This window comes from Salmo salar, chromosome 14 (genome assembly GCF_965601325.2).
Source record: "Salmo salar chromosome 14, fSalSal1, whole genome shotgun sequence".
NCBI lineage: Eukaryota > Metazoa > Chordata > Actinopteri > Salmoniformes > Salmonidae > Salmo > Salmo salar.
Genome location: NC_138304.1, coordinates 102,759,201 through 102,831,289, shown reverse-complemented (window position 1 = coordinate 102,831,289; position 72,089 = coordinate 102,759,201). Strand labels below are relative to the sequence as shown.

Below are 72,089 nucleotides of genomic sequence, written 5' to 3'. Positions count from 1 at the left end.
CTCTGGTTCCTCCTTCTCTCTACCTTTCCCTCTGTCCCTCTGTTCCCTCCTTCTCTCCACCTTTCCCTCTGGTTCCTCCTTCTCTCTACCTTTCCCTCTGTCCCTCTGGTTCCTCCTTCTCTCTACCTTTCCCTCTGTCCCCCTGTTTCCTCCTTCTCTCTACCTTTCCCTCTGTCCCTCTGTTCCCTCCTTCTCTCTACCTTTCCCTCTGTCCCTCTGTTTCCTCCTTCTCTCTACCTTTCCCTCTGTTTCCTCCTTCTCTCTACCTTTCCCCCTGTTCCCTCCATCTCTCTTCCTTTCCCTCTGTCAATGTCTCTCTGGTCCCTCCTTCTCTCTATATCTCTGCTACCTCAAACTCTTCTCTTTCTGTCTCGTTCTTTAACAGATGTCCTGAATCCATATCACCTCTATTTTTTGCCAGATACTATTTGTCGGTTTGTAGTTTGCCAACTCTAGCTGTGCAGAACTTAGGACTGTACACCATACCACCCAATAAAAACAAGTGGCCTTAAATCCTACCTTAGCGCACATATTTATAAAACACTGCATAGAAGTTGCATGCACCTCTCAAGCAAACATGTTTTGTGTGAATAGAAGATGCACTTTTTTTAACAACTTGACTCAATCCTTAAGGTTGTCTACTTCCTTAACTCTAATGTCATTGTATCAAACATTAGTTGCTGGCTTGATGTATCACTCACTATCTGTGTGGAAAATCTGTAGTGTTTTGCTTGTGAGGGACATCAACAATGAAAAGCACAAAGTAAGAAAGAAAAAAATCCTACTCGTTTTGAAGTATAACTTGGCCTCTTGACTGATGTTTCTCAGAATTGGTATTCTAAAGGCCTGCTACACTCATCCAGTCCAGGAGAACCAAATCTTGTCGGAGTATTTTACTGGAAAACAAGGCCTGTTCTCAGAAGTGTTTGTGAAGTGTACAGAGTCCTTGAGATGTGTACAGAGTCCTGAGACGTTTTTCTAAACAGTCATATCTGCCTCTGATGAGTGGGAGAATACTCCTGGAACTGACTGAAGAGTCCATTCCGTTTTCTCCTGTAGTGTCAGGGCACTGGGAAAGACATAGGCGTAGATGGGCTCTACCCAATAATACTGTGGAAAGACCCAATTCCTGGACCATAGACAGCTCTGTGACTACAGCCCCATGAAGGGCCCTTATTTCAGCACCAAGGACAGCTCTATGGCTACAGCCCCATGAAGGGCCCTTATTTCAGCACCAAGGACAGCTCTGTGGCTACAGCCCCATGAAGGGCCCTTATTTCAGCACCAAGGACAGCTCTGTGGCTACAGCCCCATGAAGGGCCCTTATTTCAGCACCAAGGATAGCTCTGTTGCTACAGCCCCATGAAGGGCCCTTATTTCAGCACCAAGGACAGCTCTGTGACTACAGCCCCATGAAGGGCCCTTATTTCAGCACCAAGGACAGCTCTGTGACTACAGCCCCATGAAGGGCCCTTATTTCAGTACCAAGGACAGCTCTGTGACTACAGCCCCATGAAGGACCCTTATTTCAGCACCAAGGACAGCTACAGCCCCATGAAGGGCCCTTATTTCAGCACCAAGGACAGCTCTGTGGCTACAGCCCCATGAAGGGCCCTTATTTCAGCACCAAGGACAGCTCTGTGGCTACAGCCCCATGAAGGGCCCTTATTTCAGCACCAAGGACAGCTCTGTGGCTACAGCCCACACTAGATGTCTTCTCGGATCCCGAAATGTAGATACAAACCAAATTGGATCTGTGAAATTCCCATCCGACACAGGTGAATTTTTTTGATAATCAATACCCGGTCAAATTTGGATCCAAGGTCGACCAAATCCGACCCAAAATATGTCCGAGATGAGGGACTATCGGATCCAAATTGGGTCGTGTTTGTAACCGACCCAAATGGATCCAAAATATTTTTAAAAAATGCAGCTTTACTGCTGCGCAAGCCATCAGAATTGCTTTACTAGTCTCGCAGGCAGTGAACGTTAACATTTCACATGCATTTTCTGTTATAGGCCTATCTAAAATGATTTAGTTGTGGTCTACACTACAGTTTAGTATTTTCATATATGTCGACACGAAGAAGAGGGGAAGGGGTGTGTGGTGAAGACGCTACTGTCTCTCTCCAGAACGTCCTTTGGCGAAGGTAGCCTGGTGGTTATAGAACGTTGGCCCGGTAACGGAAAGGTTGCTGGTTTGAATCCCGAGCCGGCAAGGTGTAAAAATCTACCCATCTGCCCCAGTTAACCCTCACAACTACTACTCCCCAGGTGTGGACGTCGATTAACGCATGTCTTTAACTGGACTTATGCACTGCGGAGCTTCTCACACTAGTTTTCCATCACTTCACACAGAAAGTAAGCAGTGTTTTTTGTTTTTTACATCCATTGTGGAATGACCAATGGTTCCTCATTGTATTTGAATAATCGTTCTAACATTCTCCTTCTAGCAACCATAGAGACTTGGTGTGAAGTAGCAAACATATTGCTGATCCCATAAATCCAGTGGAAACATCATCTGAACACTTCTCCCTTGAGCAAATACACCAGAGTCTGTTTTCCGAGCTCATTGGAGCGGGAAACAATGACCGCCAGTTGAACCAGTTCTGCAAGTTCGCTATAGAGCTCCAGCCAGACATAGAGAGAGCCAGACAGGCGGAGGAGAGAGATTAATGATTTTGACTGAACAAACTGCCATGTGTAGCAAATGTGATTTATAAAGGATTTTTTTTTTTCATCAGGATATTTTCTCCATCAAATGTAATTTCGGATCTGGTCGGTATTTCACGTATTTTCAGAGAGAGTGGCCACCGAGCATGATCTGACACGGGACCGGGGGGTCAACTTGGGAATTTTGGATCCGACCTGTTTGGATACCAGGTAATTGGGTAAGGGTAATTCCGTAAAGATCTCCACCACCCTCCTTCTCTGTAGTCGGGTGTTCCACCCCACTCCTCCTCTTTGGTCGGAAGTTAAACCCCACAACTCCTCTGTAGTCAGTGATAAACCCCCACACCTCCTCTGTAGTCAGTGATAACCCCCCACACCTCCTCTGTAGTCAGTGATAACCCTCCACACCTCCTCTGTAGTCAGTGATAACCCCCCACTCCTCCTCTGTAGTCAGTGATAACACCCTACACCTCCTCTGTAGTCAGTAATAACACCCCACACCTCCTCTGTAGTCAGTGATAACCCTCCACACCTCCTCTGTAGTCAGTGATAACCCTCCACACCTCCTCTGTAGTCAGTTATAACCCCCCACTCCTCCTCTGTAGTCAGTGATAACACCCCACACCTCCTCTGTAGTCAGTGATAACACCCCACACCTCCTCTGTAGTCAGTGATAACACCCCACTCCTCCTCTGTAGTCAGTGATAACCCCCCCACACCTCCTCTGTAGTCAGTGATAACACCCCACACCTCCTCTGTAGTCAGTGATAACACCCCACTCCTCCTCTGTAGTCAGTGATAACCCCCCCACACCTCCTCTGTAGTCAGTGATAACACCCCACACCTCCTCTGTAGTCAGTGATAACACCCCACACCTCCTCTGTAGTCAGTGATAACACCCCACACCTCCTCTGTAGTCAGTGATAACACCCCACACCTCCTCTGTAGTCAGTGATAACACCCCATACCTCCTCTGTAGTCAGTGATAACACCCCACACCTCCTCTGTAGTCAGTGATAACTCCCCCCCACACCTCCTCTGTAGTCAGTGATAACACCCCACACCTCCTCTGTAGTCAGTGATAACACCCCACACCTCCTCTGTAGTCAGTGATAACTCCCCCCCACACCTCCTCTGTAGTCAGTGATAACACCCCACACCTTCTCTGTAGTCAGTGATAACACCCCACACCTCCTCTGTAGTCAGTGATAACACCCCACACCTCCTCTGTAGTCAATGATAATGACATTTTGTCTTTTATGTCTGAGAGATGAGTTGACCTAAGGAAGCGTATTCTGCGTCCCTCTAGACCTCTACCTTGAGTCAGCAGACTAGCATACAGGCTCTATTATTCTACTGTGGGACGTCTGGTTGGACTGGTCTAAGTATATATCATAGCCCTGGTGCTGGAGCTCAGTGTTGTGAGACGTTCTCCCTGTGATGATCGCCATTGTATGTTTTTGTGTGTGTGTGCGTCTGTGTTTCAGTGTGTGTCTGTGTGTCAGGTGTTGAATGTTTGTTTGTTTTGTTTGTTTGTTTGTCTCTCTCTCTCTCTCTCTCTCTCTCTCTCTCTCTCTCTCTCTCTCTCTCTCTCTCTCTCTCTCTCTCTCTCTCTCTCTCTCTCTCTCTCTCCCTCTCTCCCTCTCTCCCTCTCTCCCTCTCTCCCTCTCTCTCTCTCTCTCTCTCTCTCTCCTCTCTCTCTCTCTCTCTCTCTCCTCTCTCTCTCTCTCGTCTCTCTCTCTCTCTCTCTCTCTCTCTCTTTCTCTCTCTCTCTCTCTCTCTCTTCTCTCTCTCTCTCTCTCTCTCTCTCTCTCTCTCTCTCTCTCTCTCTCTCCCTCTCTCTCTCTCTCTCTCTCTCTCCTCTCTCTCTTCAGAGTCGGCAGCCTCTCTGTTGGGTGGGCTGTGAAGTGTTGATTTGGTGTCGGGCCGTTGGGTAGCAGAGGAGAGACTACTGGTGTGTGTCAGCGCTCAGCCTCCCTGCCTCTCGTGCTCCTGCCTCTCACGCCCCAGCCTCCACGCCCCAGCCTCCCTGCCTCTCACGCCCCAGGCTCCATGCCTGCCTGCCTACCAGCCTCTCTCCTCCCTCGGCCCCAGAAAGAAAAGAGAACAAAAATAGTGAAAGTGAGTTGATAGAGAGTAGGAGAGTCATCATCCAGCTATCTCTCTCCCTGCTCTCTCTCTCTCTCTCTCTCTCTCTCTCTCTCTCTCTCTCTCTCTCTCTCTCTCTCTCTCCCTCCCTCTCTCTCCCTGCTCTCTCTCTCTCTCTATCCCTCCCTCTCTTGCCCTGCTCTCTCTCTTTCTCTCTATCCCTCCCTCTCTCTCCCTGCTCTCTCTCTCTCTATCCCTCCCTCTCTTGCCCTGCTCTCTCTCTCTATCCCTCCCTCTCTCTCCCTGCTCTCTCTCTCTCTCTCCCTGCTCTCTTCCCTCTCTCTTCTCTCAAGAAATTATTTGCTGGTTAGGAGAAAGGGCATAGAGGCCTCGCTACAGCAGACCAACTCAACCATGGGATTGGACTGGCTTCTCTTCAAATGTAAGGATTATCATAGAAGCATAAAGCTTAACAGTAACATTTTTATTTTTATGAATACCAAATTATGAATTAGAGGAGGGATGTGATTGCTCATTCTTTTCATTGGCCTGGCGTGCAGCCCAGATGTCACCCTATTACCCATAGTGCACTACTGTTACACAGCCTCCTGTCTCTAGCTGTGCCAGCATTAAAACTTATGCCTTGTTAGCTGTTATGAAAATGTGTGTGTGTGCGCACGTGTGTGTGTGTGGCAGTCTATCTGTTGTTGTACACAATAAAGCCAGTGTGTTTATGTATGCGGATGACTCAACACTTTACACGTCAACTACTACAGCGACTGAAATGAATGTAACACTCAAAGAGTGGGTGGCAAGGAATAAGTTAGTCCTAAATATTTCTAAAAACTAAAAGCATTGTATTTGGGACAAATCATTCACTAAACCCTAAACCTCAACTAAATCTTGTACTAAATAATGTGGAAATTGAGCACGTTGAAGTGACTAAACTGTCATGGTCAAAACATATTGATACAACAGTAGCTAAGATGGGGAGAAGTCTGTCCATAATAAAGCACTGCTGTACCTTCTGACAGCACTGTCAAGAAGGCAGGTCCTACAGGCCCTAGTTTCTACCTTCTTAACAACACTGTCAACAAGGCAGGTCCTACAGGCCCTAGTTTCTACCTTCTGACAGCACTATCAACAAGGCAGGTCCTACAGGCCCTAGTTTCTACCTTCTGACAGCACTGTGAACAAGGCAGATCCTACATGCCCTAGTTTCTACCTTCTGACAGCACTGTGAACAAGGCAGGTCCTACAGACCCTAGTTTCTACCTTCTGACAGCACTGTGAACAAGGCAGGTCCTACAGGCCCTAGTTTCTACCTTCTGACAGCACTGTGAACAAGGCAGGTCCTACAGGCCCTAGTTTCTACCTTCTGACAGCACTGTCAACAAGGCAGGTCCTACAGACCCTAGTTTCTACCTTCTGACAGCATTGTGAACAAGGCAGGTCCTACAGGCCCTAGTTTCTACCTTCTGACAGCACTGTGAACAAGGCAGGTCCTACAGGCCCTAGTTTCTACCTTCTGACAGCACTGTGAACAAGGCAGGTCCTACAGACCCTAGTTTCTACCTTCTGACAGCACTGTGAACAAGGCAGGTCCTACAGGCCCTAGTTTCTACCTTCTGACAGCACTGTGAACAAGGCAGGTCCTACAGGCCCTAGTTTCTACCTTCTTAAAAACACTGTGAACAAGGCAGGTCCTACAGACCCTAGTTTCTACCTTCTTAAAAACACTGTGAACAAGGCAGGTCCTACAGGCCCTAGTTTTGTCGCACCTGGACTACTGTTCAGTCGTGTCGTCAGGGTGACACAAAGAGGGACTTAGGAAAATTGGAAATTGCAATTGGCTCAGAACAGGGCAGCATGGCTGGTCCTTGGATGTACACAGAGAGGTAACATTAATAATATGCATGTCAATCTGTCCTGGCTCAAAGTGGAGGAGAGATTGACTTCATCACGGCTTGTATTTATGAGAGGTATCGACATGATGAATGCACCGAGCTGTCGTGTCTAAACTACTGGCGCACAGCTCAGACACCCATCCATACCCCACAAGACATGCCACAAGAGGTTTCTTCACAGTCCCCAAGTCCAGAATAGACTATGGGTGCACAGTACTCCATAGAGCCATGACTACATGGAACTCTATTCCACATCAGGTAACTGATGCAAGTAGTAGAATCAGATTTAAAAAACAGATAAAAATACACTTTATGGAATAGCGGGGATTGTGAAGCAACACAAACACAGGCAAAGACACATGCATACAAACACACACACACACGATAACATACGCACTACACACACACACTAAACATGGATCTAGTACTGTAGATACAGTTGAAGTCGGAAGTTTACATACACCATAGCCAAATACATTTAATCTCAGTTTTTTAAAATTCCTGACATTTAATCCTAATAAAAAATCCCTGTTTTAGGTCAGTTAGGATCACCACTTTATTTTAAGAATGTGAAATGTCAGAATAATAGTAGAGAGAATGATTTATTTCAGCTTTTATTTCTTTCATCACATTCCCAGTGGGTCAGAAGTTTACATACACTCAATTAGTATTTGGTAGCATTGCCATTCAAATGTTTAACTTGGGTCAAATGTTTCGGGTAGCCTACCACAAGCTTCCCACAATAAGTTGGGTGGATTTTGGCCCATTCCTCCTGACAGAGCTGGTGTAACTGATTGTAGGCCTCCTTGCTTGCACACTCTTTTTCAGTTCTACCCACAAATTTTCTATAAGATTGAGGTCAGGGCGTTTGTGATGGTCACTCCAAAACCTTGACTTTGTTGTCCTTAAGCCATTTTGCCACAACTTTGGAAGTATGCTTGGGGTCATTGTCAATTTGAAAACCCATTTGCGACCAAGCTTTAACTTCCTGACTTATGTCTTGAGATGTTGCTTCAATATATATCCACGTAATTTTCCACCTCATGATGCTCTCTATTTTGTGAAGTGCAGCAAAGCACCCCCACAACATGATGCTGCCACCCCCGTGCTTCACAGTTGGGATGGTGTTTTTCGGATTGCAAGCTTCCCCCTTTTTCCTCCAAGCATAACGATGGTCATTATGGCCAAATGGTTCTATTTTTGTTTCATCAGACCAGAGGACATTTCTCCAAAAAGTACGATATTTGTCCCATGTGCAGTTGCAAACCGTATTCTGGCTTTTTTATGGCGCTTTTGGAGCAGTGGCTTCTTACTTGCTGAGCGGCCTTTCAGGTTATGTCGATATTGGTCTCATTCTACTGTGGATATAGATGCTTTTGTACCTGTTTCCTGCAGCATCTTCACAAGGTCCTTTGCTGTTGTTCTGGGATTGATTTGCACTTTTTGCACCAAAGTGCTTTCATCTCTAGGAGACAGAACGCGTCTCCTACCTGAGCGGTATGATAGCTGCGCGGTCCCATGGTGTTTATACTTGCGTACTATTGTTTGTACAGATGAACGTGGTACCTTCAGGCATTTGGAAATTGCTCCCAAGGATGAACCAAACTTGTGGAGGTCTACAATTTTTCTTTTGATTTTCCCATGATGTCAAGCAAAGAGGCACTGAGTTTGAAGGTAGGCCTTGAAATACATCCACAGGTACAACGCCAACTGACTCAAATGATGTCAATTAGCCTTTCAGAAGCTTCTAAATCCATGACATCATTTTCTGGAATTTTCCAAGCTGTTTGAAGGCACAGTCAACTTAGTGTATGTAAACTTCTGATCATTATGTTTTATAACTTGTGGATATTTCTACATTGCCCTATTGTTCTTTGTGCAACTAGCATGTGTTTGGGTCCACATCGCATGTCAACAACTAAACAGGCTAACAGGCACATATTTTCCCCTACTGTGCCATAGCTTAAGTTCTCCTCTTTTCTTTACAGAACCACAATTAGTATCAGAGGGGTAGTGTTGTGTGTGTGTGTGAATCTTAATTAAACTCTTGAACTAGAACTACTGCTTCCTCGTGTTCTGAACGGACACCCTGTGGTGGTTACTACCGGCCTACTGCTTCCTCGTGTTCTGAACGGACACCCTGTGGTGGTTACTACCGGTCTACTGCTTCCTCGTGTCCTGAACGGACACCCTGTGGTGGTTACTACCGGCCTACTGCTTCCTCGTGTTCTGAACGGACACCCTGTGGTGGTTACTACCGGCCTACTGCTTCCTCGTGTTCTGAACGGACACCCTGTGGTGGTTACTACCGGTCTACTGCTTCCTCGTGTCCTGAACGGACACCCTGTGGTGGTTACTACCGGCCTACTGCTTCCTCGTGTTCTGAACGGACACCCTGTGGTGGTTACTACCGGCCTACTGCTTCCTCGTGTCCTGAACGGACACCCTGTGGTGGTTACTACCGGCCTACTACTTCCTCGTATTTTGAACGGACACCCTGTGGCGGTTACTACCGGCCTGCTGCTTCCTCGTGTTCTGAACGGACACCCTGTGGTGGTTACTACCGGGCTACTGCTTCCTCGTGTTCTGAACGGACACCCTGTGGTGGTTACTACCGGTCTACTGCTTCCTCGTGTTCTGAACGGACACCCTGTGGCGGTTACTACCGGCCTGCTGCTTCCTCGTGTTCTGAACGGACACCCTGTGGTGGTTACTACCAGCCTACTGCTTCCTCGTGTTCTGAACGGACACCCTGTGGCGGTTACTACCAGCCTACTGCTTCCTCGTGTTCTGAACGGACACCCTGTGGCGGTTGCTATCGACCTAAAATCCAGCACCTAAGTTTTCTATCCCTTTTTATTGGTCCTACGAATTCATAAACAACAACACTTTTTTCACACTTTATATATAGTGTGTATATATATATATATATATATATATATAGTGTATATATATATATACACTGCTCAAAAAATAAAGGGAACACTTAAACAACTCAATGTAACTCCAAGTCAATCACACTTCTGTGAAATCAAACTGTCCACTTAGGAAGCAACACTGATTGACAATACATTTCACATGCTGTTGTGGAAATGGAATAGACAACAGGTGAAAATTATAGGCAATTAGCAAGACACCCCCAATAAACGAGTGGTTCTGCAGGTGGGGACCACAGACCACTTCTCAATTCCTATGCTTCCTGGCTGATGTTTTGGTCACTTTTGAATGCTGGCGGTGCTTTCACTCTAGTGGTAGCATGAGATGGAGTCTACAACCCACACAAGTGGCTCAGGTAGTGCAGCTCATCAAGGATGGCACATCAATGCGATCTGTGGCAAGAAGGTTTGCTGTGTCTGTCAGCGTAGTGTCCAGAGCATGGAGGCGCTACCAGGAGACAGGCCAGTACATCAGGAGACGTGGAGGAGGCCGTAGGAGGGCAACAACCCAGCAGCAGGACCGCTACCTCCGCCTTTGTGCAAGGAGGAGCAGGAGAAGCACTGCCAGAGCCCTGCAAAATGACTTCCAGCAGGCCACAAATGTGCATGTGTCTGCTCAAACGGTCAGAAACAGACTCCATGAGGGTGGTATGAGGGCCCGACGTCCACAGGTGGGGGTTGTGCTTACAGCCCAACACCATGCAGGACGTTTGGCATTTGCCAGAGAACACCAAGATTGGCAAATTTGCCACTGGCGCCCTGTGCTCTTCACAGATGAAAGCAGGTTCACACTGAGCACGTGACAGACGTGACAGAGTCTGGAGACGACGTGAAGAACGTTCTGCTGCCTGCAACATCCTCCAGCATGACCGGTTTGGCGGTGGGTCAGTCATGGCGTGGGGTGGCATTTCTTTGGGGGGCCGCACAGCCCTCCATGTGCTCGCCAGAGGTAGCCTGACTGCCATTAGGTACCGAGATGAGATCCTCAGACCCCTTGTGAGACCATATGCTGGTGCGGTTGGCCCTGGGTTCCTCCTAATGCAATTTCAATGCTAGACCTCATGTGGCTGGAGTGTGTCAGCAGTTCCTGCAAGAGGAAGGCATTGATGCTATGGACTGGCCCGCCCGTTCCCCAGACCTGAATCCAATTGAGCACATCTGGGACATCATGTCTCGCTCCATCCACCAACGCCACATTGCACCACAGACTGTCCAGGAGTTGGCGGATGCTTTAGTCCAGGTCTGGGAGGAGATCCCTCAGGAGACCATCCGCCACCTCATCAGGAGCATGCCCAGGCGTTGTAGGGAGGTCATACAGGCACGTGGAGGCCACACACACTACTGAGCCTCATTTTGACTTGTTTTAATTACATTACATCAAAGTTGGATCAGCCTGTAGTGTGGTTTTCCACTTTAATTTTGAGTGTGACTCCAAATCCAGACCTCCACGGGTTGATAAATTGGATTTCCATTGATTATTTTTGTGTGATTTTGTTGTCAGCACATTCAACTATGTAAAGAAAAAAGTATTTAATAAGATTATTTATTTCATTCAGATCTAGGATGTGTTGTTTAAGTGTTCCCTTTATTTTTTTGAGCAGTATATATATATATATATAATATATATATATATATATATATATATATATATATATATATATATGAATATATATATACAAATAAATAAATACAGAAACATTTTACGAGTACAAAATTCTATTCTAGCAGTGAAAATGTCTACTCTCTACAGTTTATAAGGTCTTGAAAAACCCAGTAGCACAGCAGTCTGACTGTATTTCTACCTCTGATACTGAGATGCGCTGTCTGTTGCAGATCATCATTCTCCTAAGTTGTCATACGATATTGTGGCCACATGCTCCCGGCAGCCCCAGTTATTATTTAGGAAGCTCAAAACACTCTACCTCTTCTCCAATCAGAGTTGATCGATCCGCCTCTTCTCCAATCAGAGTTGACCGATCCGCCTCTTCTCCAATCAGAGTTGACCGATCCGCCTCTTCTCCAATCAGAGTTGATCGATGTGCCTCTTCTCCATTCAGAGTTGACCGATCCGCCTCTTCTCCAATCAGAGTTGACCGATCCGCCTCTTCTCCAATCAGAGTTGATCGATCCGTCTCTTCTCCAATCAGAGTTGACCGATCCGCCTCTTCTCCAATCAGAGTTGACCGATCCGCCTCTTCTCCAATCAGAGTTGATCGATGTGCCTCTTCTCCATTCAGAGTTGACCGATCCGCCTCTTCTCCAATCAGAGTTGACCGATCCGCCTCTTCTCCAATCAGAGTTGATCGATCCGTCTCTTCTCCAATCAGAGTTGACCGATCCGCCTCTTCTCCAATCAGAGTTGACTGATCCGCCTCTTCTCCAATCAGAATTGACCGATCCGCCTCTTCTCCAATTATAGCGGACCTCGAACCTAACTCTTCAATATAGCCTAAATATTTGTCATTTAACTTTTAAAATGTATTACCTTTTATGGTTGTCATAAAACACAACCAGTCACAATGTTTTCAGGTGATTAGGTAACTTCAAAAGTCTCCTGTAGGCAGGTTTGGTTAGGTTACTTTGTAAATATGAACTGTTACAGTTACTACTTACCTGTCAACAATTTTCTGTCAGTAATGTAACTTTTGGATTACCCATATTTTTAGTAAAGTAATCTAATTACCGTCCCACTTAAAAGGCATTAGAAGAAGATCAAAATGTATATTACCAATTGAAAGACATCTTTTGCAGGATAAATCTATGTTAGAGTTTACATAACTGGCCATATATGGATGTTGCATTTTACTTTATGGGTTGGTTATGTAAACGTATTTTAACCCATTGTTTTCTACTACAGATAATACCAGTCTCTCAGATGTCCAGTCATTCCAGTTCATTTAATACCCCTTGATCTTCATGAATAGCACTTGAACATATTAAAGTATAGATTAGACAAATTGTTTGACCTGATCATAACCCCAAAAACATATTACTAATTTGCCTACTCTGTTGTTTATGATGTTGTTATCATGGAGGACAGATTGTGCTCATTGATGCTCTCATGGAATGGTATGCTTTGAGCACGACCGAAAAGTGCTATTTGCATGTGGAAAAATAATGCCATACGCTACATTTTCTATAGACCTATTGTTTACCTTTTTGTTGGTGACACTTTGATATCTCGATAATTTGAAGCTGTTTAAAAAAGGCGAATCTACAGTTGAAACAATAACAAAGTGGACACCCCGTCTCTGTTTTGATAAAAAGCTGAAGGATGGGGCCTGGAGAAATGTTTTAACCATGTTATGAGGCTATACTGTTTTTGTTTACATTGACAGTTGAACTAATAAGCACAATACCACGGCTGGAGTTTAGGAAGGAGGAGGTCCCTTCTATCTTTAATTCCATTGGTTGGGATCTGCACTATGCAGCTGTTGCATTTCCCACTGGCTGTCCACTGGTTGCAAAAACAACGATTGATTGGCAGCTTCAACTTCTTCAACCAGTGGTTGAACTTCAGTTCAACCATTAAGGTTAAAATACACATATATTTGTGAACAGCCATCCACAACAACCACAATCCATAAAGGCGCAAATTACTAAAAGAGGGAGCAGCAGTGTGATTCATATCAATGCTCTATGTAATGTAGATATCAATAATAAGTGATATCCGTATCGCCGTAGACTACACCACTGCTGTTAACCTTACCTCCAAGTGTTTATTCTAGTTGGATAATCTTTGGATGCCGACAGCAGTCGCACCATTGGAAGACGTAGCTTGGACTGTACAGTTACAGTTACAGGTTTTGGTAATCCTTTACATATAACGGATTACAACTGTCCCTAACATCGACTAGAAGCTCTGCTCTGACAGCTGATATGTTTCAGCTGGCTTTTCTCCATAACCAAAACCTTTTTTTTGTCACATATCAGGCTTTTCCTCTGAAGAGCCTCCACTGACTACTACACTCCAGGTTTCAGTGTATCAGTGTTTCAGAGAGAGTGACACACTAGAGAGATGAGAGGAGATTAATAGAGGTCTGGCTTCCTCTCTCTCTCTCTCTCTCTCTCTCTCTCTCTCGCTCTGTCTCTCTCTCTCTCTCTGTCTCTCTCTCTCTCTCTGTCTCTCTCTCTCTCTCTCTCGCTCTCTCTGGGTGCTGGGAGTGTTTGGTGCATGCTGGGAATTGTATGAGCGAATACAGGTGTTTTATGATGGTTTGCCTTTTTCTATACATGATTAAGGTTATCATTATTTTTCTTTTTATGGTAGAATTAAGTATATTGTATTTCTTGTCGGAATTGCCCTGGTTTTGGCGGGGATGGTGACCCACATGGGGACACCATCCCGTTCACTTCGGCACGGCTTTAGGTGTGTTACTGAAATCACTGTCACTGTAGATGAGTTTCTGGTCGCGGTAGGATTTAAGGTAGACTATGAAAATGTTGCTTATGCTTCGCAGATGAATAAAAGTGGTGTTGGTGTTTCTTAAAGAAAAGTGTCTTGTTGATCGGATGGTTGAGTAAGGCGTATTTCTTAAAGGAACGTTTATTCAAATTATTCCACATTTTTTCAACAAGGGTAACGATTTAGAATGTACCGCCGTTTAATCTCAATGAGCTATTTGAGCGTGAGTGGTTGGAGCTCGAGTGATTGGAGCGTGAGTGATTGCTGTTTGGGAAGTTTACAAGTTCTATGAAGATTGTCCTGTTGGGTTTCAAACACTCTGAAACAGGTTATGTTGAAGCAAACACCCAGCTCTGAAACAGGTTATGTTGAAGCAAACACCCGGCTCTGAAACAGGTTATGTTGAAGCAAACACCCGGCTCTGAAACAGGTTATGTTGATGCAAACACCCAGCTCTGAAACAGGTTATGTTGAAGCAAACACCCGGCTCTGAAACAGGTTATGTTGATGCAAACACCCGGCTCTGAAACAGGTTATGTTGATGCAAACACCCGGCTCTGAAAGAGGTTATGTTGAAGCAAACACCCAGCTCTGAAACAGGTTATGTTGATGCAAACCCCCCGCTCTGAAACAGGTTATGTTGATGCAAACACCCGGCTCTGAAAGAGGTCGAAACTGTTGTTTCAGCGACAGGTGTTTATGTTTTTGGACTCACCGGAGCTGAGTTTGGAGGTATCGTTTAAAGTCAAGTATGACAACAGACTGTATATGGCTTATGCTGGTACAGGTAGTCAACAGTGTTTTGAGTGTGGGGATGTTGGCCATAGGCGACATGATTGCCCGAAAAGGTAGAAGGCAGAGGGAGGGACGAAGGTGGTCCTCGTAACGCCTGGGCCCACTAATGTAGGGAGAGGTGGTCCTCGTAACGCCTGGGCCCACTAATGTAGGGAGAGGTGGTCCTGTAACGCCTGGGCCCACTAATGTAGGGAGAGGTGGTCCTCGTAACGCCTGGGCCCACTAATGTAGGGAGAGGTGGTCCTGTGACGCCTGGGCCCACTGATGTAGGGAGAGGTGGTCCTCGTAACGCCTGGGCCCACTAATGTAGGGAGAGGTGGTCCTGTAACGCCTGGGCCCACTGATGTAGGGAGAGGTGGTCCTCGTAACGCCTGGGCCCACTAATGTAGGGAGAGGTGGTCCTCGTGACGCCTGGGCCCACTAATGTAGGGAGAGGTGGTCCTGTGACGCCTGGGCCCACTGATGTAGGGAGAGGTGGTCCTCGTAACGCCTGGGCCCACTAATGTAGGGAGAGGTGGTCCTGTAACGCCTGGGCCCACTAATGTAGGGAGAGGTGGTCCTGTAACGCCTGGGCCCACTAATGTAGGGAGAGGTGGTCCTCGTAACGCCTGGGCCCACTGATGTAGAGAGAGGTGGTCCTCGTAACGCCTGGGCCCACTGATGTAGAGAGAGGTGGTCCTCGTAACGCCTGGGCCCACTGATGTAGAGAGAGGTGGTCCTCGTAACGCCTGGGCCCACTGATGTAGGGAGAGGTGGTCCTGTAACGCCTGGGCCCACTGATGTAGAGAGAGGTGGTCCTGTAACGCCTGGGCCCACTAATGTAGGGAGAGGTGGTCCTCGTAACGCCTGGGCCCACTGATGTAGGGAGAGGTGGTCCTGTAACGCCTGGGCCCACTAATGTAGGGAGAGGTGGTCCTCTTAACGCCTGGGCCCACTGATGTAGGGAGAGGTGGTCCTGTAACGCCTGGGCCCACTGATGTAGGGAGAGGTGGGCCGACAGCGGTAAACCAGCCACAAGCACCTGTTGCTGAGGAACAAGTTGTCCATGTTGAGGGTACTGAGTTGCAGCTTGTACCAGAGGGGAATATAGCATCTGTTATGCAGCAGAAACATATTGTTGTAGGAGGTATGGATGGATATGAGGAGCCATTTTCCCAGACTTGTGAGGAGATGCCCTGTACGAGTGATGGGGTACAGGAGGGGGTTCAGGTGGAGCTAGTCTCCCAGGTAATGGAGGAGATGCCCTGTACGAGTGATGGGGTACAGGAGGGGGTTCAGGTGGAGCTAGTCTCCCAGGTAATGGAGGAGATGCCCGGCACGAGTGATGGGGTGCAAGTGGGGAGTGTTGAGAGGGATGTGGCTGATGGGAGTCAATGGTCTGTGGCCTCAGTTGAGGAAGATCAGCAGAAGGAAACGACCATCTCTTTTGATATGATAGCACCTGGTGACGACTCAATTTACAGTTTAGAGGAGATAAATGGGTTCCCGGATCAGACTTTTTGGTAAATCTGTCAAATTGGCAGGTTTCTTTGATGTTTGTGAGGTCAGCTGTGATGTTACAGAAGATGGTGGGGTTAGATCAGTTGAGTGTGAAGAAGCGTTTTTGCTTGAGGAAATTTGTTACTGCTTTCACGGCAGCAAAAGGTAGTGGGAAACGTGGTTCAGAGAAAATTAAAACAGTGATGATGATCATGCCTCATAGGGTGTTTATTCTCTCTGTCTTGTTTCTCTGTTGTTTCTTCTGTTTTTCCTTTCTCTTTTCTATATGACAATACATTTCAAGGATCCTTAATCAACGTAGACAAGGATCCTTAATCAACGAGTGTGATATATAATCGTATAGTACATTGCAAACTCACAAGTCCGCTGGGCCAGACGGATTACCAGGACGTGTGCTCCGGGCATGTGCTGACCAACTGGCAGGTGTCTTCACTAACATTTTCAACATGTCCCTGATTGAGTCTGTAATACCAACATGCTTCAAGCAGACCAACACAGTCCCTGTGCCCAAGAGCACTAAGGTAACCTGCCTAAATGACTACAGACCCGTAGCACCCACGTCCGTAGCCATAAAGTCCTTTGAAAGGCCAGTAATGGCTCACATTAACACCATTGTCCCAGAAAACCTAGACCCACTCCAATTTGCATACCACCAAAACAGATCCACAGATGATGCAATCTATTTTGTTTTTTGTTATTTAACCTTTTTCTAACCAGGAAAAGCCCATTGAGACTAAGTCTCTTTTCCAAGAGAGTCCTGGCCAAGAAGGCAGCAACAATCAATACATTACAGAATTAAAACATACAACAATACAAAAACATAATCCAGCCTAAAAAAAGCAATTTCCTCTTTAACAGAGTCTCCCATCAATATTTTAAATTCGTTCAAACATGTCTAGATGAAGCATGAATTGTAGATTATCTCATGCATCTGGTGAAAAAGAAGAGAAGGAAGTCTAGCCTAATACTGTGAATGTCCTGGGGATTTTATGTAGCAATCACCACCTATTGCACTCCACACTGCCCTTTCCCACCTGGACAAAAGGAACACCTATGTGAGAATGTTATTCATTGACTACAGCTCAGTGTTCAACACCATAGTGCCCTCAAAGCTCATCACTAAGCTAAGGATCCTGGGACTACAAACACCTCAATCTGCAACTGGATCCTGGACTTCCTGATCAGGTGGTGAGGGTAGGTAGCAACACATCCGCCATGCTGATCCTCAACACTGGAACCCCTCAGGGGTGCGTGCTCAGTCCCCTCCTGTACTCCCTGTTCACCCATGACTGCATGGCCAGGCACGACTCCAATACATCATTACGTTTGCAGATGACAAAACAGTGGTAAAACTGATCACCGACAATAACAAGACAGCCTATAGAGAGGAGGTCAGAGACCTGGCCGGGTGGTGCCAGAATAACAACCTATCCGTCAACGTAATCAAGACAAAGGAGATGATTGTGGACTACAGGGACCGAGCACGCCCCATTCTCGTCGACGGGGCTGTAGTGGAGCAGGTTGAGAGCTTCAAGTTCCTTGGGGTCCACATCACCAACAAACTAGAATGGTCCAAACACACCAAGACAGAGGGCACGACAAAACCTATTCCTCCTCAGGAGACTGAAAAGATTTGGCATGAGTCCTCAGATCCTCAAAATGTTCTATAGCTGTATCATCAAGAGCATCCTGACTGACCGCAAGGCACTACAGAGGGTAGTGCGTACGGCCCAGTACATCACTGGGGCCAAGCTTCCTGCCATCCAGGACCTCTATACCAGGCAGTGTCAGAGGAAGGCCCTAAAAATTGTCAAAGACCCCGTCCACCCCAGTCATAGACTGTTCTCTCTGTTACCGCATGGTAAGCGGTACCGGAGCGCCAAGTCTAGGACCAAAAGGCTTCTCAGCAGCTTTTACCCCCAAGCCATAAGACTCCTGAACAGGTAAATAAATGGCTACCTGGACTATTTGCATTGTGTCCCCCCCCATCCAAGCCCTCTTTTACTTTGTTGATACTCTCTGTTTATCATCAATGAATAGACACTTGAACTATACATTCATGTACATATTACCTCAATTATGCCCCCACACATTGACTCTGTACCAGTACCACCCTGTATATAGCCTCCACATTGACTCTGTACCGGTACCCCCTGTATATAGCCTCCACATTGACTCTGTACCAGTACCACCCTGTATATAGCCTCCACATTGACTCTGTACCGGTACCACCTGTATATAGCCTCCACATTGACTCTGTACCGGTACCCCCTGTATATAGCCTCCACATTGACTCTGTACCGGTACCCCCTGTATATAGCCTCCACATTGACTCTGTACCGGTACCCCCTGTATATAGCCTCCACATTGCCTTAGTACCAGTGCCACCCTGTATATAGCCTCTACATTGACTCTGTACCGGTACCCCCTGTATATAGCCTCCACATTGACTCTGTACCGGTACCTCCTGTATATAGCCTCCACATTGACTCTGTACCGGTACCCCCTGTATATAGCCTCCACATTGACTCTGTACCGCTACCCCCTGTATATAGCCTCCACATTGACTCTCTACCGGTACCCCCTGTATATAGCCTCCACATTGTGTACGGTAACACCCTGTATATAGCCTCCACATTGACTCTGTACCGTAACACCCTGTATATAGCCTCCACATTGACTCTGTACGGTAACACCCTGTATATAGCCTCCACATTGTGTACGGTAACACCCTGTATATAGCCTCCACATTGACTCTGTACCGTAACACCATGTATATAGCCTCCACATTGACTCTGTACGGTACCCTCTGTATACAGCTTCCACATTGACTCTGAACCGGTACCCCCTGTATATAGCCTCCACATTGACTCTGTACCGGTACCCCCTGTATATAGCCTCCACATTGACTCTGTACCGTAACAACCTGTATATAGCCTCCACATTGACTCTGTACCGTAACACCCTGTATATAGCCTCCACATTGACTCTGTCCCGGTACCACCTTGTATACATCCTCGCTACTGTTATTTTACTGTTTTTTTATTTCTTTACTTATCTATTGTTTATCTAATACCTATTTTTTACTTACAAATTGCACTGTTGGTTAGGGCTTGTAAGTAAGCATTTCACTGCATTTCACTTTCACCTGTTGTATTCAGCACACGTGACAAATGCACTTTGATTTGATTTGGGTTGGGTTATGGTGGCTTTCAGGCGAGCCTTGCATTTCGTTTTCAAAGTGGGAGACAGAAGCAAAACGGCAAACCTTTTAACGAGATGTGCTCGGCATGAAGATTTTGTGTCACAAAGAGTTTGAAGAAGGATGTAAGGCAACTTGTAAGGGCCCTTATAATGGAAAATGGAGCAGGGCAATGGTCGGCATTGGTCCAGAGGATGATGACTTTGTGGCTGAACTAATCTACAATAATGGAGTGGGAGAATATCGCCTAGGCAATGACTTCCTCGGTTTGACTCTGCAGTCTAGCCAGGCTGTCAGCAATGCTAATCGGCTTGGCTGGCCCCTCACTGAGGTTATTAAGGACCTCTATCTGGCTGAGGCCCCAGGAGGTTATCGCTTCTACCTGGTGGACAAAGAACAGCCTCCCAATGATCCTGTACAGAAGGTGTGTCAGGCAGGGTCTGACCTGCAGAAAATCAATACACTGCTGCTACTCTCTTCTGGGGATGAAGGTGAAATAGAGCAATGAGGAGGAGACGACTGTGCTAATGGGAGTCAGACACTCAGTGTAAACTAGAGCTTCACAACATTGTTGGGACAGTAGATCATGGGACAGCCTTCGGGTGGATAGCATTATCCTATCCACGTGAGCAGTTGTCAGGTCTTGAAGCCTTGATGACAAAAGGAAACGATACAATCCTTACTATTTTGGTTAGCCTGGATGCCGATGGGAAGGCTTGGTTAGCCTGGACGCCCCTGGGAAGGCTTGGTTAGCCTGGACGCCCCTGGGAAGGCTTGGTTAGCCTGGACGCCCCTGGGAAGGCTTGGTTAGCCTGGATGCCGCTGGGAAGGCTTGGTTAGCCTGGATGCCGCTGGGAAGGCTTGGTTAGCCTGGACACCCCTGGGAAGGCTTGGTTAGCCTGGATGCCCCTGGGAAGGCTTGGTTAGCCTGGATGCCGCTGGGAAGGCTTGGTTAGCCTGGACGCCCCTGGGAAGGCTTGGTTAGCCTGGACACCCCTGGGAAGGCTTGGTTAGCCTGGATGCCCCTGGGAAGGCTTGGTTAGCTTGGACGCCCCTGGGAAGGCTTGGTTAGCCTGGATGCCCCTGGGAAGGCTTTGTTAGCCTGAACCACCATGGGAAGGCTTGGTTAGCCTGAACCACCATGGGAAGGCTTGGTTAGCCTGGACGACCCTGGGAAGGCTTGGTTAGCCTGGACGCCCCTGGGAAGGCTTGGTTAGCCTGGACCACCATGGGAAGGCTTGGTTAGCCTGAACCACCATGGGAAGGCTTGGTTAGCCTGGACGACCCTGGGAAGGCTTGGTTAGCCTGGACGCCCCTGGGAAGGCTTGGTTAGCCTGAACCACCATGGGAAGGCTTGGTTAGCCTGGACGACCCTGGGAAGGCTTGGTTAGCCTGGACCACCATGGGAAGGCTTGGTTAGCCTGAACCACCATGGGAAGGCTTGGTTAGCCTGGACGACCCTGGGAAGGCTTGGTTAGCCTGGACCACCATGGGAAGGCTTGGTTAGCCTGGACGACCCTGGGAAGGCTTGGTTAGCCTGAACCACCATGGGAAGGCTTGGTTAGCCTGGACGACCCTGGGAAGGCTTGGTTAGCCTGGACCACCATGGGAAGGCTTGGTTAGCCTGGACGCCCCTGGGAAGGCTTGGTTAGCCTGGACCACCATGGGAAGGCTTGGTTAGCCTGGACGCCCCTGGGAAGGCTTGGTTAGCCTGGACGCCCCTGGGAAGGCTTTGTTAGCCTGGACGCCCCTGGGAAGGCTTTGTTAGCCTGGGAAGTCTACAGTAGAAGTGGTCATTTGTTCTGATTCAGATGCCCATGATATCTGCTATGTTTTTCAAGTGTTTATCGTTTTGTGGGTTCCAGGACCCAATAAAGGTTATTTAAAACTATAACTCTCTCTCTCTCCATCTCTCTCTCTCTCCCTCTCTCACTCCCCTTTCCTCTTTTCTCCTTTTATCTCTTTCTGCAGGTTCCACACACACACACACACACACACACACACACCTCTTTTGTTCGATTCTTGGTCTGTGATCAAAGCCAAAAGATCTAATGCTATGAACCCCACATCAAAGCTTTGTTGTTGTTGATGTAGATTACGGTTTATTTTACTATTGCTTAAAATACTACCCAATGTACACAGTGCTGGAAAAAGCATGTTTATTTGGTCCAGACAATACACACACACACACACACACACACACACACACACACACACACACACACACACACACACACACACACACACACACACACACACACACACACACACACACACACACACACACACACACACACACACACACACACACACACAGTAGTGTTGTTGTGCAGTGTTGGTAGAGTAAATATGTGTGTGTTCTGGTCCCTCTCTGGTGCTTCTATGTCTCAGTCCATCTGGATGCTGGGTCCCATGGCAACAAACAAACTAGAGAGAAACTAGTCTCCCTCTTCCCTCCTCTATCGTTCTCTCGCTCTCTCTCTCTCTCTCTCTCGCTCCTCTCCCCTCCTCCTTCCCCCATCCCTTCTGGTGATAATTTTCTCTGTGTTTCCAGCCACCACACTCGGATGAATAATAGATCAACTATTCTGTTCCAGAATATCAACCATCTCCTAAAGTATACTTCTACTGTCCTGTTCCAGAATATCAACCATCTCCTAAAGTATACTTCTACTGTCCTGTTCCAGAATATCAACCATCTCCTAAAGTATACTTCTACTATCCTGTTCCAGAATATCAACCATCTCCTAAAGTATACTTCTACTGTCCTGTTCCAGAATATCAACCATCTCCTAAAGTATACTTCTACTGTCCTGTTCCAGAATATCAACCATCTCCTAAAGTATACTTCTACTATCCTGTTCCAGAATATCAACCATCTCCTAAAGTATACTTCTACTGTCCTGTTCCAGAATATCAACCATCTCCTAAAGTATACTTCTACTGTCCTGTTCCAGAATATCAACCATCTACTAAAGTATACTTCTACTATCCTGTTCCAGAATATCAACCATCTCCTAAAGTATACTTCTACTGTCCTGTTCCAGAATATCAACCATCTCCTAAAGTATACTTCTACTATCCTGTTCCAGAATATCAACCATCTCCTAAAGTATACTTCTACACAATATCTCAAGACACATTTCTGGCATCTGTCTGAAGAAAATCACTTTATGATATGGTCATTTAGCAAGCTTCCATGACCATATGCTTTTGGGATTCCAACCGATAACTGTCACAACCTGATCTGTTTCACCTGTCCTTGTGATTGTCTCCACCTCCCTCCAGGTGTCGCCCATCTTCCCCATTATCCCCTGTGTATTTATACCTGTGTTCTCTGTTTGTCAGTTCGTCTTGTCAGGTCTTACCAGCGTGCTTTCCCGCCTTCCTGTTTGTCTAGTTCTGTTTCTTAGTTTTTCCCGGTTCTGACCGTTCTGCCTGCCCGGACCACGAGCTTGTCTGCCGTCCTGTACAAGCTTAATAACTCTTACCTGATTAAGAACCTCTGCCTGCCCTGACTCCAAGCCTGCCTGCTGTCCTGTACCTGTCTGACTCTTACCTGATTAAGAACCTCTGCCTGCCCTGACTCCAAGCCTGCCTGCTGTCCTGTACCTGTCTGACTCTGACCTGATCACGAACCTCTACCTGCCCTGACTCCAAGCCTGCCTGCTGTCCTGTACCTGTCTGACTCTGACCTGATCACGAACCTCTGCCATTCCTCGACCTGCCCTTTGCCTGTCCTGTGTTTCTAATAAATCATTTGAGAAGTGTACTGTCCGCCTCCTGTGTCTGCATCTGGGTCATATCCTGCGTTGTGATAATAACATTTGTTTTTGTTGAAAGCATCGTACTCAAACCAACTCAAACATTTGAATCAACTTGCTCTTATGTAACATAGCTTCAGTATATATTCCAAAACTATGATCATATATCTTTAGATCCTAGGCCAGCATAGTGTTTAGTATTCCAGAAGTACAAACCCTAAGGAAAGAAAGTCAACAGGAAAGAGTCTCTACAACTCATCTCTAATCTGACTTTCCATTGCTTTATCTCTCTATTGAGCTCTCTCTCTCTCTCTCTCTCTCTCTCTCTCTCACCGTAGCATCCCATTAATCCCCTTATAGTTCTCTGTAGCTTGTGTTCTGTTATTTGTGTCTGAAGTACTTCTCTCCTCCTCCGTCTCCAATATTACACAGAATCCCTTTTTCTCTTCGAAGAGTCTTCCCTCGCTTCATCACTTTTTAATAACTCTGCCTATTTTTAATGAGTTCTGTTGTGTACACAGGGGGCACCGACGAGGGGCCAATTTGTGGTTTCACATCAGACCAGAGCAACCCAGAAAAATCTTGTCATATCTCCTTTGCGTCCCAAATGACACTCCATTCTCTATATAGTGCACTACTGTGCACCAGAGCCCTATTCCCTATATAGTGCACTACTTTAGACCAGAGCCCTATTCCCTATATAGTGCACTACTTTAGACCAGAGCCCTATTCCCTATATAGTGCACTACTTTAGACCAGAGCCCTATTCCCTATAAAGTGCACTACTTTAGACCAGAGCCCTATTCCCTATATAGTGCACTACTTTAGACCAGAGCCCTATTCCCTATATAGTGCACTACTATAGACCAGAGCCCTATTCCCTATATAGTGCACTACTTTAGACCAGAGCCCTATGGGTTTCCCTATAGGCCCTTGTTAAAAATAGTGCACTATGAAGGTGAATCTCATTTCTTCTGATATCTTGTCTCGTCTCACCAGAGAGACCATACATCCCATAAATTATTCTCTACAGTCAGGGCCTGCCACGCTCACAGCCTACTCTACAGTCCAGGGAAGAGCCCTGCCACACTCACAGCCTACTCTACAGTCCAGGGAAGAGCCCTGCCACACTCACAGCCTACTCTACAGTCCAGGGAAGAGCCCTGCCACGCTCACAGCCTTCTCTACAGTCAGGGGAAGAGCCCTGCCACACTCACAGCCTTCTCTACAGTCAGGGGAAGAGCCCTGCCACGTTCACAGCCAAGGAAATCTACAAGCAGATAGAGGAAGGGAATAAGAGAGGGGGAGAGAGAGGGAGGGAAGAAGAGAGGGAAAGAGGGAGAGAGCGAGGGAGAGAAGAGAGCGAGGGAGAGAAGAGAGTGAGGGAGAGAAGAGAGTGAGGGAGAGAAGAGAGTGAGGGAGAGAAAAGAGTGAGGGAGGGAGGGAGGGAGGGAGGGAGAGAGGGAGGGAAGAAGAGAGGGAGGGAGGGAAGAAGAGAGGGAGGGAGGGAAGAATAGAGGGAGGGAGGGAAGAAGAGAGGGAGGGAGGGAAGAAGATAGGGAGGGAAGAAGAAAGGGAGAAAAGAAGAGAGGGAGGGAAGAAGAGAGGGAGGGAAGAAGACAGAGAGAGGGAGGGAAGAAGGGAGGGGGAGGGAAGAAGGGAGGGAGAGAGAGAGGGAGGGAAGGAGAGAGGGAGGGAAGAAGAGAGAGGGAGGGAAGGAGAGAGGGAGGGAAGAAGAGAGGGAGGGGGAGGGAAGAAGGGAGGGAGCGAGACAAAGAGGAGGGGGAGAGAGACAGAGAGAAAGAGAGGGTGGCAGGGAGAGAGAGGGGGGACGAGAGAGAAGAGGGAGAGAGGGGTGGAGAGAGAGGGGGGAGATATATATATATATATAGAGAGAGAGGGGGGAGGACAGAGAGAGATAGAGAGATAGTGGGAGGGGGAGAGAGGGGGAGAGACAGAAAGAGAAAGTGAAACAGGTTTGTGTAAATAGTTAAGGAATAGAAAGAAGAGATGATTGAATCACTGGACAGTGAAATGACAACGGTAGTTGACTGTACAAACTAAGTGCAGAGACATCTAGGATTCATATTGCAGTGCACTCAGATGTCCACTTAGCCCTCTCTCTCTCCACTCTCTCCGCAGGCCTCTCCCCACGCTTCTCCCCAGACCTACAGATCCATTACAAAATACCCAAGGAAGTTGCCGCCACTATTTTGGCGTAATTTCCTGTCATAGAGATAAAATGCACATTTAGGTTCCACATCCGAAAGATTGACGAAAGCATACTTATACGTAATTCACGAATTGGATGTGGGAATTTCCACGTAGAGTTGATAAACATCAACGAATACTGTAGGCCATTGACAGCTGTCAGTGTAGCTAGCTATCATGCTAACATTATCTAGTTACCTAATGTTATCTGTTGTTGCTGTTATCTGTCTCTTCATCGTCTATTGTTACCTCCAAAGTTTCGGCATGGCCCTTTAAATTGTGGCCACAAAAACCGACAAGTAAATAGTTAGAAAGAACAAGATGAAACTCCAGTAACATGGATAACTATTGAAAGAAAAGCTGATACGTATGTGTTTTTTTTTACATTGTAACGGGACTGCTGGCAGGCTTCAACTGCGGTAAAGGAAAAGCCAAGTCATCCCGTGGTAATGGTTCTCACGATGGGAAAGTAACGTGACTATAACCCACTGAGCAAACACTGGTTGAATCAACGTTATTTCTACGTCATTCCAATGAAATTACGTTGAACCAACGTGGAATAAACACTGAAAAGAATTATTATCTATCATGTTGCATAGCTTAGTCACTTTCACCTTACCTTACTGTATGTACACACTATAACTACCTTAACTACCTCGTACCCCTGCACATTGACTCAGTACTGACCTCATCTACCTCGTACCCCTGCACATTGACTCATTACTGACCTTAACTACCTCGTACCCCTGCACATTGACTCAGTACTGGTCTCAACTACCTCGTACCCCTGCACATTGACTCATTACTGACCTTAACTACCTCGCACCCCTGCACATTGACTCATTACTGACCTTAACTACCTCGTACCCCTGTACATTGACTCATTACTGACCTTAACTACCTCGTACCCCTGCACATTGACTCATTACTGACCTTAACTACCTCGTACCCCTACACATTGACTCATTACTGACCTTAACTACCTCGTACCCCTGCACATTGACTCAGTACTGACCTTAATTACCTCGTACCCCTGCACATTGACTCAGTACTGACCTTAATTACCTCGTACCCCTGCACATTGACTCAGTACTGACCTTAACTACCTCGTACCCTGAACATTGACTTGGTGCTGACCTCAATTACCTCGTACCCTGAACATTGACTTGGTACTGGCCTCAACTACCTCGTACCCTGAACATTGACTTTGTGCTGGCCTCAACCCCTTCGTACCCTGAACATTGACTTGGTGCTGGCCTCAACTACCTCGTACCCTGAACATTGACTTGGTACTGGCCTTAACTACCTCGTACCCCTGCACATTGACTCATTACTGACCTCATCTACCTCGTACCCCTGCACATTGACTCATTACTGACCTTAACTACCTCGTACCCCTGCACATTGACTCATTACTGACCTTAACTACCTCGTACCCCTGCACATTGACTCATTACTGACCTCATCTACCTCGTACCCCTGCACATTGACTTGGTGCTGGCCTCAACTACCTCGTACCCCTGCACATTGACTCAGTACTGACCTTAACTACCTCGTAGCCCTGCACATTGACTTGGTGCTGGCCTCAACTACCTCGTACCCCTGAACATTGACTTGGTGCTGGCCTCAACTACCTCGTACCCCTGAACATTGACTTGGTGCTGGCCTCAACTACCTCGTACCCCTGAACAATGACTTGGTGCTGGCCTCAACTACCTCGTACCCTGAACATTGACTTGGTGCTGGCCTCAACTACCTCGTACCCCTGCACATTGACTCAGTACTGACCTTAACTACCTCGTACCCCTGAACATTGACTTGGTGCTGACCTTAATTACCTCGTACCCCTGCACATTGACTCATTACTGACCTCAACTACCTCGTACCCTGAACATTGACTTGGTACTGACCTCAACTACGTCGTACCCTGAACATTGACTTGGTGCTGACCTCAACTACCTCGTACCCTGAACATTGACTTGGTGCTGACCTCAACTACCTCGTACCCTGAACATTGACTTGGTGCTGACCTCAACTACCTCGTACCCTGAACATTGACTTGGTGCTGACCTCAACTACCTCGTACCCTAAACATTGACTTGGTGCTGACCTCAACTACCTCGTACCCTGAACATTGACTTGGTGCTAACCTCAACTACCTCGTACCCTGAACATTGACTCGGTACTGACCTCAACTACCTCGTACCCTGAACATTGACTCAGTACTGGCCTCAATTACCTCGTACCCTGAACATTGACTTGGTGCTGACCTCAACTACCTCGTACCCTGCACATTGACTTGGTGCTGGCCTCACTACCTCGTACCCTGAACATTGACTTGGTACTGGTCTCAACTACCTCGTACCCCTGCACATTGACTCATTACTGACCTTAACTACATCGTACCCCTGCACATTGACTCATTACTGACCTTAACTACCTCGTACCCCTGCACATTGACTCATTACTGACCTTAACTACCTCGTATCCCTGCACATTGACTCATTACTGACCTTAACTACCTCGTACCCCTGCACATTGACTCATTACTGACCTTAACTACCTCGTACCCCTGCACATTGACTCAGTACTGACCTTAATTACCTCGTACCCCTGCACATTGACTCAGTACTGACCTTAATTACCTCGTACCCCTGCACATTGACTCAGTACTGACCTTAACTACCTCGTACCCTGAACATTGACTTGGTGCTGACCTCAACTACCTCGTACCCTGAACATTGACTTGGTACTGGCCTCAACTACCTCGTACCCTGAACATTGACTTGGTACTGACTTCAACTACCTTGTACCCTGAACATTGACTTGGTGCTGGCCTCAACTACCTCGTACCCCTGAACATTGACTCATTACTGACCTCAATTACCTCGTACCCCTGCACATTGACTTGGTGCTGGCCTCAACTACCTCGTACCCCTGCACATTGACTCAGTACTGACCTTAACTACCTCGTACCCCTGCACATTGACTCAGTACTGGCCTCAACTACCTCGTACCCTGCACATTGACTCAGTACTGACCTCAACTACCTCGTACCCTGAACATTGACTTGGTGCTGACCTCAACTACCTCGTACCCCTGCACATTGACCTGGTACTGACCTTAACTACCTCGTACCCTGAACATTGACTTGGTGCTGACCTCAACTACCTCGTACCCTGAACATTGACTTGGTGCTGACCTCAATTACCTCGTACCCTGAACATTGACTTGGTGCTGACCTTAACTACCTCGCACCCTGAACATTGACTTGGTGCTGACCTCAACTACCTCGTACCCTGAACATTGACTTGGTGCTGACCTCAACTACCTCGCACCCTGAACATTGACTTGGTGCTGACCTCAACTACCTCGTACCCTGAACATTGACTTGGTGCTGACCTCAACTACCTCGTACCCTGAACATTGACTTGGTGCTGACCTCAATTACCTCGTACCCTGAACATTGACTTGGTGCCCCGTGCATAGAGACAAGTTAACATTACTCGTTGTGTATTTATTTCTCGTGTTATTATTTTAAAATGTTTCTCTCTGCATTGTGTGAAGCGCCCATCAGTAAGCATTTCACTGTTTGTCTGTTATTTACCAAGCATTTGATTTGATTTGTGAAATCCTATAATATCATGCAATTATAACATTTTATAAAATTGTTAGATATATATTTTTAATATAGACTAACTCAAAAAAATGACTGAACATTTACACATTTTCCAATGGATTTAGAAACATTTCTGGTAAAATCAAAGTGGAGGTGCAAAAAGCCAAGTTTCCCTCCCTGTTTGTATGTGTTCCATGACTTGGGCAGCCAAGTACACAAAGATGGTTTGCTCATTTCAGTCACCGAGAGGAAGATGTTACTGAGTAATAAACAAAGAGGTGCTGGTGGGTGGTAACGTTAAAATAAAACCCAGCCCTGAAACAAAACATAGGCTGAAAAAAAATCACTTCGCCAAATATATTGTACCTTGACTAAAACGATGACTTATTGAATGAAATCGTTGTGCAACATCATGGGTAAGCTCTGGACATTGTCTTTAAGCTCGATTTCTACTGGTGTGGGTGTTCAATCCCACCCTACAGCCAGCTATTCACTCATGTTACAGTAGCCTGATGGATACTGAGACAAAACACAGGATATATTGTGATGAAAAAACACCGCAGGATGTGCGATGTAACTGTTTTTAGTTGGCTTTATTTTCTTTTTGACAGAATTTTTGGTTCATGGCTTTATACAAACACAACATTAATTCAGAGGACTCTATTTAAAGAGCTCTGTTTTGCTAGAACGTGCTAGGAAGTCATTGTTATCTGAATGGTCAAGAACTTTACGATCAGCTGATCATTCTGGGACATCATTATCTGCTGATCATTCTAGAACCTTATGATCAGCTGATCATTCTAGAACTTTACGACCAGCTGATCATTCTGGGACATCATTATCTGCTGATCATTCTAGAACCTTATGATCAGCTGATCATTCTAGAACTTTATCACCAGCTGATCATTCTGGGACATCATTATCTGCTGATCATTCTAGAACTTTACAACCAGCCGATCATTCTGGGACATAATTATCTGCTGATCATTCTAGAACTTTACGATCAGCTGATCATTCTGGGACATCATTATCTGCTGATCATTCTAGAACTTAATGATTAGCGGATCATTCTAGAACCTTATGATCAGCTGATCATTCTAAAACATCATTAAACAACATCTCAAATCAATTCAAAAGGCTTTTTATGCATGGGCAACACATGTTTACATTGCTAAATCAAATTAAATAGATAACAAGGAAAAGTGAATTTAACAATCAGAAATGAACATTACACAATACACTCACAAAAGTTATAGAGACATTTCATATCTCATATTATGGCTATGTACAGTGTTATAATGATGAGCAAATAGGTGAAGTATAAAAGGGAAAATAAATAAACTAATAAATATGGGTTGTATTTATAATGGTGTTTGTTCTCCACTAGTTGCCCTTTTCTTGTGGCAACAGGTCACACATGTTGCTGTGATGGCACACTGTGATATTTCACCTAATAGGTAAGGAAGTTCATCAATATCGGATTTGATTTCAAATTATTTATGGTATTCAGCCACTGTGTTTAGGGCCAAATAACATTTACATTTACTCAGCTTTTTGGGTTAAATCTTTCCAATGTGTCAAGTAGTTCTCTTTTTGTTTTCTCATGATTTGGTTGGGTGTAATTATGTTGCTGTCCTGGGGCTGGGTCTTGGGTCTGTTTGTGTTTGTGAACAGAGCCCCAGGAGTAGCTTGCTTAGGGCTCTTCTCCAGGCTGGGCTCTGTGGGGTCTGTTTGTTTTTGTGAACGGAGCCCAAGGACCAGCTTGCTTAGGGAACTCTTAGGGAACTCCAGGTTCATCTCTCTGTAGTTGATGGCTTTGTTATGGAAGAATTTAATTGCTCTTTTCCGGAATTTGGTCATTAGTGGGAATCGTCCTAATTCTGCTCTGCGTGCATTATTTGGTGTTTTACATTGTACACAGAGGATGTTTTTGCAGAATTCTGCATGCAGGCTCAATTTCAAGTTTGCCCCATTTTTTTAATTCTTGGTTGGTCGGTGGACCCCAGACCTCAGTCCTACAACAGATTTTTTTTGCCAGATTCTAATTGGGATGTCAAATAGTATTAAGTTCCATTCGAATGCCCTTCTTGTATTGTCTCTCAGACCATTCACAGCTGTGTGGAAATTACCTGTGTCTCCCTCTCTCTCTCTCTCTCTCTCTCTCTCTCTCTCTCTCTCTCTCTCTCTCTCTCTCTCTCTCTCTCTCTCTCTCTCTCTCTCTCTCTCTCACTCTCACTCTCTCTGCCTCTCCCCTCACTCTCTCTCTCCCTCGCTCTGCCTCTCTCCCTCCGTCTGCCTCTCTGCCTCTCCTCTCTCTCTCTGCCTCTCCCCTCTCTCTCTCTCTCTTGCTCTCTCTCTCTCTCTGCCTCTCTCTCTCGCTCTCTGCCTCTCTCTCTCACTCTCTGCCTCGCTCTCTCTGCCTTTCCCCTCTCCCCTCTCACTCGCTCTCTCTCTTCCTCACCCTCGCTTTGCCTCTCCTTCCCCCTCTCTCTCTCTATCTCTCACACACACACCACACACACACACACACACACACACTAATTTAATCATTCTAAGCCCTCATTCTGTGTGGTGTGAGTTTTTTAGCAAATGGGCTGCAGCCCAAAACTACAAGGCCAGCTGGGTCCTTGTTTGACAGCCTTTTTCCAGTCTCTGATGGTTGGTATTGGGGTCACATCCCAGTCTCTGATGATTAGTTTTGGGGTCACATCCCAGTCTCTGATGGTTGGTATTGGGGTCACATCCCAGTCTCTGATGATTAGTTTTGGGGTCACATCCCAGTCTCTGATGGTTGGTATTGGGGTCACATCCCAGTCTCTGATAGTTGGTATTGGAGTCACATCCCAGTCTCTGATAGTTGGTATTGGAGTCACATCCCCGGTCTCTGATAGTTGGTGTTGGGGTCACATCCCCGGTCTCTGATGGTTGGTACAGGGGTCACATCCCCGGTCTCTGATGGTCGGTGTAAGTGACAATAAATCAAAGGCGAAATCCATTAAAGCCAAGATGATGGAGTGCATTGCCCTTGACAATCAACCGTTCTCTGTCGTGGGTGATGTTGGCTTTCCCCACTGGCCGAGCACCGGTGCACACAACCAAGTGCGGTATTTTTCAGATGTTGCCCTACCAGAGCTCCACAGTAATAGCGTCACTGCTATTAGCTTCACGACATACTATAGAACGCTGTTTGGGTCTTGGCGTGTCAAAACATGTACAATAGTACTGTCAAAACTGTACAAAAAAGTCTGCAATCAAGCAAACACCGGCCACGAACTATGTGTTTTCAGTACCCCGTTGGTAAGAAAGCATCATTTGTTCGACCGCAACTTCTGGGGTAGCTAGCTTTAGCTTGGTACCTAGCTAGCACCAATATAACCAGCCTGAAAACAATGACCAATAGAAACTGCAAGTAAACTGTGAGTAAGTATTAGCTACAGTGGTTCCTCCTTTAAAAGTTGTGTCATACTGCGGCACACCTTGCGGGCATCTTAAGAAGCATTTGATAGTCTTCCATATTGGCATTACCAGAGACCTGGAGGGCACGTGGGAGACCAGGGTTCAATTCCCCGACTGGGAGGAATGAGTAGGCTGTCCTTGTAAATAAGAATTAGTTCTTAACTGATTCCACATGTGTTATTTCATCGTTTTTATTCGACAATGTAGAAAATAGTAAAAACATAGACAAATCCTGGGAGGTGTGTCCAAACGTTTGCCTGGTACTTGCTTAATTCATTTGATTAATATTATGGTGTTTCTATTCCATGAAAACGAAAAACGCTCTAGGTTTCTGTTATGATGGAACGGAAAATATGGCGCTGCATGAATGTGGCGCCAGAGCGTCGGTCAGATTGTCAGTTTGTAAATTCAGACTGTTTTGCTTTCATGTTGTAGGGTTGATTTGAGCGTTCTGGCCTTACAATGGCAGTCAAGCACCCAAGCTAATGTTGGCTAGCTTGCTAGCTCCTTCTTCTTCTTCTGCCTGTCTTGTTGTACATGGAACCTGTCTCACATGCACAGTTTGGAGGAAGAAGGATACCTTGACCTGTCGAATTCTATCCACCTCTTCTGTGTGGGATATGTGTTCCTACCTCGCCTGTGGGCAGATCTGCAGCATTTCACAGAGTTGGAATAATCACCCTTCAAGTAGAGAGGCGACCTGACACCTTACCAGCTGTCGCCTATCGGAATGCTCCAAACACCTGCGCACATTTTTTGTTTTTGCCTTGGCACTACACAGCTGATTCAAATGATCAAGTCATCATCAAGCTGCAAGTGGTTTTTATGTCTACTAATGACATTATCTTCTATTGTTTGTCCTCATGTGTCTGTTTTTCAGCATAAAGTACTTTGTAGCCACTTAGTGTGGACACCAGGTGAGACCACACACACACACACACACACACACACACACAATAACAGTCTCTCTTCTTCACTTCATCCCTCTCCCCCTACTCCCTAAATCCTCTATGTTATATCAGCTGTGTTGGTGAAGCCCTCCTGCATCTGAACTGGCTGACACAGAGGGCACAGCATGATCATAGGTGAGAGGTCACTTGGTCGGGTCAACAGCACGTATTATTAAAGAGATGCTTTACATTGAAATACAGATAGAGATGTAGTAGTCCCAGAGTTAATGATCCAAGGTCAGTTTTGCATTTCACCTCCTGATGATTATGATGACTGACCGTGTTAGAATAAAACACAAGGCTTAATCATGCTTTCTCTCTCTATCCATCTGTCTCTCATCTGCAGGTATGTTTTGATGTGAGAGAGGAAGCCAGTCACGTCATCGCCACCTCACCCGCTCATAAGATAACCTTCGGGCCAACTGGGGGCCCAAGGCTGGTTAGGAAACACCGCTAGAGACACTGTAATTGTGATGAACTGAGAGAATATTAGGGTAGCATTGTAGTTCATTAATCATATACTGTCTGCCTCTGTTCTTACCTCTTTCCCTTTCTGTCTTCTACACCTCTCTCCCCACCTCGTCTTTCTTCCTCGTTTTATAATGCACACCATATGTGCATTGAAGTACAGATTGAACTTGTATATATAATATAATATTACAATTATCATAATTATAATGCATTATGTATTTGTAACACCTGGATAATGAACTTCTTTCAATAAAGCGTTTCACATTCTCTACTGTTTCAAATTAAGTATCTCATTGAAATACAATCCTTTGTTCTCAGACTAATGCAGATGAAGGGAGTTAGATATGCATAGTTTTTATTCTGTATATATGAATTACAAATCAGCCTTTACTTAAATCATGTTTCTAGTCTACAGCATAGTTACAATGTGTAATCATTGATGTCCCAGGAGCAGGAGTGGTAAACACTGTTGAAGTGTATAATTGGAATACATATATGCAGACACAGCATCATTCAAAGACTGGAGTTTGATACACATAGTATTGGATAATGACTGAAAAAGAATGTCTCAGAGATTCATACCTGAACCACACCTTTATTTGCCAAGGAAGAGTACATGATCAGTGAATATATTCAATGTACAGGCTCCAATGTGGGATCTCATGCGTGGTAATAACTACTGGATTACTGCAACTCGCTGTTGGCGGGGCTCCCTGCCTGTGCCATTAACCTGTTGGGTCTAGGGGGCAGCATTTGCACGTCTGGATAAAAAAAATGTACCCGATTTAATCTGGTTACTAATCCTACCCAGTAACTGGAATATGCATATACTTATTATATATGGATAGAAAACACTCTAAAGTTTCTAAAACTGTTTGAATGGTGTCTGTGAGTATAACAGAACTCATTTGGCAGGCAAAACCCTGAGACATTTTCTGACAGGAAGTGGATACCTGATGTGTTGTATTGACTTTAAACCTATCCCATTGAAAAACACAGGGGCTTAGGAATATTTTGGCACTTCCTATTGCTTCCACTAGATGTCACCAGCCTTTACAAAGTGTTTTGAGTCTTCTGGAGGGAGATCTGACCGAACAAGAGCCATGGAACGATGATGTCCCATTAGACACCTGGCGCGCGAGTTCATGTTGGGTACCCTCGTTCCAATACGTTATAAAAGAGTATGCATTCGTCCACCTTGAATATTATTCATGTTCTGGTTAAAAAAGGCCCTAATGATTTATGCTATACAACGTTTGACATGTTTGAACGAACGGAAATATATTTTTTCCCCTAGTTCATGACGAGAAGTCCGGCTGGCTTACATCATGTGCTAACGAGACGGAGATTTTTGGACATAAATGATGAGCTTTTTTGAACAAAACTACATTCGTTATGGACCTGTGATACCTGGAAGTGACATCTGATGAAGAGAATCAAAGGTAATGGATTATTTACATAGTATTTTCGATTTTAGATCTCCCCAACATGACGTCTAGTCTGTATCGCAACGCGTATTTTTCTGGGCGCAGTGCTCAGATTATTGCAAAGTGTGATTTCCCAGTAAGGTTATTTTTAAATCTGGCAAGTTGATTGAGTTCAAGAGATGTAAATCTATAATTCTTTAAATGACAATATAATATTTTACCAATGTTTTCTAATTTTAATTATTTAATTTGTGACGCTGACTTGACTGCCGGTTATTGGAGGGAAACGATTTCCTCAACATCAATGCCATAGTAAAACGCTGTTTTTGGATATAAATATGAACTTGATAGAACTAAAAATGCATGCATTGTCTAACATAATGTCCTAGGAGTGTCATCTGATGGAGATTGTAAAAGGTTAGTGTATCATTTTAGCTGGTTTTATGGTTTTGGTGACCCTGTCTTTGACTTGACAAAACATTACACACAACTCTTGTAAATGTACTGTCCTAACATACTCTAAATTTATGCTTTCGCCGTAAAACCTTTTTGAAATCGTAAAACGTGGTTAGATTAAGGAGATGTTTATCTTTCAAATGGTGTAAAATAGTTGTATTTTTGAAAAATTTGAATTTTGACATTTATTTGGATTCAAATTTGCCGCTCTTGAAATGCACCTGCTGTTGATGGAGTGCACCACGGGTGGCACGCTAGCGTCCCACCTAGCCCCAAGAGGTTAAACCCCTACAACTCATCCAGAATGCCGCAGCCCGTCTGGTGTTCAACCTTCCCAAGTTCTCTCACGTCACCCCGCTCCTCCGCACACTCCACTGGCTTCCAGCTGAAGCTCGCATCTGCAACAAGACCATGGTGCTTGCCTACGGAGCTGTGAGGGGAACGGCACCTCCCTACCTTCAGGCTCTGATCAGTCCCTACACCCAAACAAGGGCACTGCGTTCATCCACCTCTGGCCTGCTCGCCTCCCTACCTCTGCGGAAGCACAGTTCCCGCTCAGCCCAGTCAAAACTTTTCGCTGCTCTGGCACCCCAATGGTGGAACAAGCTCCCTCACGACGCCAGGACAGCGGAGTCAATCACCACCTTCCGGAGACACCTGAAACCCCACCTCTTTAAGGAATAGGATGAAGTAATCCTTCTAACCCCCCCCCCCCAAAAAAAAAGATATAGATGTACTATTGTAAAGTGGTTGTTCCACTGGATATCATAAGGTCAATGCACCAATTTGTAAGTTGCTCTGGATAAGAGTGTCTGCTAAATGACGTAAATGTAAATGTAACTACACATGTAGTACATGTATATTGGACTTGCGTCCTTGGCACCATAAAGTTATTATCTTCTACTCAATCCATAGGCTTCATTAATGCCATTTAGATTTGAAATTGATGCAACAACTATGATAGCTGAGGTTCATAGATAGGTTCTGACTAATATTCATACCAAACATTTTAGGGTCCATACACAGATTGGCTACATACTGTAGCTAGCTACACATCAATAGGCATACAGTTATTTTTATCCTCCACTACACAATAAGTAGTTATAACTTCATAATGAGTCAAGCAAAACATTTACATTTGAGAGGAATATGTTAGTTAATGTAGAGACAAACGATTGTGCATATTGTTTTGTCATAAAGTTAATTTACGAAAATCGCTATTTAGCAAGTTAGCTGACTAGCTAACATTAGCCAGCTAGCCATCTGGTGTAATGACATGAGTATGACATTGTAATTCGTGTTGTTTAATGTTTCAGGGACTCCTGAGAAAACCAGCAAACCAGGCTGTCGTCTTGGGAAACAGTGGATGTAAAGAATCTAGCTAGCTAAAGCAGTTACTGCAAGTTGAATGTACAATTGTGTAAGCTTGCCTTGCCGTGCAATGCAGCCGAAGTCACATAGCTAGCTAACTATTTACTTGCAGTCATTCTTTTTAAATGATTAGCGCTGTAGGTGCGCGAGACAACTTTACCAGCATCACAGCATACATATCGATGCATTGTTGTGAGATATGAAATACGAGTGATAGTGTAATCAATGTGTAATAACTACGTAAAAAATTAAGGAACGCGTAAAATTATTATGTGACATGCAGTCAAATTCAGGACCTGATTGGTCAACAAGCTTAATTGACATATCAAATAGTATTAAATAGTATGATTTTTGACACGCAACGACCCAAACAGCTTGGGACCCAAACAACTGGTTGAGAATGAAACGACTGAACAGATGAACAATGAAACATCACAGCAAGTAAGTGAAAGAAATAGGTTTTGATGATGTTTTACTGGTAATGGGGACATATGTAAATGCCATCAAAATAACTTTTTGGTCATTGTGGTGTATGTGTGTGTGTGTAACCTTTATTTAACTAGGCAAGTCAGTTAAGAACAAATTCTTATTTACAATGACAGCCTACCCCTTGGCCAAACCCGGACAACACTGGGCCAATTGTGTGCCACCCTATAGGACTCCCAATCACAGCCCGATGTGATACAGCCTGGATTCAAACCAGGGACTGTAGTGACGCCTCTTGCACTGAGATGCAGTGCCTTAGACCGCTGCGTCCATGTGTGTGTGTTAACTATTTAACTGTACTAGAATGCTTAAAAAGCCGCTAAAATTTGAAATATCGGAAATCGGTATCGGCCAAAAATGACATATCGGTGCATCATTAATTCTAATGACAGCTTAGTGACAGAGAGGGAGAAGGTCAAATCAGAGACAGAGAGGGAGAAGGTCAGATCAGTGACAGAGGGGGAGAAGGTCCGGTCAGTGACAGATAGGGAGAAGGTCAGTGATAGAGGGGGAAAAAGGTCATATCATTGACAGAGAAGAAGGAGAATGTCTGATCAGTGACAGAGAGGGTGAAGTCTGACCCTCTAAAAAAAAATTTGAGAGTGAAGGTCAGAGACACTACAGCAACAATCTATAGAGAGAGGGGGAGATAGGGAAGGGGGAGAGAGGGAAGAGGGGGAGAGAGGGAAGGGGAAGAGAGGGAAGGGGAGAGAGGGAAGAGGGGGAGAGAGAGAGTCAGGGGACGCAGTGGAGATTGTCATAAGTATCAAGTCCCTCGGTGTCACTGAGGACCTGATGGTCCCTTCACACAGACAGTGTCTTGAAGAAGGTGTCACAGTGCCTGTTCAACCTTCAGAAGGCTGAAGAAGTTCAGCTTGGTCCCTACGACCCTCACAAACCTTTACAGATGCTCCCATTGAGTGCATCCTGTCGGGCTGTATCTGCTCCAGGTACGCCAACTGCACCATCTGTAACCACAGGGCTCTCCAGAAGGTGCTGCGGTCAGTACAACGCATCACCGAGGGCACACTGCCTGCCCTCCAGGACATCTACAGGACCCGGTGTCACAGGAAGCCCATGATCATCAAGGACCTCAGCCACCCAAGCCACAGACTGTTCTAGAATCAAATCACATTTATTTTTAGCTGTTTTTACATCAGCATATGTCACAAAGTGCTATACAGAAACCCAGCCTAAAACCCCAAACAGCAAGCAATGCAGATGTAGAAGCACAATGGCTAGGACAAACTTCCTAGAAAGGCAGAAACCTAGGTAGAAACCTAGTGAGGAATCAGGCTCTGTGTCACGTCCTGACCAGTTTAAGGGGTTATTGGTTATTGTAGTTTGGTCAGGACATTGCAGGGGGTATTTGTTTTATGTGGTTCGGGGTTTATGGGATATGTATTTATGTAAGAGGGGTGTTTGATTTATGTGTTCCGGGGTTCTTGGGCAATGTTCTTGTTTTGTATTTCTATGGTTTTCTATGTTGTGTATTTCTTTGTGTTGGCCTGGTATGGCTCTCAATCAGGAACAGCTGTACATCGTTGTTGCTGATTGAGAGTCATACTTAGGTAGCCCTGTTTCACCTGTCCCTTTGTGGGAAGTTGTTGTTGTACAGCCGTGTGTTTAGGCTGCAATCCTGTTCGGTCGATCGTGTTTCTTGTTTTGTTTGTTACGTGTTCAAATAAAGTCACTATGAGCACTCAACCCGCTGCGCCTTGGTCCACTACGTACGACGACCGTTGCACTCTGGAGGGTGGCCAGTCCTCTTCTAGCTGTGCCGGGTGGAAATTGAGTACATGGCCTTTATGGCCAGGTTGTTCTTCAAGATGTTAAAAATGTTCATAGATGTCCAGCAGGGTCAAATAATAATCACATTGTTTGTAGAGGGTGCAACAGGTCAGCACCTCAGGAGTAAATGTCAGCTGGCTTTTCATTGCCGAGCATTCAAAGGTCAAGACAGCAGGTGCGGTAGAGAGAGAGAGAGCGAGAGAACGAGAGAGCGAGGGAGGGAGGGAGGGAGGGTCGAAAACATCAGGTCCGGGACAAGTTGGCATGTTGGTGAACAGGTCAAGGTTCCATAGCCGCAGGCAGAACAGTGAAAACTGGAGCAGCAGCACGACCAGGTGGACTGGGTAGAGCCTGGAGTCATCAGGCCAGGTAGTCCTGAGGCATGGTCCTAGGGCTCAGAGAATTAGAGGGAGGATACTTAAGTTCACAAAGGGCAGCAGATAAAGACAGGAGAATTACACCAGATAGGACAGACTGACCCTAGCCCCCCGGCACATAGACTATTGCAGCATTGATACCGGAGGCAGAGACAGGGGAGGTTGGGGGACACTGTGTCCGCATCCCAATGATATCCCCGGACAGGGCAATCCAGACAGGATATAACCCCACTCACTTTACCAAAGTATAGCCCCCACACCACTAGAGGGATATCAACAGACCACCAACTTACTACCCTGAGACAAGGCTGAGCATAGCCCACAAAGATCTCCTCCACCGCACGAACCCAAGGAGGCACACAACTGGACAGGAAGATCACTTCAGTGACTCAACCTACTCATGTCGAGTACAATGAAAAAAGCCTGGCATGACATGACGCACCCCTCCTAGGGACGGCATGGAAGAGCACCAGTAAGCAGAGAGTCAATAGGGTTAGAGGCAGATAATCCCAGTGGAGAGAAGGGAGCCAGGCAGAGACAGCAAGGACCAAATCGGAGAGGTAGGTAGGAGAAAGTCCATTAAAGCTTAGCAGTAGGTTAGCAGTAAAACCTTAAAATCAGCCCTAGCCTTAACAGGAAGCCCATTTAGAGAGACTAGCATTGGAGTAATATGATCAAATATTTTTGGGTTGTAGTCAAGATTCTAGCAGCTGTATTTAGCACTTACTGATGTATATTTAGCGCTTTATCAGGGTATCCAGAGAGTAGAGCATTGCGGTAGTCTAATCTCGAAGTGATAAAGGCATGGTTTCGTTTTCTGCCTAGTTTTTGGACAAAAAGTTTCAGATTTTTGCAATGTTACGAAGATGAAAAAAAGACCCAGAGTAACTTCAAGGGCTTTCACAGTTTTATTTGAGACGACTGTACAACCATCAAGATTCATTATCAGATCAAACAGCATGTCTCTTTGTTTCCCCTTCCATCTGTCTGAAACACAGGCTTCCAGGGTAGGGAATGTTTGGCCTTCACCATGTTTCATCGAAATGTACATGTGTCTTCCACATAGCAGTGAACGTTAACATTGTGTTTCCAAATGACATCACCAAGAAGTAGAATATATGCTGAAAACAATATGGGTCCTAAAACGAAACCTTGAGGAACACCGAAACTTACAATTGATTTGTCAGAGGACAAACCATCCACAGAGACTAACTGATATATTTTCAACAGATAAGATCTACACCAGGCAACAACTTGTCCGTGTAGACCAATTAGGGTTTCCAATCATTCCAAAAGAATGTGGTGATCGATACTGTCAAAGGCGGCACTAAGGTCTAGAAGCATGAAGAAAATGCATTAAAAGGTCATTCACCACCTTCACAAGTCCAGTCTCAGTTCTAAAACCAGACTGGAGCATATACATTATTTGTCTTCAGCATTGAGTTGGTGCGTAACAGTTTTTTCATAAATGATTTTTTTTTGTTGTAATTTGTAATTTGCTGTTAAAAAATGTTGCAACACCTCCGCCTTTGTGGGATTTGCAGGGGATATGGTCATTGGTGTAACCTGGAAGAGAGGCCTCATTGTCACGCCCTGACTTGAGAGAGACGGTTTATTTCTCTATTTTGTTAGGTCACTGTGTGGGGTGGGCATTCTATGTTTTGTATTTCTTTGTTTTGGGCCAAGTATGGTTCCTAATCAGAGGCAGCTGTCTATCGTTGTCTCTGATTAGGAATCATACTTAGGCAGCCTTTTCCCACCTGTGTTTGTGGGTAGTTGTTTTCTGTTTTGTTTTCTGTACCTGACAGAACTGTTGGCTTGTTTTCGTTTTTGTTCTTTTGTTCAAGTGTTTCATAGTGGAATAAAATCATGAGCACTCAACATGCTGCACCTTGGTCCCCTCATTACGACAGCCGTTACAGAACTACCCACCACAACTGGATCAAGCAGCATGCCCGGGAGGAGATGGATTCCTGGTCTCTGGAGGAGTTGCGAGAGAGGATAAACTGGACTTGGGGGCAAGTATTGAAGAGATACAGAAGCCTGCCGGGGAAGCAGGAGAGGCAGCCCCAAAACATTTTTTTTGGGGGGGGGGGGGGCACACGGGTAGATTGGCGGAGTCAGGGTTGAGACCTGAGCCAACTCCCCGTGCTTATCACGGTGAGCATTTTCCTGCTCCTCGCACTCTCCCTCCAGTGCGCCTCCACAGCCCAGTATGTCCTGTGCCTGCTCCTCGCACTCTCCCTCCAGTGCGCCTCCACAGCCCAGTATGTCCTGTGCCTGCTCCACGTACCAGGCTGTCAGTACGTCTCCTCAGTCCAGTGATGATCCATGGTCCGAAGCCTCCAGTGATGATCCATGGCACGAAGCCTCCAGTGATGATCCATGACATGAAGCCGCCAGTGATGATCCATGGCCCGGAGCCTGTAGGGATGATCCATGGCACGAAGCCTGCAGTGATAATCTATGTCCCGGAGCCTCAAGTGATAATCCATGGCAAGAAGCCTGTAGGGATGATCCATGGCCCGGAGCCGGTAGGGATGATACATGGCACGAAGCCTCCAGTGATAATCCATGGCCCGGAGCCTGTAGGGATAATCCATGGCGAGAAACCTGTAGGGATGATCCATGGCCCGGAGCCTGTAGAGATGATCCATGGCACGAAGCCTCCAGTGATAATCCATGGCCCGGAGCCTCCAGTGATGATCCATGGCACAAAGCCTCCAGTGATGATCCATGGCAAGAAGCATCCAGTTATGATCCATGGCGCAGAACCTGTAGTGATGATCCATGGCACGGAGCCTGCAGCGACGGTCCCCAGTCCGGAAACTACAGCGACGCTCTCCAGCCCGGAGTCTTCAGCGGCGGCCTGAAGCCCAGAGTCTTCAGTGGCGGCCTGCAGCCCGGAGTCTTCAGCGGCGGCCTGCAGCCCAGAGTCTTCAGCGGTGGCCTGCAGCCCAGAGTCTTCAGCGGCGGTCGGCAGTTCAGAGCCTCCGGCAATGATCCACGGTCCGGTTCCTCCTGCGACACAGAAGCGGGGGGATCAGCGGGCGGAGTGGGGGCTACGCCCCGAACCAGAGCCGCCGCCAAGAATAGATGCCCACCCGGACCCTCCCCTATAGGTTCGGGTTTGCGGCCGGGAGTCTGCACCTTTGGGGGTGTCACGCCCTACTGTCACGCCCTGACCTGAGAGAGACGGTTTATTTCTCTATTTTGTTAGGTCAGGGTGAGGGGTGGTCATTCTATGTTTTGTATTTCTTTGTTTTGGGCCGAGTATGGTTCCTAATCAGAGGCAGCTGTCTATCGTTGTCTCTGATTAGGAATCATACTTAGGCAGCCTTTTCCCACCTGTGTTTGTGGGTAGTTGTTTTCTGTTTAGTTTTCTGTACCTGACAGAACTGTTGGCTTGTTTTTGTTCTTTTGTTCAAGTGTTTCATAGTGGAATAAAATCATGAGCACTCAACACGCTGCACCTTGGTCCCCTCATTACGACAGCCGTTACACTCATTTAACTCAGTAAATTCTTCAGGCTTAAGCCATATTTCAGTCAGGCCAATCACATCAAGGTTATGATCAGTAGTTAGTTAAAAACCTCTTACATCTAGACGTTCCGCTAGCGGAACACCTGCTCCAATATCCAATGATAGGCGTGGCGCGAATTACAAATTCCTCAAAAATACAAAAACTTCAATTTTTCAAACATATGACTATTTCACAGCATTTTAAAGACAAGACTCTCCTTTATCTAACCACACTGTCCGATTTCAAAAAGGCTTTACAGCGAAAGCAAAACATTAGATTATGTCAGCAGAGTACCAAGCCAGAAATAATCAGACACCCATTTTTCAAGCTAGCATATAATGTCACAAAAACCCAAACCACAGCTAAATGCAGCACTAACCTTTGATGATCTTCATCAGATGACAACCCTAGGACATTATGTTATACAATACATGCATGTTTTGTTCAATCAAGTTCATATTTATATCAAAAAACAGCTTTTTACATTAGCATGTGACGTTCAGAACTAGCATACCCCCCGCAAACTTCCGGGGAATTTGCTAACAATTTACTAAATTACTCACGATAAACGTTCACAAAAAGCATAACAATTATTTTAAGAATTATAGATACAGAACTCCTCTATGCACTCGATATGTCAGATTTTAAAATAGCTTTTTGGTGAAAGCACATTTTGCAATATTCTAAGTATGACAAAAAAAATCTAAATATTCCATTACCGTACTTCGAAGCATGTCAACCGCTGTTTAAAATCCATTTTTATGCCATTTTTCTCGTAAAAAAAGCGATAATATTCCGACCGGGAATGTCCATTTAGCTAAACAGAGGAAAGAAAACAAAGCTTTCGGTCGACGTGGGCACGAGCCTGAGTCTCACAGTACTGTAACCAGCCACTACCCAAACGCGCTACTTTGTTTCAGCCAGAGCCTGCAAAGCCACGATTCAGCGTTTTGCCGCCTTCTGAGAGCCTATGGCAGCCGTAGGAAGTGTCACGGGACAGCTAAGATCCTCACTCTTCAATAAACAGAGACAAGAAGAACGACACCTTGTCAGACAGGCCACTTCCTGCATGAAATCTTCTCAGGTTTTTGCCTGCCATATGAGTTCTGTTATACTCACAGACACCATTCAAACAGTTTTAGAAACTTTAGGGTGCGTTCTATCCAAAGCCAATAATTATATGCATATTCTAGTTACTGGGCAGGAGTAGTAACCAGATTAAATCGGGTACGTTTTTTATCCAGCCGTGAAAATACTGCCCCCTAGCCATAACAGGTTAACCCTTGAGAAATAGAAGGAACCAGAGCAGCAGGAGAGCAACAAAAACGCTTCCAAATTTGACGTTTGGAGAATATGGGTGAACATCTAACTCTGCAGTAAGACTATGAGAGCTTGTTGCATTTCCGTGTGGTATCAGGGTTAATTCTGCATGGTATCAGGGTTAATTCTGCGTGGTATCAGGGTTAATTCTGCGTGGTATCAGGGTTAATTCTGCATGGTATCAGGGTTAATTCTGCATGGTATCAGGGTTAATTCTGCATGGTATCAGGGTCAATTCTGCATGGTATCAGGGTTAATTCTGCATGGTATCAGGATCAATTCTGCGTTGTATCAGGGTTAATTCTGCATGGTATCAGGGTCAATTCTGCATGGTATCAGGGTTAATTCTGCATGGTATCAGGGTCAATTCTGCATGGTATCAGGGTTAATTCTGCATGGTATCAGGGTTAATTCTGCATGATATCAGGGTTAATGCATATTCTCGTTTCTGGGCAAGAGTAGTAACCAGATTAAATCGGGTACGTTTTTTATCCAGCCGTGAAAATACTGCCCCCTAGCCATAACAGGTTAACCCATGAGAAATAGAAGGACCCAGAGCAGCAGGAGAGCAACAAAAACGCTTCCAAATTTGACGTTTGGAGAATATGGGTGAACATCTAACTCTGCAGTAAGACTATGAGAGCTTGTTGCATTTCCGTGTGGTATCAGGGTTAATTCTGCATGGTATCAGGGTTAATTCTGCGTGGTATCAGGGTTAATTCTGCGTGGTATCAGGGTTAATTCTGCATGGTATCAGGGTTAATTCTGCATGGTATCAGGGTTAATTCTGCATGGTATCAGGGTCAATTCTGCATGGTATCAGGGTTAATTCTGCATGGTATCAGGGTCAATTCTGCGTGGTATCAGGGTTAATTCTGCATGGTATCAGGGTCAATTCTGCATGGTATCAGGGTTAATTCTGCATGGTATCAGGGTCAATTCTGCATGGTATCAGGGTTAATTCTGCATGGTATCAGGGTTAATTCTGCATGATATCAGGGTTAATGCATATTCTCGTTTCTGGGCAACAGTAGTAACTAGTTTAAATCGGGTATGTTTTTTTATCCGGCCATGCAAATACTGCCCCCTAGCCCCAACAGGTTAAATCGCCTTGCCTAACGATTGCGTCTGAAGCTGGGCTTACAACTAGGCTATCCTCACCATAAGGCGATAGTTCTCCTGTATATTATGAGTACACCAACTGCAATTAGATGGCATAGCGTTATTGTTACTACTTAGCATTTTCTGCTGGTTGAGATCCTGTAGAACCATGGACGGGTAAAGCGTCCGGGTTGAAAAAAAACAAAGTTTGATTAAACAGTTATTAAAAGTAAAAACAAGATGTTTGGCAGGTAGCCAAGTAGAAAGCAACAGCACAGCAGCAAGGAGACAACGAGGAAGTGTGACGTGTGTTACTGTGAAGAAGGAGACATCAAATCTGGGACCGAGAGACAGACATACAGCTTCTATCTCCAGGAGATCAGACTATTAAACAGTCACCACTAACCGGCGGTCAATATCGGGTGTATGAGAGGCGAAGTCAGGCGCAGGAGAAAAGCGAAATGTAACCAAGCGCACTTTATTATAGTTCCGAAATACGAGAGCACTACATAAATAAAAATGCGCTCAAAACCACAGAACATAACCAATGTAAAGCGCGTAAATCAAACACCCCGAAAAAAACCATGAAACAGTTACACACAAAACATGATGGAAAAAAGAGGGTTAAATACAAGTAGATTGATTGGGGAAATGAAAACCAGGTGTGTATGGAAAAAAAGACAAGACAAATGGATAATAGAAAAAAATGGAGCGGCGATGGCTAGAAAGCCGGTGACGTTGATCGCCGAACGCCGCCCGAACAAGGAGAGGAGCCGACTTCGGTGGAAGTCGTGACACCGGCCTGTACCCTGCCCTGAACTTAGTCAGTGTTACTAAGCGACTACCACCTGGTACTCTACTCTGCACCTTAGAGACTGCAGGTCTCTTTAAACAATGTTTACATACTGTTTTACACACTTTATACAGTATGCATGGCTCATCCTATATAACTCTTCACATATTTATTGTCCATACTGTGTATACACAACACTCACATACATACAAGTATATATTATATATTCCGGACTCTGGTCCGGAATCTAATTTCCTGCATTTCTATCCATTTTGCTATGGTGTTTTGTACTGTGTATTTACAGTAAATACTGTATTATCAACATAGCTCATTCTAATATTTCTACTACTGTACGTTGTATTTTAGTTACATTGTCTATGTATATTTTCTTATATACTGGATTGTTGACATGGTTCAGTCTAATTGTATCTACTGCTGTACCTATCACTCATTGTATATCTTGTGTAATCCGGTGTTGATAGATATGTACGTATTGATTACATTTGGAATACTGTTACAGTGCTATTTCAGCTGTTAATTGGATTCGTTATGACATTTCTTGATTTCTTGTTGTGTTTTTTTATTTTTATTAAAATGTTTGGTTATTTGTGTACTTGTTTGACATTTTACTGCATTGTTAGGAGATAGTCAAATAAGCAGTTCGCTGCACCCGCTATAAGATCTGCTTACCTGTGTACGTGTCCAATAAACTTTGACTTGTTTAGATTTTTACAGCCTAATCAGCTGTCTGGAGGGAGGGAGGGAGGGAGGGAGGTAGGGAGGGTGAGAGAGAGGAAGAGCGGGAGAGAGAGGCATGGAGTGGGAGAGGAGAGAGAGAGAGAAGGAGGTAGGAGAGGGGGAGTGAGAGAGGGAGGGAGGGAGAGAGAAATAAAGGAGGTAGAGCGAGGGAGAAAGAGAGCGAGAGAGACAGGAGGTAGCACTAGGGATGGGGAGAGAGAGAGAGAGAGACAGGAGGTAGAGCGAAGGAGAGAGAGAGAGAGACAGGAGGTAGAGCAAAGGAGAGAGAGAGAGAGACAGGAGGTAGAGGAAAAGGAGACAGACATAAAGAGAAAGAGAAAGACAGGTGCTAGATTGTGGGTAGAAAGTGGAGAAGAGGAAGTGTTGAGAGAGAGATTGTGGGACAGAGAAAGTCAGCAAGAGGAGGAGAGATAATGAGACAGACAGTCAGAAAGAGGAGGAGGGGTAATGAGACAGACAGTCAGAAAGAGGAGGAGAGAAAGATAATGAGACAGAGACAGTCAGCAAGAGGAGGAGAGATAATGAGACAGAGACAGTCAGAAAGAGGAGGAGAGAGAGATAATGAGACAGAGACAGTCAGCAAGAGGAGGAGGAATGATAATGAGACAGACAGTCAGAAAGACAGCATGACGTTTGAAGGAATGGTGTAATCCTATGGAGAGGTTGACAATGTGTCTGCTGTAGGAAGTATTAAGCCCCTCCCTGGTTGTTGTGTGTTAATAGGTCCTTGATTAGACAGTTCCTTTGATTTGATCTCATGTCAAATCTATTGTGGTTGTTCAGGAAAAGTAATGATGAAATACTTCATGAACTAGTAAACTAACTGAGTCATTTAAGTTGAAGACCTAGTAATCTCTCTCTTAATTCAATTTATATTCAAGGGGCTTTATTGGCATGGGAAACATACAGTATGTTTACATTGCCAAAGCAAGTGGAAAAGATAAACAAAAGTGAAATAAGCAATCAGAAATAAACAGTGAACATTACACTCACAAAAGTTCCCACAAAATGTTGACATTTCAAATGTCATATTATATTCAAGGGGCTTACAATGTTGCAATGATGTGCAAATAGTTAAAGTACTTAAGGGAAAATAAATAAAAATAAATGTGGGTTGTATTTACAATGGTGTTTGTTCTTTACTGGTTGACCTTTTCTTGTGGCAAAAGGTCACAAATCTTGTTTCTGTGATGGAACACTGTGGTATTTCACCCAGTAGATATGGGAGTTTATCAAAATAGGATTTGTTTTGAATTCTTTGTGGATCTGTGTAATCTGAGGGAAATATGTGTCTCTAATATGGTCATACATTTGGCAGGAGGTTAAGAAGTGCAGCTCAGTTTCCACCTCATTTTGTGGGCAGTGTGCACGTAGCCTGTCTTCTATTGAGAGCCAGGTCTGCTTCGGCAGCCTTCCTCAATAGAAATGCTCACTGAGTCTGTACATAGTCAAAGATTCCCTTCATTTAGGATCAGTCACAGTGGTCAGGTATTCTGCCGTTCTGCGACTGCCATTCTGCGACTGTTTAGGACCAAATAACATTCTAGTGTGTGTGTGTGCCTGCGTGTGTGCGCGTGCATGTGCATGTGTGTGTGTGCGTGTAGGTGTGTGCATATGCAGAACAGACCAGGTTCCAGACCTCTCTCCCAGGAGGAGTTGTTGTAAGTGTCTCTCTTCCCGAAAAAAGCTACTGAATTGTTCACTGACCCAGTTAGGACCCTTTAGTTTGACACTGTGAGTGGTGTGTACAGACAGTGGCTGACAGATCAACTACACACACAACACAAGACAGCACCACCTCCCCTCCCCTCCCCTCTACCCCTTCCTACCCCTACCCCTTCCTTCCCACCTACCCCCCTATCCCTCCCTACCTCCCTACCCCTTCCCACCTACCCCCCCGTCCCTCCCTACCCCTGCCCCTCCCTCCCGTCCCGTCCCTTCCCCCCTACCCCTACCCCTCCCTACCCCCTACCCCTTCCTACCCCTCCCTTACCCCGTCCCTCCCTACCCCTCCCCTCCCCCTTCCTACCCCTACCCTGCCCCTCCCTCCCCTCCCTTCCCCCCTACCCCTACCCCTCCCTACCCCCCTACCCCTTCCTACCCCTCCCCTCCCCGTCCCTCCCTACCCCTCCCTTCCCCTCCCCCTTCCTACCCCTACCCCTGCCCCTTCCTTCCCCCCTACCCCTACCCCTCCCTGCCCCCCTACCCATTCCTACCCCTCCCTTCCCCCGTCCGTCCCTCCCTACCCCTCCCCTTCCCCTTCCTACCCCTACCCCTGCCCCTCCCTCCCCTCCCTTCCCCCCTAACCCTACCCCTCCCTACCCCCTACCCCTTCCTACCCCTCCCTTCCCCCCATCCATCCCTACCCCACCCCTCCCTACCCCTCCCGAAAAATCTGGGTCCTAGATTTGAAAGTTGTCATCACTCTAGTTCTTTATCAAAGTGTTTCTAAACAGGTCGTCTGGGATAATTGCAGATATTTAAAGTTTGTGTTCTATTCAGAGATGTTGTGCATCACCTAGCCTTCCCCATCTAATTTACCATCTCTTCTTCAGTATTGTCCTCAGTTCCTTCTTCATCCTCCCATCCATCCCTCTAACAATGAGCATGTCTATTATCCTCCTTCTCTCCCTCCTTCTCTCCCTCTCTCCTTCCTTCATTCCCTCTCTCCCTCCTTCTCTCCTTCTCTCCCTCTCTCCTTCCTTCATTCCCTCTCTCCCTCCTTCTCTCCTCTCCCTCTCTCCTTCCTCCATTCCCTCTCTCCCTCCTTCTCTCCTTCTCTCCCTCTCTCCCTCCTTCATTCCCTCTCTCCCTCCTTCTCTCCCTCTCTCCTTCCTCCATTCTCTCTCCCTCCTTCTCTCCTTCTCTCCCTCTCTCCTTCCTTCATTCCCTCTCTCCCTCCTCTCCTCTCCCCTCTCTCCCTCCTTCATTCCCTCTCTCCCTCCTTCTCTCGCCTCTCTACCCCATTCTCTCTCTCTCTCCCTCCTTCATTCCCTCTCTCCCTCCTCTCCCCTCTCGACCCCATTCTCTTCCTCTCTTACACCTTCTCTCCCTCTATTCCAGGTTTAGGCAGTAATGATGAGGCTGTGTTGACGTCTACTACTGTTTCCCACAGCCCTGCACAGCAGTGATGGAACAACTATTATGACAATACACACATACAGGCAGATATGGACACACACACACACACACACACACACACACACACACACACACACACACACACACACACACACACACACACACACACACACACACACACACACACACACACACACCCCCCCCTAAACTTATGCATTCAAACTCACATGCACACACACATAATCACGTGTAGTGAGGTAGTGTGAGTTAGTGGTTGACAGTATATGTAGTCTCTGTAGAGACCAGATTAACTCTTCATTAGAGTGTTAGTGGGTGGTGTTAGTGGGTGGTGTTAGTGGTTGACAGTATATGTAGTCTCTGTAGAGACCAGATTAACTCTTCATTAGAGTTTTAGTGGGTGGTGTTAGTGGGTGGTGTTAGTGGGTGACAGTATATGTAGTCTCTGTAGAGACCAGATTAACTCTTCATTAGAGTGATAGTGTAACGGCTGTCGTTCTAATGAGACCAAGGTGCAGCAGAGGATGTGTTCATCTTACAAGATTTTAATGGAAAAAGAGAATACTATACAAAACGAAACCAAAAAACGACCAGCCACAGTTCTGTCAGGAAACAAACTAAACAGAAAACAATCACCCACAAACCCCAAAGGAAAAACAGGATGCCTATGTATGACTCCCAATCAGCAACAACGAACTACAGCTGTTCCTGATTGAGAGCCACACACGACCAACCAAAAAAACAAACCAACATAGAAAAATAAACATAGAACGCCCACCCATGTAACACCCTGGCCTAACCAAAAATAGAGAACTAAAAACCCCTCTCTATGGCCAGGGCATTACAGATAGTAGGTGGTGTTAGTGGGTGACAGTATGTGTAGTCTCTGTAGAGACCAGATTAACCCTTCATTAGAGTGTTAGTGGGTGGTGTTAGTGGGTGGTGTTAGTGGGTGGTGTTAGTGAGTGACAGTATGTGTACTCTGTAGAGACCAGATTAACCCTTCATTAGAGTGTTAGTGGGTGGTGTTAGTGGGTGGTGTTAGTGGGTGACAGTATGTGTACTCTGTAGAGACCAGATTAACCCTTCATTAGAGTGTTAGTGGGTGGTGTTAGTGGGTGGTGTTAGTGGGTGGTGTTAGTGGGTGACAGTATGTGTAGTCTCTGTAGAGACCAGAATAAGTCTTCATTAGAGCGATATTTCTTTACTGAGACTCAGGTCAAGGCCTACTAATACATATTGAACACGCACACACTCATGCATGCAAAATGCACACACACACACACACACACACACACACACGTTTTTCTAGAATAAATAAAACAGTGCTGGTGATGAGTAAATATGAATAAGGAAGTACGGCTTGCAGTATGATTGACGAAGCCCTGCCCAGTAAGTAGCTGGTTGGTCTTCATAGAGGAAACGTTGTGGATACATCTGACACTGATGCAGGTGTGTGTCAGTCTAATGATCAACGCTGACAACTCACTGATCTGTTTCCTCATGTTTCTCATTAAGCTAGGAGGTATGACTATCCATAACCAGCTGGGTTTAGTTTAGAGCTGTGACTATCCATAACCAGCTGGGTTTAGTTTAGAGCTGTGACTATCCATAACCAGCTGGGTTTAGTTTAGAGCTGTGACTATCCATAACCAGCTGGGTTTAGTTTAGAGCTGTGACTATCCATAACCAGCTGGGTTTAGTTTAGAGCTGTGACTATCCATAACCAGCTGGGTTTAGTTTAGAGCTGTGACTATCCATAACCAGCTGGGTTTAGTTTAGAGCTGTGACTATCCACAAAACACTGTGTTTAGTTTAGAGCTGTGACTATCCATAAACAGCTGGGTGGGTTTAGAGATGTGACTATCCACAACCATCTGGGTTTAGTTTAGAGCTGTGGCTATCCACAAAACACTGTGTTTAGTTTAGAGCTGTGACTATCCATAACCAGCTGGGTGGGTTTAGTTTAGAGCTGTGACTATCCATAAACAGCTGGGTTTAGTTTAGAGCTGTGACTATCCATAAACAGCTGGGTTTAGTTTAGAGCTGTGACTATCCATAACTAGCTGGGTTTAGTTTAGAGCTGTGACTATCCATAAACAGCTGGGTGGGTTTAGTTTAGAGCTGTGACTATCCACAAAACACTGTGTTTAGTTTAGAGCTGTGACTATCCACAAACAGCTGGGTGGGTTTAGTTTAGAGCTGTGACTATCCACAACCAGCTGGGTTTAGTTTAGAGCTGTGACTATCCACAAAACACTGTGTTAAGTTTAGAGCTGTGACTATCCACAACCAGCTGGGTTTAGTTTAGAGCTGTGACTATCCATAACCAGCTGGGTTTAGTTTAGAGTTGTGACTATCCACAAACAGCTGGGTTTAGTTTAGAGCTTGTTAGATATTACTGCGCGGTCGAAACTAGAAGCACAAGCATTTCGCTACACTCGCAATAACATCTGCTAACCATGTGTATGTGACCAATGCAATTTGATTTGATTTGAGGATAGAACAGCAATGGAACACTTGTTTCCCTTTGTGGTGTCTGTTTTTATTTACTGTGTTTGACACCTGTCTGTTTTTATTTACTGGTATGATGACAAATAGTGTTTATGAGCACAAGTGCAACATTTGTATAAAAACATTTGAAATAAAGGTTTTGAGAGAGAACAACATATTTAGATGGAGATTCAATTAGGAAAGCGTTAGGTGATTCATTTCATGTTGGAGGAAAAAGCTTTAGAAATCAAAGTACACTCAAGGATTTGGATTGAGAACAATTTCCGCCGAAATGGGACGTTATCCATCTTAACTCTGGCTCCGCATCTTAATGCTAATGTGTTGGGGAGTGTGTGTGTGTGTATGTGGTGTGTGTGTGTGTGTGTGTGTGTATGTGGTGTGTGTGTGTGTGTGTGTGTGTGTGTGTGTGTGTGTGTGTGTGTGTGTGTGTGTGTGTGTGTGTGTGTGTGTGTTGACTCCAGAAACCTCAAACATAACTCTACTTTGACTCCAGAAACCTCAAACCTACCTCTACTCTGACTCCAGAAACCTCAAAACTACCTCTACTCTGACTCCAGAAACCTCAAACCTACCTCTACTCTGACTCCAGAAACCTCAAAACTACCTCTACTCTGACTCTGACTCCAGAAACCTCAGACCTACCTCTTCTCTGACTCCAGAAACCTCAAACCTAACTCTACTCTTACTCTGACTCCAGAAACCTCAGACCTACCTCTTCTCTGACTCCAGAAACCTCAAACCTAACTCTACTCTGACTCCAGAAACCTCAAACCTAACTCTCCTCTGTCTCCAGAAACCTCAAACCTAACTCTACTCTGACTCCAGAAACCTCAAAGCTACCTCTTCTCTGACTCCAGAAACCTCAAACCTAACTCTACTCTGACTCCAGAAACCTCAAACCCAACTCTACTCTGACTCCAGAAACCTCAAACCTAACTCTACTCTGACTCCAGAAACCTCAAACCTACCTCTACTCTGACTCCAGAAACCTCAAACCTAACTCTACTCTGACTCCAGAAACCTCAAACCTACCTCTTCTCTGACTCCAGAAACCTCAAACCTACCTCTACTCTGACTCCTGAAACCTCAAACCTAACTCTACTCTGACTTTGACTCTGACTCCAGAAACCTCAAACCTACCTATTTTCTGACTCCAGAAACCTCAAACCTAACTCTACTCTGACTCCAGAAACCTCAAACCTAACTCTACTCTGACTCCAGAAACCTCAAACCTAACTCTACTCTGACTCCAGAAACCTCAAACATAACTCTACTCTGACTCCATAAACCTCAAAACTACCTCTTCTCTGACTCCAGAAACCTCAAACCTAACTCTACTCTGACTCCAGAAACCTCAAACCTACCTCTACTCTGACTCCTGAAACATCAAACCTAACTCTACTCTGACTCTGACTCCAGAAACCTCAAACCTACCTCTTCTCTGACTCCAGAAACCTTCAAACTAACTCTACTCTGACTCCAGAAACCTCAAACCTAACTCTGCTCTGACTCCAGAAACCTCAAACCTACCTCTTCTCTGACTCCAGAAACCTCAAACCTACCTCTAGCCTGACTCCTGAAACCTCAAACCTACCTCTTCTCTGACTCCAGAAACCCCAAACCTACCTCTTCTCTGACTCCAGGAACCCCAAACCTAACTCTACTCTGACTCCAGAAACCCCAAACCTAACTCTTCTCTGACTCCAGGAACCCCAAACCTAACTCTACTCTGACTCTGACTCCAGAAACCTCAAACCTAACTCTACTCTGACTCCAGAAACCTCAAACCTAACTCTGCTCTGACTCCAGAAACCTCAAACCTACCTCTTCTCTGACTCCAGAAACCTCAAACCTACCTCTAGCCTGACTCCTGAAACCTCAAACCTAACTCTACTCTGACTCTGACTCCAGAAACCTCAAACCTACCTCTTCTCTGACTCCAGAAACCTCAAACCTAACTCTACTCTGACTCCAGAAACCCCAAACCTACCTCTTCTCTGACTCCAGGAACCCCAAACCTAACTCTACTCTGACTCCAGAAACCCCAAACCTAACTCTTCTCTGACTCCAGGAACCCCAAACCTAACTCTACTCTGACTCTGACTCCAGAAACCTCAAACCTAACTCTACTCTGACTCCATAAACCTCAAATCTACCTCTTCTCTGACTCCAGAAACTTCAAACCTAACTCTACTCTGACTCCAGAAACCTCAAACCTACCTCTTCTCTGACTCCAGAAACCTCAAACCTAACTCTACTCTGACTCCAGAAACCTCAAACCTAACTCTACTCTGACTCCAGAAACCTCAAACCTAACTCTACTCTGACTCCAGAAACCGCAAACCTACCTCTTCTCTGACTCCAGAAACCTCAGACCTACCTCTACTCTGACTCCTGAAACCTCAAACCTACCTCTACTCTGACTCTGACTCCAGAAACCTCAAACATACCTCTTCCCTGACTCCAGAAACCTCAAACCTAACTCTACTCTGACTCCAGAAACCTCAAACCTAACTCTACTCTGACTCCAGAAACCGCAAACCTACCTCTTCCCTGACTCCAGAAACCTCAAACATACCTCTTCCCTGACTCCAGAAACCTCAAACCTAACTCTACTCTGACTCCAGAAACCTCAAACCTAACTCTACTCTGACTCCAGAAACCTCAAACCTAACTCTACTCTGACTCCAGAAACCGCAAACCTACCTCTTCTCTGACTCCAGAAACCTCAGACCTACCTCTACTCTGACTCCTGAAACCTCAAACCTACCTCTACTCTGACTCTGACTCTGACTCCAGAAACCTCAAACATACCTCTTCCCTGACTCCAGAAACCTCAAACCTAACTCTACTCTGACTCCAGAAACCTCAAACCTAACTCTACTCTGACTCCAGAAACCGCAAACCTACCTCTTCCCTGACTCCAGAAACCTCAAACATACCTCTTCCCTGACTCCAGAAACCTCAAACCTAACTCTACTCTGACTCCAGAAACCTCAAACCTAACTCTACTCTGACTCCAGAAACCTCAAACCTAACTCTACTCTGACTCCAGAAACCTCAAACATACCTCTTCCCTGACTCCAGAAACCTCAAACCTAACTCTACTCTGACTCCAGAAACCTCAAACCTACCTCTTCCCTGACTCCAGAAACCTCAAACCTAACTCTACTCTGACTCCTGACACGGAGGAACACCAAAGGACTTCTGTCTCTTTCCTTCCCACTCATCCGTCTGTCTCATCACCCTCTTTCTCATCTCTCAATCTCATCTCTCGATCTCTCCTTTATTTCCTGTCTATTGTTCTCCTGCTAATTAACCCTACTGCGTGTGTGTGTGTAAAACCACTCTGAAACAACATCATTATCACACCCTGTTTGAAGTGTTTCCCCCCTCTCCCTCTCCTCTGCCTCATCTGTCGATTTCTCTTCTCTCGCTTCTCTCTCTTCTCCCTCATCGCTACTTCCTTGGCAGGTGCAGAGAGAGGGAGTTTCTCCCTCATCGGTACTTCCTTGGCAGGCGCAGTGAGAGGGAGATTGAGTCAGGAGGAGAAAAAGACATGAAGGGAGCGAGGGAAGAGGAGGAGGAAGAACAGAGAACAGAGAAGAGGAGAGGAGACAGGGAGATAGTGTTGGCTAGATTAGCATACCACACATGGCAAGGGTTGAGATTGGGTCTGAAGCAGAAGTTGATTTGCATATTCAATAGTGGTTGGCAAGTGTATGGGTTGTGTGTGTGTTTGTGTGTGTTGTTTGTGTGTGTGTTTGTGTGTGTGTGTGTGTGGTAGGGGAGAATGTGATCTTGACTACATCCATGTTACTGGAACAGAGAGAGAGAGAGAGAGAGAATATATATTTAGAGAGAGAGAAAGACAGAGCTATTGAGAAAGGCCGCCGTAGGCAGACCTGGCTCTCAAGAGAAGACAGGCTATGTGCACACTGCCCACAAAATGAGGTGGAAACTGAGTCACACTTTCTATCCTCCTTCCAAATGTATGACCATATTAGAGAAACATATTTCCCTCAGATTACACAGACTCACAAAGAATTTGAAAACAAACCCAATTTTGATAAACTCCCATATCTAATGGGTGAAATCCCACAGTGTGACATCACAGCAACAAGATTTGTGATCTGTTGCCACAAGAAAAGGGCAACCAGTGAAGAACAAACACATACAACCTATATTTGTGTTGCCTTATTTCCCCTTTTTGCACATCATTACAACACTGTATATATACATAATATGACATTTGAAATGTCTTTATTATTTTGGAACTTCCGTGAGTGTAATGTTTACTATTAATTTGTATTGTTTATTTAACTTTTGTTTAATTTCTTCTTCACTTGCTTTGGCAATGTTAACATTTGTTTCCCATGCCAATAAAGCCCCTTAAATTGAATTGAATTGAGAGAGAGAGAGAAAGAGAGAGAGAGAGAGAGAGAGAGAGAGAGAGAGAGAGAGAGAGAGAGAGAGAGAGAGAGAGAGCAACACAATTAGACCCAACCAAATAATGTGAAAACAAAAAAATTGTGACTGACCTAAACTTAAGGAAAGCTTTGACTATGTACAGACTCAGTGACCATAGCCTTGCTATTGAGAAAGGCCGCCGTAGACAGACCTGGCCCTCAAGAGAAGACAGGCTATGTGCACACTGCCCACAAAATGAGGTGGAAACTGAGCCGCACTTCCTAACCTCCTGCCAAATGTATGACCATATTAGAGACACATATTTCCCTCAGATTACACAGATCCACAAAGAATTTAAAAAAATAATCTAATTTTGATAAACTCCAACCTTTTCTTGCAATCTATTGCCACAAGAAAAGGGCAACAACTGAATAACATACACCACTGTAAATAAAACCCATATTTATCTATTTTCCCTTTAGTGCGTTAACTATTTGCACATCATTACAACACTGTGCATAGACATAATATGATATTTGAAATGTCTCTGTTATTTTGGAACTTGTGTGAGTGTAGTGTTAACTTTTCAAGTTTTATTGTTTATTTCACTTTTGTGTATTATCTATTTCACTTGCTTTGACAATGTTAACATATGTTTCCCATGCCAAAAAAAAAGCCCCTTAAATTCAAATTGAAATAGAATTGAGAGAGAAAGACTGGAGAAGCAGCGAAACTAAAGGAGAGAACGATAGATAAATGAAAGAGTGGGAAAGAAACAGGAGAAATAGACTAACAGAGTTATCAGACAGACAACTTGATTACGTTATTCTTTCAGTAATGACTTTTCTCACTGCCTATTAGTGACGGCTTGGTGAGCAACCAAGACACCTAGCATCAATTAAGGGAAAGGTACATCTGTTGTGATGTTTGATTGACACGTGTTGTTTCCAGTCATTTGCTGATCTGTGTCAGCTGATGAGAGGAATGTGGGGCTGTCAGTGATACAGATGTAGCTCATTACCACAAACGTAGTGAATACAGGACACATTCCTCTTCAGGAACACAGTGTCTCTAATAAACACTAGATATATGGTATACCACTTTCTCTTTTTCGCTCTCTTCAGCATCGGACTTCAGGGTACAGATATTGTATTCTTCTTAGAGAGAACCCAGTTCCCTCATTTGTGTGGTGTGTCATAAATGGATCCACAGAGGTCTATGGGTTGGGGCTATTGTTGTGGTTCAGTGGGTTATCTCTGTCGTGAGAACATATATATATATAGACTTGTGCGCAGGCACCCACGCAACACACACACACACACACACAAACACACACAACACACACACACACACACACACACACACACACACACACACACACACACACACACACACACACACACACACACACACACACACACACACACACACACACACACCAGATGCAGTGGCCTACTGTTGATGGAGATCTCCCTGAAGGGAAACAGAATCTGCCACATTTCCTGGCCTGAATATATCGATCTAATTCATTCATTTAACCTTTATTTAGTAATTGAATTATGTTTTACATGATCATCTAGGTCTATGCTCAACATGATGTCCTGATGACTGAAAAAAACGATGAGGAGGTCAGAGAACTGTCAGTGTGGTGCCAGGACAACAACCTCTCCCTCAACGTGAGCAAGACAAAGGAGATGATTGTAGACTACAGGAAAAGGCGGGCCGAACAAGCCCACATTAACATCGACGGGGCTGTAGTGAAGCGGGTCGAGAGTTTCAAGTTCCTTGGTGTCCACATCACCAACAATCTATCATGGTCCAAACATACCAAGACAGTCGTGAAGAGGGCACGACAATACCTTTTCCCCCTCAGGAGACTGAAAAAATTTGGCATAGGTCCCCAGATCCTCAAAAAGTTCTACAGCTGCACCATCGAGAGCATCCTGACCTGGTATGGCAACTGCTCGGCATCCTACCGTAAGGCGCTACAGAGGGTAATGCGTACGGCCAAGTACATCACTGGGGCCGAGCCTCCTGTCATCCTGGACCACTATACCAGGCGGTGGCAGGGAAATGCCCAATTTCTTTTAAAGACTCAAGCAACCCAAGTCATAGTGTTCACTCTGCTACCCACGGCAAGAGGTACTGGAGCGTTAAGTCTAAGTCCAAAAGGATCCAAAACAGCTTCTACCCCTAAGCCATAAGACTGCAGAACAATTAATCAAATTGGCACCTGGCCTATTTGCATTGACCCCCACTCCCACTTTTTTTTTTACGCTGCTGCTACTCTCTGTTATTATCTATGTATAGTCACTTTAACTCTACCTACATGTACATGTTACCTCAATTACCTCAACTAACCTGTACCCCCTGTATATAGCCTCATTACTAACCGGTGCCCCCGCACATTGACTCTGTACCGGTACCCCTTGTATATAGCCTCGCTTGTTATTTTACTGTGTTACTTTTTTTACTTTAGTTTATTTAGTAACTATTTTCTTAACTCTTATTTTCTTAAAACTGCATTGTTGGTTTAAGAGGTTCTGCTGATTGAATTTGTATTAACCACTGACAACCCACCGTACCAGGCCACTGACAGCCCACCGTACCAGGCCACTGACAACCCACCGTACCAGGCCACTGACAACCCACCGTACCAGGCCACTGACAACCCACCGTACCAGGCCACTGACAACCCACCGTACCAGGCCACTGACAACACACCGTACCAGGCCACTGACAACACACCGTACCAGGCCACTGACAACACACTGTACAAGGCCACTGACAACCCACCGTACCAGGCCACTGACAACACACCGTACCAGGCCACTGACAACCCACCGTACCAGGCCACTGACAACACACCGTACCAGGCCACTGACAACACACCGTACCAGGCCACTGACAACACACTGTACCAGGCCACTTACAGCCCACCTGTTTGGTGTATTAGTTAGACAGTATCCTGGTGTTGACATTCAGTTTTCTCAGTCTGGTGTATTAGTTAGACAGTATCCTGGTGTTCTCATTCATTTGACTCAGTCTGTGCAGGAGGTCCAGTCATTGTTGGCATGTTTTATTGATGTTCTGAGTGTTGGCATTAAAAGAGAGTGTGCTGTCCATGATGGTTCCCAGGCACTTAAAACTCCCCACTCTCTCTACCTTTTCACCACCCAGGACTAGGTGGCTCACTGGGTCTGCCTTCTTCTGGAAATCAATGAGCTGTTGTTTTGTTTTGATGATTTTGATTGTGAGGTAATTTGTTATTGCACCGGTAATGATTAATGAACCCTGTTTTTCTTCTGTTTGGAAATGCGGTGTCATCTGAGAGGTGGATAAGGGCGGTGTCATCTGAGAGGTGGATAAGGGCGGTGTCATCTGAGAGGTGGATAAGGGCGGTGTCGTCTGAGAGGTGGATAAGGGCGGTGTCATCTGAGAGGTGGATAAGGGCGGTGTCATCTGAGAGGTGGATAAGGGCGGTGTCATCTGAGAGGTGGATAAGGGCGGTGTCATCTGAGAGGTGGATGGTGTCATCGTCATATCCTTTTAAGGATCGAACCATTTTTTTTTCAATTTCCTGCCTAAAATGACATACCCAAATCTTTTCTGCCTGTAGCTGAGGACCTGAAGCAAGGATGTGCATATTCTTGATACTATTTGAAGGAAACACTTGGAAGTTTGTGGAAATGTGAAATTAATGTATGAGAATATAACCGATTAGATCAGGTGAAAGATAATACAAATCAAACAGCAGGGGTTCAAATTGTAGAACCCAGTGCCTACATTTGAATATAAACATGGATTTTATCAAACAAAACTATACTACATTTTATCTCTGGGACCATCAGGATGACAAATCAGAGAAAGATTACTGAATGCAAGTACATTATTTACCTTCAGAGGTAAATGTATCAAACCAGTTGCCATGATAAAAGTTTTGTGTTGTTGTGCACTCTCCTCAAACAATAGCATGGTATATTTTCACTGTAATAGCTACAGTAAATTGGACAGTACAGTTAGATTAACATGAATTTAAGCTTTCTGCCCATATAAGACATGTCTAGGTCCTAGAAAGTCGGCTGTTACTTACAACGTCATTCTAGTCACATTAGCGCATGTTAGCAACAACCATCCCGGTTTAGGGACACCGATCCCGTAGAGGATATTTCACTGCCAAGCAGTCCCCGTCTGAGCCACTCAGGTCATTGGTTTATGTTTAGAATAGTCCTGGAGAGATGACAGTTCCTTGGGGGGAACCAGTAGATGTACACCAGTGGAGGCTCCTCAGAGGAAAAAGGGGAGGACCATCCTCCTCAGTGAATTTCATAAAAAGAAAATAGTGAAATATAAAAAAGTTCTCATTTTTAGATAAAACTATTCTAAAAATATTCACTTCACCAAATATTTTATTAAAAAACACACTCCAAAGAAGGTCTACAGTAGCCTCAACAGGACTCTGTAAGGTAGCACCCTGGTGTAGCCGGAGGACAGCTAGCTTCCGTCCTCGTCTGGCTACATTGACTCCAATACAAAACCAAGGAGTCTCTTGGTTCTTACCCCCTTCCATAGACTTACAGAGTAATTATGACAACTTTTGGGGGATGTCTTTCAACCTATCAGAGATTTGCAGCATAAACTGACATATTGTCCACCCAATCAAAGGATCAGAGAATTAATCAGACTGTTGATTGTTGATTGTGTTGTGTGAAATGTTGTCCCACTTCTCTTCAATGGCTGTGCAAAGTTTCTGGATATTGGTGGGAACTGGAACACACTGCTATACACGTCAACCCAGAGCATCTCAAACCTGCTCAATGGGTGATGACATGTCTGGTGAGTATGCAGGCCATGGAAGAACTGGGACATTTTCAGTTTCTAGGAATTGTGTACAAATCCTTGGGACATGGGGCTGTGCGTTATCACGCTGGAACATGAGGTGATGATGACGGATGAAAAGAAATGAAGACGGGCCTCAGGATCTCGTCACGGTATCTTTTTGAATTCAATTTGCCATCGATAAAATGAAATTGCCTTCATTGTCTGTAGCTTATGCATGCCCATAGCATAACCCCACCTCCACCATGGGGCACTCTGTTTACAACGTAGACATCAGCACATGCTGTTTGCCATCTGCCTGGTACAGTTCTCCAGCGTGCCAGTGGCCATCAAAGGTGAGCGTTTGCCCACTGAAGTCGGTTACGACGCCGAACTGCAGTCAGGTCAAGACCCTGGTGAGGACAACAAGCATGCAGGTGAGCATGCATGGTTTCTGACAATTTGTACAGAAATTCTTCAGTTGTGCAAACCCTCAGATATATCAGCTGTCTAGGTGGCTGGTGATGTAGTCGGATGTGGAAGTCCTGCGTTAGCGTGGTTACATGTGGTCCACGGTTGTGAGGCCGGTTGGACATACTGATAAATTGTCTTAAACAATATTGGAGGCGGCTTATGGTAGAGAAATTAACATTCAATTCTCTGGCAACACCTCTGGTGGACATTCCTGCAGTCAGTGTGCTCTGAGAGGGAGCTGTTATCAGAGTTAAGAAGATGTGAGCTCATCTGAGTATTCCTTCAGGAGCTATACCTTGATGTTGTCTGGTTATTTGTTGAAGACCTGTCTCACCTCCTCATCTGGTGGCAGCCCTATCTTTTTTACACTCTCTCTCTCTCTCTCTCTCTCTCTCTTTCTTTCTCACTCACTCTCACCTTAACACACACAATCTCTCTCTCTCTCTCTCTCTCTCTCTCTCTCTCTCTCTCTCCCCCACTCACTCTTTCACACACACTCTCACTCTCTCTCTCTCTCACTCACTCCTTAACACACTCTCTCTCTTTCTCTCTCTCTCACTCCTTTTCACTCTCACTCTCTCTCTCTCTCACTCCTTTTTACACACACACACACTCTCTCTCTCTCACTCCTTTTCACACACACACTCTCTCTCTCTCTCTCTCCACTCCTTTTCCACGCACACTCTCTCTCTCTCTCACTCCTTTTCACACACACTCTCTCTCTCACACTCCTTTTCACACACACTCTCTCACCCCTTTACCCTCTCTCTCTCTCTCTCTAACTCCTTTTCACACTCTCTTTCTCTCTCTCTCTCACTCCTTTTCACACTCTCACTCTCTCTCCAATTCAGGGCTTTATTGGCATGGGGAACATATATATTAACATTGCCAAAGCAAGTGAAGTAGATAATAAACAAAACTGAAATAAACAATAAAAAATTACTGTGTATGCTAGCTACCTTCTAATGAACTGTGATTGTTGATTTGACTTGATTATTACTGATATTTATAATGTACTGTGATGTTGAGGGAGCTAGCACACAAGAATGTCACTACCTCTATTATACCTGCTGTAAACTGTGTACGTGTACATTCAATTTTTATCTAACTGTTTTCCCTCCCTCCCTCTCTCTTTCTCTTTCTAGGCCAGACACATACAGACAGTGTATGATCCCTGCAGGCGAAATCCATCCTCTGTAAGGTCCAATCTCCCAGCCCTACAAGCCAATGAAGCGTAGCAGAGGAGAGGAAGAGGAACACTTTATTTTATTCGTACAGTCTCTCCATCCAAATGGAGTCCTCTAAAGGAGTTATGTTAAGACAGATGACAAGATGGAGTCCTCTAAAGGAGTTATATTAAGACAGATGACAAGATGGAGTCCTCTAAAGGAGTTATGTTAAGACAGATGACAAGATGGAGTCCTCTAAAGGAGTTATGTTAAGACAGATGACAAGATGGAGTCCTCTAAAGGAGTTATGTTAAGACAGATGACGAGATGGAGTCCTCTAAAGGAGTTATGTTAAGACAGATGACAAGATGGAGTCCTCTAAAGGAGTTATGTTAAGACAGATGACGAGATGTAGTCCTCTAAAGGAGTTATGTTAAGACAGATGACAAGATGGAGTCCTCTAAAGGAGTTATATTAAGACAGATGACAAGATGGAGTCCTCTAAAGGAGTTATGTTAAGACAGATGACAAGATGGAGTCCTCTAAAGGAGTTATGTTAAGACAGATGACAAGATGGAGTCCTCTAAAGGAGTTATGTTAAGACAGATGACAAGATGGAGTCCTCTAAAGGAGTTATGTTAAGACAGATGACAAGATGGAGTCCTCTAAAGGAGTTATATTAAGACAGATGACAAGATGGAGTCCTCTAAAGGAGTTATGTTAAGACAGATGACAAGATGGAGTCCTCTAAAGGAGTTATATTAAGACAGATGACAAGATGGAGTCCTCTAAAGGAGTTATATTAAGACAGATGACAAGATGGAGTCCTCTAAAGGAGTTATATTAAGACAGATGACAAGAGTCTGTGAACTCTTCCTCGTAATTAGCAACATGTCACATGAACTTACAGGTGTGTGTGTGCATGCGTGTGTGTGTGCATGCATGTGTGTGTGTGTGTGTATGTGTGTGTGTGTGTGTGCATGCGTTTGTGTGTGTGTACGTGTATCTGTGTCTGTCTTTCCACGTGCTACGACCTCCCAGGGAGACCCAGGGACAGATGGAACCAACGTCTACAAATCTCTTTAAGTATGTCCTAAATCACACCCTTATCCCTACTTAGTGTTCTACATTAGGGTTCTGGTCAAAAGTAGAGCCCCAGGTAAGGAATAGGTTGCGATTTGGGATGTAACTTTTGTGCCATGTCTCAGCTCTACAACATTAGAGCAAAGAAAGATAAATAGGCATATTGCCTGGCGCTCAGCAGGGAATACGACCCAGTCAATGGCCCTGTATATCCACGATAATACACTCACTTGTCTCACTGCCATTTTCCCCCCTGTAGAGATCATTTTACTCATTGTCATTGTGCTTCTGTTTCAAGAGACACAGACACACACACAGACACACACACACACACACACACACACACACACACACACACACACACACACACACACACACACACACACACACACACACACACACACACACACACACACACACACACACACAGACACACACACACACACACACACACACACACACACACACTAAATCAACCTCACCAGGTCGAACAGATTAAAGTCTTGACATGCATCCTAAATGGAAGCCTATTTTTAGTGCATAGGGTATAGGGAATAGGTTGCCATTTGGGATGCACCCTTGTGATAAATGAGAGATTTTAGACTGATCCCACTGGGCATTCCTCCTTATTGATAATAAGGGGTTGCAATCAGTTCCAACCCAATTTCCCCAGTAAAGAGTGTAATTACAGAAACATTAATTTACCATTTGATCCCCCAGCTATGATCCACTGTCCCCTTCTACATACTCAAGGAGAAGCTTTCTCCCTCCCTCTTCTGGACAGAATACAAATTACAGAGGTTCAGAAGGAGGGGACACAGGGGAGGGGGAAGGGGGGGATATAGAGAGAGAAAGAGAGAGAAAGAGAGAGAGAGATATCGAGAAAGAGGGAGAAGGGGGATAGAGAGAGAAAGTGAGAGAGAGACAAAGTGCAAGAAAGAGAAAGAGAGAGAAGAAGAAGGGCGGATAGAGAGAGATAGATTTTAGTTGTACGCTTATCCCCAAACCTCAAACCTTACCTCGACCATTCAGAGTTAATGCCTAAATTTAACCTTAAACTTTGGAACAACTTCGAAATTTGAAGTTCAGGAAACATGACGTTCAACATTTGAATGACACATTTTACCGTGAGACTGTGAGAGATGGTAGGTTTATATTTTGGTCTCTCCCACTCCCAACTATTGAAACCACATTTCCATAAACACACACACAAACACACACAGACACACAGACACACAGACACACACACGGGGACACACACACACACACACACACACACACACACACACACACACACACACACACACACACACACACACACACACACACACACACACACACACACACACACACACACACACACACACACACACAGGGCCATTGGGGGAAAGCTTTGAAACACAGACTCATGACAGGAAATAGGGGTGTGCTATATCGCTGCCTAACTAGAAGGTTAATAAGTGTGTGTGCATAGGGAGGTTGCTAATTGAGTATGTGTGTGTATGTGTGAACGTGTGTGTGTGAATGTGTGTGTGTGTGTGTGTGTGTGTGTGTGTGTGTGTGTGTGTGTGTGTGTGTGTGTGTGTGTGTGTGTGTGTGTGTGTGTGTGTGTGTGTGTGTGTGTGCTGTGTGTTTGTATCCATGTGTGTGTGTGTGTGTGTGTGTGTGTGTGTGTGTGTGTGTGTGTGTGTGTGTGTGTGTGTGTGTGTGTGTATGTGTCTGTGTGTTTGTGTCCGTGTGTGTGTGTGTGTGTGAGTCTGTGTATGTGTGTGTGTGTGTGTGTGTGTGTGTGTGTGTGTGTGTGTCCGTGTGTGTGTGTGTGTGTGTGTATGTGTGCGTGTGTGTGTGTGTGTGTGTGAGAATGTGTGTGTGTGTGTGTGTGTGTGTGTGTGTGTGTGTGTGTGTGTGTGTGTATACAGAGGTTGCTAACTGAGAGTGAACCTTATACATAATGCAGGAAGGGCAGTGTTAATATTCACCAGCTAAAGGGTTGTAACCTGGATTAGTCCGCTGCCATTTAGACCCTGAGGAACTCTGACGGAGATCTGAGCTTTACTCTGTCTGCTCATAAACTACAAACTAGCTATTACTGCTTATAAATCAGTTATATGATGTTTATTAACCAGTTGTATCATGTTTATAAACAGCTATATAATGCTTATAAACCAGTTAAATAATGCTTATAAACCAGTTATATCATGTTTATTAACCAGTTATATCATGTTTATAAACAGCTATATAATGCTTATAAACAGTTAAATAATGCTTATAAACCAGTTATATAATGCTTATAAACCAGTTATATAATGCTTATAAACCAGTTAAATAATGCTTATAAACCAGTTATATAATGCTTATAAACAGTTAAATAATGCTTATAAACCAGTTATATAATGCTTATAAACCAGTTATATAATGCTTATAAACAGTTAAATAATGCTTATAAACCAGTTAAATAATGCTTATAAACAGTTAAATAATGCTTATAAACCAGTTATATAATGCTTATAAACCAGTTATATAATGCTTATAAACCAGTTAAATAATGCTTATAAACCAGTTATATAATGCTTATAACAGGGCTCCGGGCAGCCGAGCGGAAATGGAGGAAAACTAGCCTCCCTGCGGACCTGGCATCTTTTCACTCCCTCCTCTCTACATTTTCCTCCTCTGTTTCTGCTGCTAAAGCCACTTTCTACCACTCTAACTTCCAAGCATCTGCCTCTAACCCTAGGAAGCTCTTTGCCACCTTCTCCTCCCTCCTGAATCCTCCTCCCCCTCCCCCCCTCCTCCCTCTCTGCGGATGACTTCGTCAACCATTTTGAAAAGAAGGTCGACGACATCCGATCCTCGTTTGTTAAGTCAAACGACACCGCTGGTCCTGCTCACATTGCCCTACCCTATGCTTTGACCTCTTTCTCCCCTCTCTCTCCAGATGAAATCTTGCGTCTTGTGACGGCCAGCCGCCCAACAACCTGCCCGCTTGACCCTATCCCCTCCTCTCTTCTCCAGACCATTTCCGGAGACCTTCCCCCTTACCTCACCTCGCTCATCAACTCATCCTTGACCGCTGGCTACGTCCCTTCCGTCTTCAAGAGAGCGAGAGTTGCACCCCTTCTCAAAAAAACTACACTCAATCCCTCCGATGTCAACAAATACAGACCAGTATCCCTTCTTTCTTTTCTCTCCAAAACTCTTGAACGTGCCGTCGTTCGCCAGCTCTCCTGCTATCTCTCTCAGAATGACCTTCTCAATCCAAATCAGTCAGGTTTCAAGGCTGGTCATTCAACTGAGACTGCTCTTCTCTGTGTGACGGAGGCTCTCCGCACTGCTAAAGCTAACTCTCTCTCCTCTGCTCTCATCCTTCTGACCTATCTGCTGCCTTTGATACTGTGAACCATCAGATCCTCCTCTCCACCCTCTCCAAGTTGGGTATCTCCGGCACGGCTCACTCTTGGATTGCGTCCTACCTGACAGGTCGCTCCTACCAGGTGGCATGGTGAGAATCTGTCTCCGCACCACATGCTCTCACCACTGGTGTCCCCCAGGGGTCAGGTCTAGGCCCTCTCCTATTCTCGCTATACACCAAGTCACTTGGCTCTGTCATATCCTCACATGGTCTCTCCTATCATTGCTACGCAGACGACACACAATTAATCTTCTCCTTTGCGCCTTCTGATAACCAGGTGGCGAATCGCATCTCTGCATGTCTGGCAGACATATCAGTGTGGATGACGGATCACCACCTCAAGCTGAACCTCGGCAAGACGGAGCTGCTCTTCCTCCCGGGGAAGGACTGCCCTTTCTATGATCTCGCCATCACGGTGGACAACTCCATTGTGTCCTCCTCCCAGAGTGCTAAGAGCCTCGGCGTGACCCTGGACAACACCCTGTCGTTCTCCGCTAACATCAAGGCGGTGACCCGATCCTGTAGGTTCATACTATACAACATTCGCAGAGTACGACCCTGCCTTACACAGGAAGCGGCGCAGGTCCTAATCCAGGCACTTGTCATCTCCCGTCTGGATTACTGCAACTCCCTGTTGGCGGGGCTCCATGCCTGTGCCATTAAACCCCTACAACTCATCCAGAACGCCGCAGCCCATCTGGTGTTCAACCTTCCCAAGTTCTCTCACGTCACCCCGCTCCTCCGCACACTCCACTGGCTTCCAGTTGAAGCTCGCATCTGCTACAAGACCATGGTGCTTGCCTACGGAGCTGTTCGGGGAACGGCACCTCCGTACCTTCAGGCTCTGATCAGGCCCTACACCCAAACAAGGGCACTGCGTTCATCCACCTCTGGCCTGCTGGCCCCCCTACCGCTGCGGAAGTTGTCAAAACTGTTTGCTGCTCTGGCACCCCAATGGTGGAACAAGCTCCCTCACGACGCCAGGACAGCGGAGTCAATCACCACCTTCCGGAGACACCTGAAACCCCACCTCTTTAAGGAATACCTGGGATAGGATATAGTAATCCTTCTAACCCCCCCCCCCCCCAAAAAAAAAATAGATTTAGATGTACTATTGTAAAGTGTCCATGGATCCTGGTTTCTATCCATGGATCCTGGTTTCTATCCATGGATCCTGGTTTCTATCCATGGTCCTGGTTTCTATCCATGGTCCTGGTTGCTGTCCATGGTCCTGGTTGCTGTCCATGGTCCTGGTTGCTGTCCATGAATCCTGGTTGCTGTCCATGGATCCTGGTTTCTATCCATGGATCCTGGTTTCTATCCATGGATCCTGGTTTCTATCCATGGATCCTGGTTTCTATCCATGGATCCTGGTTTCTATCCATGGATCCTTGTTTCTATCCATGGATCCTGGTTGCTGTCCATGGATCCTGGTTTCTATTCATGGATCCTGGTTTCTATCCATGGGTCCTGGTTTCTATTCATGGACCCTGGTTTCTATCCATGGATCCTGGTTTCTATCCATGGATCCTGGTTTCTATCCATGGATCCTGGTTGCTGTCCATGGTCAGGGTTACTTTCCGTTTTCCTGGTTGCTGTCCATGGATCCTGGTTTCTATTCATGGATCCTGGTTTCTATCCATGGGTCCTGGTTTCTATTCATGGATCCTGGTTTCTATTCATGGGTCCTGGTTTCTATTCATGGGTCCAGGTTTCTATCCATGGATCCTGGTTTCTATCCATGGATCCTGGTTTCTATCCATGGATCCTGGTTTCTGTCCATGGTCCTGGTTGCTGTCCATGGTCCTGGTTTCTGTCCATGGTCCTGGTTGCTGTCCATGGTCCTGGTTGCTGTCCATGGTCAGGGTTACTTTCCGTTTTCCTGGTTGCTGTCCATGGTCCTGATATTCCATATTAACTCCCATCACAATGTTCTGTATGTAAAAAAAGTCAAAGTGGGTGTCTCTATGATTGATGGAAATGTATATTTTTTCATAGAAGTGATAGTATATTTATTTACAGCCCTGTTGAAGTTTAAGAAATAACTATCAATTAGAGATTTATTAAGAATTGCGTTAGACCAACAGGGAAACTGGATAATTAATTATTACGCTCATTAAACAATGAGACTCACTCTATCTACGCCATTAACATTGGGGACTCAGAACATTTAGATATTCCTTGCTTCACTCTTAGAAAAAAAAGGATTCCAAAAGGGTTCTTTAGCTGTCCTCATAGGATAAGCCTTTTTTTTCATTCCAGGTAGAACCCTTTTTGGTTGAAGGTAGAACTCTTTGGGATTCCGTTGTAGAATCATCTGTGGAAAAGGTTTCTACCTGGAACCAAAAAGTGTCCTTCAAAGGGTTCTCTTATTGGGGACAGCCGTAGAACCGTTTTACGTTCTAGATAGAACCTTTTTTTTTCTAAGAGTATTCTATCATATTCCCTTTGAGGAACAATGGCTTGGACGGTTAATTCGGAGAAGTAGAAAAACAAGGCGCTTCCTTAAAATAAAGTCTAGATTTAATTGGTCTCTTTTCAGTTTTTTTTTGTCTTTCCCTTTAATGGAATCTAAATGTTTAATTATAGAGACTGATGAAGACTCCTCTTCAAAAAGACCAATTAAGTCACCAACCACACCGAATGTCTTCTTCAATTTCTAAACTGTTCTCCAAAAATAAACATAAATATGATTCAAGCAAGTCTTTGTTGCTTTGCCATACAGCTTAAAAAGAGAGAGGGGGGTATTCCCCTGTTGATTGTGTTGCTTTGCCTTACTGCTCAAAGAGAGAGGGGGGATTCCCCTGTTGATTGTGTTGCTTTGCCTTACTGCTCAAAGAGAGAGGGGGGATTCCCCTGTTGATTGTGTTGCTTTGCCTTACTGCTCAAAGAGAGAGGGGGGGATTCCCCTATTGATTGTATTGCTTTGCCTTACTACTCAAAGAGAGAGGGGGGATTCCCCTGTTGATTGTATTGCTTTGCCTTACTACTCAAAGAGAGAGGGGGGATTCCCCTGTTGATTGTGTTTACAATAGAACATTATTGGAGCAATATTTGTCTCTCATAGTTTTTTCTCAGATTTAAAGGCTTTTATTGACAAGAGGGACATGAGGGATGAGAGAGATGAGAGATGAGAGGGGGGATGAGAGGGAGGGTGAGAGGGATGAGAGAGAGGTGAGAGGGACTGAGGGAGAGGGTGGGTGAGAGGGAGAGGGTGAGAGGGATGAGAGGGGGGGTGAGAGATTAGGAGAGAGAGGGTGAGAGGGGGAGGTGAGAGGGGGGGGCGGATGAGATGGATGAGAGAGATGAGAGAGGTTAGAGAGATGAGAGGGATGAGAGAGATGAGAGATTAGAGAGATGAGAGGGATGAGAGAGGTTAGAGAGATGAGCGAGATTAGAGTCTTGCGAGGGATGAGAGAGGTTAGAGGGATGAGAGATTAGAGAGATGAGAGGGATGAGAGAGATGAGAGGGATGAGAGATTAGAGAGATGAGAGGGATGAGAGAGATGAGAGAGATGAGAGAGATGAGGACGCCGACAGCTAAGGTGTTTGATGTTAATTTTAAAGCAGCTATTTAAGTCTTGGTAGAAGAAACACATGAAAGTAAGGGAATGTGTCACAAGTGCACAAACAGGCAAAATACACACACACAAACACTCTTAATTAACAAAGCTATAGCAATCACAATGAAACTACTGGAAACTGGAAAACTGGGTCAGACCATGATTGTGAC

The 72,089-nt window shown here is 45.3% G+C and overlaps 1 pseudogene; it reads left to right on the top strand.

Annotated features, from left to right (window-relative positions):
- The first annotated feature begins 19,506 nt into the window (after positions 1–19,506).
- On the top strand, positions 19,507–60,363 carry LOC106591727 (glyoxalase domain-containing protein 4 pseudogene; annotated as a pseudogene).
- The last annotated feature ends 11,726 nt before the right edge of the window (positions 60,364–72,089 follow it).